Source organism: Lycium barbarum, chromosome 12 (assembly GCF_019175385.1).
Source record: "Lycium barbarum isolate Lr01 chromosome 12, ASM1917538v2, whole genome shotgun sequence".
Taxonomy (NCBI): Eukaryota; Viridiplantae; Streptophyta; class Magnoliopsida; order Solanales; family Solanaceae; genus Lycium; species Lycium barbarum.
The window spans coordinates 93815768-93876715 of record NC_083348.1 but is presented as its reverse complement, the minus strand read 5'-3'; the positions used below and the strand labels follow the sequence as shown (position 1 = coordinate 93876715).

Genomic DNA, 60948 nt, shown 5'->3' with positions numbered 1-60948 from the left:
CCAATGCTTAGAGAGAGCTAGACTTAAAACAGTGCGAATCGTAGCTAGCTTTACGACCGGACTGAAAGTCTCACCACAATCAATGCCAACCTGCTGCGTTTTTCCATCACCTACAAGACGGGCTTTATGCCTCTCAAAATCACCATTAGACTTTTCTTTATGAGTAAAAATCCACATAGACCGAATAACATTCATATTAGGTGGACGGGGTACCAACTCCCACGTCTTATTTTTAATAAGAGCATCATATTCATCATTCATGGCCAATTTCCAATTTGGGTCACGTAGCGCATCCAACGGATTACGAGGTATGGGGGATCTGGTAACTGCCGTATGTAGATTAAATGGGTGCTTGGGCTTAAAGATCTTGCGCTGACTACGAGTGACCATGCGCGTTTGGGTAGGGGGCTGCTGTATAGGAGGAGTAGTGGTGGAGTTTGGTGGGCTGTTGGCAAGCTGGCTGGGCAGATGTGCGGGCTGGTCTAGCGTGGAGGACGGGAGACGCTACTGCCCAGCCGAAGGTGGCGTGGGCAGCTGGCCTAGAGCAGGCGGAAAACCACTGGGCAGTGGGGGGGGGGGACACGGCTGCGGTGGAGAGGGACTGGTGGCGAGATGACGGATCAAGTAAGGTGAAAAACCATCATCAAGGAAGTCATACGAGGTGGGAGTGGGAGTGGAAGTGTGGATTTTAGAGAACGGAAATTGAGTCTCATCAAACAACACGTGACGACAAATAATGATTTTATTTGAGGATAAATCAAAGCATTTGTAGCCACGATGGCTTGGTGGATATCCCAAAAAGACACATGGAGTTGAGCGAGGTTGCAACTTGTGAATATTAGTAGACGGAAAGAGGGGATAACATAAACACCCAAAGACCCGGAGATGAGAATAAGATGGTTTCCGTTGATAAAGGACTTCTAAAGGGGATTTGTGACCCAACAACTTGCTTGGTAGAATATTAAGGAGATAAGTTGCCATTTGCAATGCATGATGCCAAAACGATGGAGAAATGGAGGCATGAGCAAGAAGAGTGCGGATGACATTATTGATTGAACGAATTTTTCTTTTGGCTTTCCCATTTTGAGAGGACGTATGAGGACATGAAAGACGGAAAGACATCCCATTGGACGCACAAAATTTTCTGAATTGACCATTATCATATTCTTTCCCATTATCGCATTGGACATTTTTGATAGGACGTTCAAATTGAGTAAGGATATGGGACTTAAACTCTATGAATTTGGAGTAAACCTCAGATTTTCTAGCCAAAGGGAAAGTCCACAAAAAATTAGTAAAATCATCCAAGAACAAAACATAATAACGATGCCCCATAGAGCTCAAAATGGGAGACGTCCACAAATCACTATGAATAATGTCAAACGGAAATAAAGTCTCGGAAATAGAACTAGCAAAAGGCAACTTAACATGTTTACCAAGAACGCAAGAATGACAAATACTAGATGAACTAGAACTATTACATTCAATGCTTTTATTGTGCCTAAGAAAATCCAAAATAGAAGCTCCCGGGTGGCCCAAACGATCATGCCAACGCGTAGAAGACAAGGCAGCAAAAGTTGATGGTGAATGGAAGTGGTGTTTGAGGGTGGACAATGGATAAAGAGCACCCCTACTATTACATCTCATTATAGCCATCCCCGTCCGGAAATCCTTCACAGAAAACCCATAAGGATCAAATTCAACACTTACAGAGTTATCAGTAGTAAATTTACGAACCGATATTAAATTCTTTATGAGTTTTGGAGCAAGAGGACATTATTTAATAACAATGGAGGGTTCGGGGGAGGCAATTTAGCACGACCACAACCTCGAATTGGAATTGACTTACCATCACCAACAACAATGCCAGTATTATGATCGCTCAAATTAAAATAAGACGAGAGAGTACCTTTTGTGGATGTCATATGGGATGTGGCGCCGATATCCATATACCAATTTGGATCGGGTTGGCTCAACGTCATCGTGTGCATAGCAGATTCAATATCAGTCGGAGTCCACAACGTCGTTGGGCCTGCTGCTGCAAACGCCTGCTGCTGTGGTCGCGAGCCCAATATTCCAGGTTGGGCCATCGACCTGCCACCGGAAGAAGGTGGCTGCGGCTGCCACTGCTGCTGTGGCCGAGCCCACTGCTGGGTGGGATACGGGCAAGGGGGAGCCCCTTGCGGCATCCACCCCCATGGCCACGGTGAAGAGGACTGCTGCCACTGCTGTAGTGGTGAAGAGGACTGCTGCCACTGCTGCTGCATGGGGGCCTGCTGCCGGTCACGACCACCATGGCGACGGTGTGCATTGCCGTCGCCAGAACCACGGCCACCGCCGTTATTTTTCCCGCCGCTAGAGCCACGATTTTTGTGGTTATTTTTGCCCCTATGATGGTGTGCACGACCAGAATGTTCCATAGGAGTGGAGTCATCAAACTCACGTTGGGAATTAGCCACCATAGCCGAGGGCGAGTCATCATGCATTTAAGCCAACGCCTTTTCCTCAAGGCACAGACTTGACCGAGCTTCGGAGAATGATGGAAGAGGCTTACTTTGCCGGATGTAGGTGCCCACATTCTTGTACGCTTCGGTGAGGCCAGCCACCATTTGAAGAACGAAGGATTGTCGGTCACCGGAGCCCCCACGCTCTTGAGTTGATCGGCCAAGGTCTTGAGCCGTTGACAAGGTCTATAAGATAGATTCATTTCCTGTAATTTAGATATGAATCTATATATCGTTTTCTCCACTTTATATGATACAATCATTATTCGTTAAATCAATATGTCATTTTTTTAATATAATATTCTTACAGTTTTATTATGAATAATATGGTTTATGCTAAAAATATCTGAATTTGGAACTTTTTTTGTCTATTCCATACACACTGTACTTTTACATTTTTATTTTGCCATTAACATGACTTGTTGTATACAATCGGATAAAAAGGAAAAAATTGAAACAAAAGCAACTCAAATGCTTTCTAATCCAATCTGAAGTTAAAGAAAAGATAAAAACCACTGAAAAAAAGCCAAAGGGCCGAGAACCTTCCATTAAACACACAGAGCAAATAAAGGGGAGCCCATCTATTTCGTGCTCTCTTTTTTTTAATTCCCCACTTGCATTTGGACTGGATCAATCTTTACCATAAGTTGAGGTTAAACGTACGTAAATGCAAATCGGTATACATGACACAACTTATAGAAAGAAAAAAAAAAAAAAAAAAAACTTAAGTTCTACGCACATAATGCATGCACTTTTTCACGATTAGCTTAAGTTGACTTACGTACAATAATAAGTAATTTTTCATAGCAAATCTGAAATGGTAAGTAGAAATAAATAACAATGACTATTGTATCTAACTAAATTGTACTAATGTTTAGTAGAAAACCTAATTTAAACTGTAAAAGCATATATATTACTATATAACTTGCATACAAAAAGCGTGTGATCACGGCAAAGACGACAAAGGATGAAAAGCTAAGGATAACCAATAAAAAGAGATTTCTTTATCCTTAGAGATATAAAAATGCAACTATGCAATAGGGACAAGTGAGTCGGTCAAAAAGGAAATGGCGAATATTTGAAGATCATAAAGATGGCATACCCAGTTGCAGGTACGTACTTGAGGTCTGAGAGAAAATGTAGTGGAATCCTAATTCTGTGAGGCTGTGACCTTTATGCATGCAAAGAGTCCCTGACTAGAAAACATTTTAATTTTTTTTTTTTTAGTATGACCATTTAGTATCTTGAATTCACTGAACGGATTAATTCAAATTTGAGTCACTTAAGGTCATTTAAGAGAGAAACGCCACAAATTTCTAGGACTCAAAATCCTTTATCTTATTGGAAAAAATAAGAAATACTACTCTATCAGCTAGGCGCTAGCTATGAGAAGTGAAAACATCTGTTTGGATAGTTGAATACTTTTGTGGAATACTTTTGTTTATGCATGGCATAACCACACACGGCACATCCTATAAGTCTTTGTGATTCCAGCAGCCTTACATCTTTAGAATAAAATCTTCTGCTTGGGACCTACTAAATTTCGGAGCTATATTTGGTACAATGCAAGTTCAAATTTGGTGAGTCTGGTCCAAATTTGGTGATGCCTATTTTGTAACACGCTAGGAAAAGTAGATTCCACTAAATATTTTCGGACAGATGTCAAAAAAAAACGTTAAGTTAATATTTTATTTTCTGTCTAAGTTTTGATGAACATAGTTACTACTTAATACTTATGTTGTAGAAGATAGCCGAATAAATTAATCTAGATACGTGCAAACTGGTCGATTCATACACCACTATATTTTTAAAATCACACACCCAATATTTAAAAAAATTATAGTAATAATAAAAGCAAAACATTACATGCTAAGCAACTAAAATGCTCACATGATTGTAAGTTACTGACACGCAATATACACCCATACCCCTCTAAACTAACTGACAATTTTAGTTAAGCAAATACCATCATTTTAAACCAATCAGTATAAGAATCGGGTTTGGCGAAAATTTATCCAAAGGTTGCTTTTGCCAAAGTCCAGAATATGAACGTGCATGATCCAAATTGTGTCAAACTTCACATTTGATTCGAACTTCCGTATTTCCGTCACAATTCACAAATATGCCAAACATGAAAAGTCAAGTACCTTGGATCTCGTACATTTTACCGACGGCTAGGCTAGAACCTTCACTCACTTTCCTTCATATATGATAAGTATTTATGGTAGTAAATAACATATGTAAAATTTGTTTGTGGTTGAAAGTTGTGAGATTTTTTTGTTGGATTAGACATTTTTGTTTTATTGTAGATATAAGAGTCACTATTGATTTAAGCTTTATCGAATGTCAATTGGGGCGGTTCACAAAACTATTCTTTGACAGTGTTTCGACGTGCGAATATATATAATAATGGAACTTATCCCATTCAAATGTATCTGTAAGGCACCTCATTTACACCTCATTTACACAAAGGTCGAGTGGGCTAATCCCACAAATCACTATGTCAACTTTGAATATCAATCGTTTTCAAATCTCCTATACCTATCAATAAGATAGCTTTTGCAAAAGACAAAACAGTTGACTATGTTTTGCTTCTCTATTTTGTCGAAGTCCTACAACATTTTGGAGTTGGAGGGGGTAGGGGAACAAAAGCCAAAGTTTCTCATTGTTTTAAGAGTCTAATTAGGGCCTTTTTGGTTTACAGTACAAGGAGTACAATACCTGTATCAAATCCAGATCTTTTTCTGTTGTAATACAAAACTTTTATGAAATATTATCCGTTGTTTGGTTGTTTATTTGGGTGTCTTCATGCATAAGTTATGCAAGAACCTATGTACCGTCTTATAGGAATACAATGTAAAATAAGAATACAGACATTAGCAATATATGAATTAAAATATTTTAAAAAAACTATCACTGCTAAAAGATAAATAAATATTACTATATGTAATAAGGGATAATCTAACAATTTTTGTCGTCCTCAAGTTACATTGTAACTAGGCTCCCCAATGGAAAAAGCTCCCTCTTCTAAATTTACCCCTATCTCTGTCCTTTATTGCTTTAAACTACTAAGGTGTGTTGGTATAAATAAAGGTACTTTAAAGCCCTTTTCGGTAATACCAAATCCCTCAAACTAATGGCTTGCAGGTGAAGTCATATGCGGCTATGCGCTATAGTGCATCTTTATATGCCTCAATATTACCCCTACTTTGGTTATTTATTACTTAATTGCCATTATTCAATTTGATAAAAGTTTAAAAACTTTCAGGCCTTAAGAAATACTTATAGTTTGTGCATTGTGAAGATCCCACACGTCACTATGCAAAACTTTAACATTAATCTGTAGATGATATATTTCACCCGGTGCATTATGAAGTTATTTTTAAATTCTCCGGATCTTGTTTTTGTGTAGTATTTTTTTTTTTAATTTTGAAAATATCAAATTAGGTATGATGTTCTAAATTCATGTTTCCAAAAAATAAGAAGCAGAAACAAACAATATAATTAGCTACTTTTTTTTAACATGTTGGTAACTAGTTAAAAATGGGATAATACTCCATCCATATTTGATGTTACCCTAAGTAAAGCATGCATAGTATTGCACCGAAGAACAATGAAAGTTCTCTGCTTAACAGCTTATTGAATCTTCAATTGTTTAACGTGAGGCTTTTAGAATTTAACAAGAAATTTGATCTTTATATTAAATACAACAAAGGGTCATATATACCCTTGTACTATTAAATAGTTGTGTGTATCCTCCGTTTGCTTTTTCGCTGATATGTACCCCGCCATTAGCATTTTGGTCATATATACCCCCCGTCTAACAATTCCGTTTAACAGAGACACGTGGCACGATCTCACGGCTCCGACCATTTTTTTTATTTAATCTAATTTATCATTAAAAAAAACAAAAAACAAAATAAAAAATTGAAAATTAGAAAGTCTAATCTCCGGTGAAGCTCCACCACCGGCATCCGGCGACTGCAACGGTATATTCATGGATCCAAAATTAAACTCACTTTGAAATCTGCCCATAAGGTTCATGAACTCTACAATTAGATTCTTGCATACGAAAATGGTGGCCGAAAAAAAAAATGGTGAAAAATTTGTTGGAATAAATTGTGTATTGATAATTGAATCTAAAAATTGTAATTAAAGTTTGTCTTGAGAAGCTGGAACGTGAAGAAAAAACAGAAACTCCATGGACAACCATTAATGAAACTTGAAGCTTCAATTTCAAGTTTTGGGTTTCTTCAAATTAGCTTTGTTTATAGTGAATGTTATTGAAAAAGATCGGTTAAATCTTGAAGAATTGATATCTGAAATTTGGGATAATTTGGTGAAGAATTCGGTGGGTTTTTGGGTGAATTTCAGTTGCAAATTAGTTGGAGAAAAAGAAGAAATCCCACATTTTGAATTTCAGAAATTGCCACATTTTTAAGAAATAGCCCTTTTCTGGTTTAAAATATTTTTTAATGATAAATTAGATTAAATAAAAAAGAAAATGGTTGGAGCCGTTGAGATCGTGCCACGTGTCCCTGTTAAACGGAGCCGTTAGACGCGAGGATATATATGACCAAAACGCTAACGGCAGGGGTACATATCATCAAAAAAGCAAACGGAGGATACGCATAACTATTTTGGGATAGACAGGGATATATGACCCTTTGCCGATCGTTGGCTAACTTATTTATTATTCAATTTTTTATAAGAACATTGGGATTCAAATCTTTTTATTGGGAAATTGTGTTGGTTTAAATTGATGAGTTATTTATCTCATGTTTAAAATTAACTTACTTTTTTCTGACATTGTTTGAGGTATCATAATTTTTTATTTTTAAAATTTAATACATGTGTACTTAAATATTACATAGTTTATAATATCATAACGAGCATCGTAGATTGTTGCTTATACTCCATGTGTGATGCATATACCATATAGTACGTGGTCAGCCAGTTACATTTTTGTATGAATTCATATATTAGTTTCTTAACATTTTAAATTTTCACTTTAAAATTACACGAAAAGGACTACAATCTCAACTTTATAGTTCAAAATGTTAATCCAGACATTAGTACTGATATTAGTGCAATTAATTTTTAGTAGATTAACCAAGAGTGTATCAGAATATTTTATTAAGAATTAACAAACTGACATCATTTGAAAAAAATTATAAGACAAGAATATTAAAAGAAAAAAAGGCAAAAGGGTAAAACTATCCTGAATTTTGGTGATTGTATGAGGTTATATGCTTCATCTAAAATTAAGCTTAGATCACCACATTTAACAACCATAAATCCTTGCCACATAAAATTCATAGTGAAAAAGTAATATATACCAAAAGAAATCTATTTTTTCCATAGCTAAAGAAATTATATGCTCACAAATTTATAGAATTGCCAAATGTTCCAATTTATGATCTTCGATCAGTTATAACTATTTACTTGTAAATCTTTTTACTTTGTAGTATATCGATTCACATGTGTCCCTTTATTATTTACTAATTCTCTTCCAAACTTGCTTCTTCATAAAAATATCATTTTTAAAGATTATACAATTATGTGACTAAGAAACTTTGATTCTTATGAGAACTTATCGACAAGACATGATTAGCGCGCTACTAACATAAATTTATTATCCGATAGAAAAGTATGATTCAAATTATACAATAACTGAATCTAGAACTTTTAAATTTTAAGTTTGTGCCCGGGCTTAGCACGGGCCTGCTTGAAGTAGTTTTAATTTATAATTTCTATATTAGAAGGAGAGCTTTAGAGTAACAATAAAGTTGTCTCTGTGTGACCTATAAGACACAAGTTTGAGTCGTGAAAGCAGTAGCCATTAATGCTTGCATTACGATAGACTATCTACATCATACCCCTTAGAGTGCAACCTTTCCCGAACCCTGCTAAAGCAGGATGTTTGTGCAACAAACTGCCCTATATTTCATATACTAATTTGTAATATTTCAACCAAACATCAAACAAGAAATAAATTCATACATCACAATCTTTGCCATGTGTAACAATTCCTGTGTTATTGATCCGTGCATAGCAATCCAAACCAAACGATTAAGTGTCTAACCTAAATTAACTAAATTTATAGCAATAATACCTGAAACAATCAACTTGACTTAAATATGGGTCGTGATTCGGTCTGAGAAACTAATACATATTCTTGCTCAGATCTAAGGAAAACGAAGCACCACCACAAAATAAAATGTCAATGTCACTAGAAGACGACAAGGATCAAAGTAAATCATTCCCCACTGACAATTTACCGTCACGTGTGAATTGTTAGAAGCACATATTCACTTGCGTCCAAAACCAAAAAATAACCTTCTCGAGATAGAATGTCCACTCGATAAATTTACGATCAAGGTCGCGCAGGCGTGCCCGAAAAGATCCACTAGCATCTTCCCAATGTTAAAAGACTCGTTCACACTCAGTGACTGACTAATGACACGTTAAAAGCTATCACTTATCCTTGGTAAATTGTATAAAATCTAACCTAATATTATCACCTAACCATGGTTACTATCATAATAATTTGGTGTAAACAAAAAAATATAAGTGTTTTTTTTTCCATGATAGCCTAAAATTGCAACTTCCAATCCGTAAGCCCTTCGAAATTCCACAGGCAACACCAGACGCCCACCCATCAAACTCCTGACCCAGAAAATTAGTCTTAACATCCTTTGACAAGGAATGAATCTCTCATGGACACAATGAACACAGATGTACATCCACAAATTTGAGATTAAGAGAGTTGACCGATTGATTTTCTAATAACGATTTAGTGCAGAAATTCAAGTACAGAAGATGTGGTTAGATATAATAATGGTTCCAATTGTCGAATAGAAGACATGCTAAAATAAGCAACTGATGAACAAAATTCTTCACGACCATGAAAAAGAAATTCACAACCCTTGACTCATTTCCCGTGCATGGGAAGAAATATTATCCTATATGCAAATCCAAGCACAAAATAACGCTCATTTCACAGACAACCTCGTCTTGTACGACTAACTCCATCCATTCGGCTTGCCTATCATCTTTCCTTTCCAGTCTTTCCCCAAGAAATACCAAATGAACACCAGAAAAAAGCAAATCACTGTCCTACAGATATAAATGTACATGAACAGAAAACCTAAGTTGGTTTCCGCATGTTACGTCCTGCACGAATTACTTCATCAACAAGTAGCAGCTGAGATGCTATGACAGGGCTGCAAAGGAAAAATAGAATATTGATCAGATGCAATCCAGCGAAAACTCGCCTTTTGTAGGGTTGGCGAATTTAATCGGCAAAGGAAAAAAAATATAGCAACAAATATCAAGCTCCAACGCTCACTGAAAAGAAGATTTCACAAAGCATATTGACATTGGAACATGAATTACCACATACTCATACAACAGAACACACAAGTAATGAGTAACTTCCACATACCCAGAATTCACAATCTGACGCTTAACAGCATAATTGTCAAATATCCCCTCCATTTGGGGATCTATAGGTTCTCCAGTGTGCTGATTCAGTCCAACAATGTTTCCCTTGTCGTGCTCTCCCTGCAAAAAGATGAGATGTCAGGATGATAATTGAATTACTTTTTCTAATAAGTAGGATGATAATTGAATTAATTATTGTTGCATTCATGAACATGGAGCTAGAGTAGTATTCAGATACCGTCAGTGCTATAATCACATCTTGAGTATCAAGGCCAGAGTTCTCAGCAAGTGTTTTTGGTATCACAAGGAGGGCATTAGCAAAAGCTTCCACACCAAGTTGGGCACGCTTAACAGATAATTCGTCATAGACCAAAGAAAGTCAGAAGATATATACAAATATACAACACTTCATATATCTTGCAGAGGGAAGTATTTAGACAGCAATAAACTGTGCACATACCCCTTTAACAGTTTTCTTCACTTCGTTGACCAGGTATTGTCGAGCTGCAACTTCAAAGGCTCCAGCACCCTTAAAGTAATCACACAAGAATATACCCTCAGGAACAGAAGATGCATATCACTTCATTCTCATGATATGAAGAGAAATCACTACTTAAAACAAGTGAATGCTCAAATTTTATTATCAAATACAGGCACATGGATGAGAATTCATACAGAGTAACATCTACCTTCTTTTTTTTTTTTTTTGAAATAAAGGGAGTAACATCTACTAATTAGAGATGGATCTCCAGTTGTGAAGTCTAATAATGCCTTCCTATTCATATTGCCGTAAAAAATAAAACTCCAAGATAACAGATGACAGTTCCATTTATTCCAGTAAAGACCAAGAAGAATCACATCAATACCTAGGAGCCAAAATGTTTATATAAATGCATGTAAGCGTCATACTTCCATGCACACAAATTTTGGTCCAAAGATAGATAGACAGTGCAAAATAATACACAACTAAAGAAAAAACCATCAAGTGAAGGCACTTCTACATGGAAATCACACATTCATTTTCTAGAGTTCCAGGTAACATACCAGTATAACTGCTTCGTCTTCAATGGTATTTTTGACTGCCCTTAGTCCATCACGAACAGCATCTTTAATTTGTGCTATTGTGTGGTCATTTGGCCCTGGATAGGAAACAACAATGTTTAACAAGACCAATTCCTCAAACAGTTACATTAAATGGACCACCACAGCAAAACAATAGAGTTCATATGAAAAAACATTAAACGAAAACCAAACAAGTCACAATACCTTTTATAAGAATAGTGCAGGAATGAGGATTTTTGACATTTTCTACAAATGTGTACTTCTCTTCACCAAGAACATGCTCATAGACCAGACCAGCCCAGCCAAGGCACTCAGGAGTAAGCTCGTCAACAGAGTTAACTGCATCACCGCCACATGCCAAAACCAAGCGTTCCATATTTCTCCTCTTCGCTCTACGAAGAGCAATTATCTAGAACATGAAACAGGAATGATACTCTGTAAGTTGGAAGGTGAAAATAAGAATCTTAAAGGTCACACATCATTCAACATTTTTTTTGATAAGGTAAAATCACACATATTTCAAATGAAACATTTGTCGCAAAATCTCCAGTTTGGCATCTCAAATCACTATTATGGAGCTTTAGGAAACAGCCTCCAATAGAGAATGCATGTTTCGTGTGGAGAAATGTGACAATGCATTAACATTTATTAAAAATAAAAAGAGAAAATTGTATAAAAAAGAAAATGGAGAAGAAATGCTAAAACGGACACAATTGTATTCAAACATTCAAGGGCCGGCCTTGGTCTACTTAGGACAAAGAAACTTCTGATGACCTGTCAACTAAGAAAATGCAATACCCTAATATTTCTTTTCTGAGAATGTTCTTTTTTTTTTTGATTAATACCCTAATATTTCTATCTGTACCAACCCTTGGATATAAATGGGATGGCGAAGGGATCGGTGCCTGTGTTCTCCTGGATCTTTCAGTTTAGTCCAATAATAAAAAGGGACAATGAGACCATCTCATTTTTGTATGCAGAGAATGTGCAGTTCCACAAATTTTTCTTGTTCTCTTGTTTAAAAGAGAAGGATTAAAAGATGAAGGATACAAACCCCCATCATAGCTGCTCTCTTTCTTTTTTTTCCTTGTAGGACTAAACAAAAGAATTAAGCGGGAACACATGGGATCTGGGACTAGTATATTATCTTTTCAGAAACACCTCAAGTGGGGTAGGAGTTAGCTGATAGAGACAGGTTACCCAGAAGTTCTAACATGGCAACAGAAGTAACCAGCATGTGTCTAGGTAGAGCAAGCATGCAAAACCAAGTTGAAGAAGCCACACGCTTTCGACAACTAAATGATTCAGCTTGATAAATTATTAAAAACTGAATAAAGTAGAGTGAAGACAACTTACTCCTTCCCGAGCAAGAAGGTCAAGGGATATAGGATCAATCCCTTTCTGGTTGATAATAACAAAGTTGTTCTCATTCCCTGAACAAACCTGCACAAAACCAGGAATGAAGGCCGAAATAAATATTTCATTACATTAAAACACACAGGCCAAATACCCCTAACTGAAGTGCAGACCTTGTTTTTAAGATCAATGATCTTTTGCACTCTCTCATCAACCGAGCGCCTTTCGGCAGCAACCATTGCCTCTCTCTGCTCCGCATTCGAGTAGAAAAACCCTGCATTTACTTCACTGAAAGAGAAGTGCATCAACTATGTGATAGTTGAACTTAATAAGCCCAAGTAAATACATGTAATGTGAAGCTGTATAATCACCTCTTCTCATATTCCAATGATACATTACAAGTCAGAATGTAACAGTTCTCAGCTCGTCTTTTCATGTCTGGATGTCTTGAACCATGGTCGAGCACAAGACCCTCAACCTGATAGCAGCAAGAAAGCATGAGTACTGCAACATGTTGAATCTGTACTCACAAAGTTCTACAATTTTCAGTTTTCATTGTCACAGAATGGAAGGGTCTGTGGTTGACGCTGTTCTAAAGAAACATGTCCTAGGTTGATGAATTTAATAAGCTGACCAATTGGAATAACACCAATTTGATTTTTTCCAGCTTTCCTCATAATTTGCTTGTTTCTATGTTATTTTCCTTCCATTCCCCTTTCTTTTTGTATTGCAGATATCTAGAATTAAAGATAATTGTTTCAAGCATTCAAATTTAAATTAAAAAAATGGTAAATAAGCAAAGAATGAATTGAACTCCACATCTTTTGGCTTTTCATGAATCATCAAAATCTCCACTAATTTATGTTTTTCTGAAGGCAGCTCCACCAAACTGGTAGGATTTGTTTTCGAGAAAAGAAGGAAATATCCACGGTCATCTAGACAAGTTTTCTTGAAGTTAGGGAAATATAGAAAGGTGCAGGAAATTTTGACCCATAGTCAATTGGCTGTTATGCAAACCCAAGAATTATGGGAAAATGAAAGGAAAGAGCCAAAGCAGCTAATGGATGAAGACACGATGTTCAATTACAGAGGGAGAGGGAAAATTTACAGTGTAGGCATTTCTTGAAGTTACATAGCTATTTAAGGAAATCATATGATATTATCATTATCCTATTCTTTAATGTAATGCTAAACAATGTAACACGAGTCACTCTGTGGATATGATAACCAATATTCAGAAGTTATAAGTAGCATTTCACATACCAATCTAGTGTCTACGTCAAACTTATGGCGCATGTGCATTATTTCAACCATGAAAAGATCAATAGGTTCTTCAGGCTTGCGGATGCAGAGCACCTGTCACACAAGTTGCAGGAATTGTAATAAATCATCAGGAGAGGGGAGGCAAACTCCCGGAAAAATATAACAAAAAAGAAAGCTAACATTTGAAACGATGGAAAGACAGATAACAAGTAATGTCAGTGTACCACGTATCAGTAAGCAAAAGCATATTCACAAACATGATATCTATTACTAGTTGTTCTTTTTTTTTTTTTTTTACAACAAACTGGTCTTAAATAGAGAGATAAGAGTAAACCCCCTCTGTCAGAACAATATTTCACTTCGTAAAATGATATAATCAGTCTTATTTGGTCCTTCCCTCTTTCTAAATGCCTAGAAGCAAGGAGTAGCACTTACAGCATTCGCAACAATGTCCGTCAGTTGATCAGCCAACGATTCATACAACTGCACAAAACCGTAAATTGGTATAAGCACCAACAATAAAGGAAGGGCATTTAAGCAGGGGGGTTATAATCGACATCACATTCAAAGTGCAGAAGCAACCTTTGTTCTCAATGTTGTTCTTGCTACCATATTCAATATCTCTTTATCTGGCTCGTCACCCATCACTACAGGAGTCTTAAATTTTTCAAGAAATTGTAGTGTTGCTCTTTTTGCAATTTCAAAACCATCAACTAGCACACGAGGATGCATCCCTGCAAAAAAGTTCCAAACACATACAACCTAAGTTAGAATATATTTGACGAGGAGACTGCAACAGTCATCTTTGGCAGGGGCGCAACCGAAGAAATGACCTGAATATGAAAACTCAACAGATCACCCAAACATTAAATTATCCCAGAACATGTGTATGAACAGACAAGTAAAATACAATCATGAAATAGTTAGCTGCAACACGAACTTTTCACTACACATCTCCACAATTAATTTTCTGAATCTTCCTGGATTATCCATTAAAGTTGGATTTCATATTACATCAGGTAGCTCAACTGGCATTTTATAATCAGATGAGTGCTTAGCTTTTTGTAATAACGTCTCTTTTATATCACGGATGCCAAGGATTCCAAAAGACAACACAACGAAGTTGCTGGGAAAGAAAATATATGGCAAACCTTCATCTATGCAACGCTCAGATTGTTTCATCAGCTCCCCAATGAAAAGCACTGTAGATGTAGTACCATCACCACTTGTATCATCTTGAGCAACAGCAGTCCTAGCAATCATTACTGCAGTTGGGTTTTGTATTTGCTGCAATTTTTTTACGCAGAAAATTATCAATACCAACAACACAATGCTTATCTTTTTAGTCGTTTACAATTAACATCTTCAAATTAATATTCTTCATTTAGCTACATAAAATGAACAACAATGGAAGATGCTCCACATAACCAAGACTGCATTAGCATCTCTAATCTTCGGTTAGTCCCCGAAAACGCCCGTTACTTTAGCGCTGGGGGGCAAGTAAGATTATTATCCGGTTTAACCGTCATCATTATCACAAACTGAATATCCGACTAATGTGCCAGCCCTTCCAAGAGTCATCTTTGGACTTATACATGCAGCACGAATTGGGCGGGAGTAGTTAAAAAGAAGTATCAATCACAATCTTTATGTCCTAATCTCTACAGTTATAGATATTTGAAAATGTTTAGGCAAACTATTGTAGTCCTCTGGAAGGAATAATAGTACCATGATTTTAGCGACAGAGGGACTAGTATTCATCTTGTTACTATATCGACTTCATCAACAAACTTCTCAAATACCATCCACACCAATATCAAGTAATTTTCAAGACATTAAAAAACTGCAACATTGACTGCACATGACCTAGAAACAAGGAGAACTCACCATTTCCTTCAATAGTGTATTACCATCCTTGGTAAGTTTAATATCACCGGCACCACCAACAAGCCTAGCAAATACAAGTAAACAAATCTCCATAAAAATGACCTAGAAAAAACATATAGCTTAAAGCAAAACCGAAGACCTAACTCACATTTTAATGGTGCCCTTAGGGCCAAGATTGGTCTTGAGAACATCCTGTAAACCCTTGGCGGCATTGATGTTCATGTGAAGGGCGGCAGACTTGTTGAGTACCTCAGCATTTGGATTCAAAAGCTTAACAGACATCTCTTCACTTACTAAGAATGGAGGCTAAGCAGATCGCACAAAAATTTATTGAGAGAGTATCGAAGAGTTAAGGCCTTTCTGGAAGGGTTTTGTTGTGGACCGATCCGGTTTAAACTTTTATAAACCGCCTCGCCCTAGGTCACCCTTTTCCGAGCCCGGAACCAAAATGCCCCAAAAAAATCATTTTGAATCAAAATACCCCAATAAAAAAAAATATTACAAAAGTACCTTTAGGGCAGTAATTTACTGCGCTAAAGCACTTCACGGAGACGGAGCCGTTAAGTGCTATAGCGCAGTATTTTACTGCGCTATAAAAATCTTTCTAAAATACTGCCCTATAGGACTCCGCCATTTTCCAAAACATTACATTTTCACTCCTTTTTACGTAATTTAGCCGTATATTAATCATGCTGAGATTCCGGAACTTCAATATTTTATATAGAACTCTAGTTATATTTGTACAATTAATAAAATAGGCTCAACACATCAAGACTACGCAATACTTTGGATTGTCGTTTTAGTCCTTTTTTGTTTGAAGACTTGTAGTCATTAGCTTTAAGTTATTTATCTTTTAGGGTTTCGTCTTATTTTTAAATTAATGCTTAATTTTATTTCGAATGTGTCACGTTTTTTTTTATTATCAATTTAGGATGTGAAACTATAAACAATAATAAAGACTAAGATAATATTTATAAATATGCAAAAAATATATAATATTTACGATAAATTGTACAACACTAATGTATATACACTATCGAGGATGGGTCCCACATGTAGTATGCCGGAGACTATCCCTAGGCCTAAGGCTCATACCATCCCCACCGCCCTCGCCATCGTCTCCATCGCCCTTTTTCCTCTTAATAACCGGGCGCTCTAAGTCATGATCATCTCTTCTTCCCCTAGCCCTTGCGCCCTTAACTAGAACGTGTTTCTTCTTGGGATCTAGTCCCGCTGGCACGCTCAGAACCTCAAGCTGAGCTAGGTCTGCAAACTCGACCTCTTCCTCTTCAGGAGTTACCACCGCGGGCGCCGACGAATGAACCTAGAAAATATATAATAATTAGTACCATTTCTTATTTATATTGAATACATTAACGTTATTTATTTAATCAAACCTGTGTGTCAACGGGCACCTGAGTAGGCTCCTGAGATGGGTCTGTAGGCTCCTCAGATGGGTGTGGTGGTGAATATGAGGTAGTCTCTTGGACGAGATGCTGTTCGAAGTCCAAGTAAAGGTTATAAAAATTAAATAAATATTCACCTTATATTGAATAAAATTAGTTTTAAGTAAAAAACTTACATGTGCCTCAGTAGTCTCATGAGAAGACACCTCTGCCTCGGTAGGCTGATGAAAATGCTCCTGAATGGGTAGCTCTTGTGGACCCACTGGCGCCGAGTCCTAAAATATGAATAAAATGAAATAATAAGTAACATACATATTTAAAATAAGTACTTTAAATAAACAAATATGTATATTAAATATTGACCTTATATTGAATAAAACAAATTTTAATTAAAAGCTTACCTGTGGCTCGGTAGTCATATGGGAAGACACCGCTGGCTCGGCAGACCCATGAGAAAACGCCTGAGTGGGTGGCTCTGGTGGACCCGCTGGCGCCGAATCCTAAAATATAAAATATTACTAAATAATGGGACATATATATATTTAAAATAAATAATTTTAAAGGAACAAATAAGTATTTTAAATACTAACCGGGATCAAAAACTCATCGAAGTCAAGAATCCTGGCTCCCTCTAAATTTCTCACAGGCCGCTCATCAGCTAATGAAGCGCATAACGCCGCCCAATCAATGTTATCATGCTCCTCCATGTATGCATTCTGGCTCGGCTGTGATGAAGACCCAGGTATCTCAGCAAGTAAGAGCGCCGGCGTAAACATAGGTGAGTCCCCATGTGAGCTGCCACCGGCTTGGAACGGCTGCGGATGGACTAGACCGTGAACGCCCTCTAGAATAGGATCGGCCTCATCCGCCTCATCTACCAGATGGTGTACTCCACCACCAGGTCCTCTAGCAGCAGCGTCGCGTCCTCCGGAAGCACGGCGTCCTCTGCCAGCATGGCCTCCTCCTCTGGGAGCACCCGGTCCTCCTCCTGGCGCTGCATGATACTCAGCCTCCGGAACAGGCTCCTCCCTGCGCCTAATCTCGCTTGCCTGCCGGATACCATCCTCGGATATCCGTACCATCTCCGCGGCAAGCCCCGCAAGCCCAGGGTAAGGCATATGCTCTAACCCCAAGATGCGTAAACGTTGTACGGCCACCAGCTGCATTTGTGTTCAACAGAAAGAAAAAAAGTTTATTTTTAAAACGTAACAATTAATGCAATTAAATAAATCTAAATACGATAAACTTACCAATGCCTCATACTGTCCCGCGAGTGCTGAGTATCCTATATCCCTAGGGGGACGCAAAGCTGGGTTGCCGATCAATTGGCGTGTGATCTGATGATACCAACGCATGTAATGCCCAAAGGGAGTCAAATGGCCGACCACCGCTAAAGTGTCCAATCTGTTCTCCCAACGGTGGAGCTGGACATCCATGAAAGCCAGAAAATCATCATCAACGGCAGCCCAATCGTCCCGCTGGTAGTGTCGGAGCTCATGACGGACGTCAGGAGGTATACTTTGTGTATGCCCAAACTGTCGTAAGACACGCTCGGGCATGTGATCCTCTACGATGTTCAGGTGTATCAATGGACACCGCGACCTCCAAACCCCCTGACCTGCCCTACAGAAGGGCGGCAAACCATCTAATATAGCAGCGTACGGCGTCCATATAAATAGCTGTATAACATATAAATACAAATCAGTGATCACCAAGTAGAAAAGACGTTTAATAAAATTATTAATGTAAATTTAAATAGTTTTACCGCATCGTCCGTCATGTGATCAAGCTGGCCCCGAAATGGAAGAATACTGTGGTGCGTATCCACATCCCGGTCAAAACCCGTTGTCCACCTCCTCGCATAAGGCATGTCAATCCCGAGGTGATGCCTAGGTACGGGCTGAAAAGGCAGCATTCTCTCCTATGCCCATAACTGTAAGCGATATTATAAAATACGATTTTTAAGTCGTCATTTCAAGAGGTTTGTCTACATTAAAGGAAGGCACACTTAAAATATTACTTGGAGAAGAGCAAAAAATCCATACACATCTCTGACAACACCAACAGACGCTCGGCACAGGCATCTGTAAAGATACGCCAAACAGCACCACCCCAGCTGTAGTCTCTCGCGGTCCAGATGCTCCAAGAAAACTAAATAACGTAAGCTGACAAAAGCACCCGATGAGTTCGGGAACAAGATGCCCCCGAATATAATAAGCAGGTACAAACGGGCATGACGATCAACATCATCCTGCGGGGTGCCGTCGTCAACTGGATCGAGACCCTCCAAATAAGTGCAGAGTGCACTAATCTTAACCCGACTCTGTCCCGAAATCAGGCCCTCGACATCAGGCACGAAGTGGGTGAGCCTAGTCAACTCTGTCGCCCACGTCTGACAAGGAGGAGGCTCGTACCGAGTCTGTAGTGGCTCTCCATCTACCCGCAATCCAAAGAGGACCTCCACATCCTGAAGTGTAATCGTGACCTCACCAATGCGAAGATGGAAGGTATGTGTCTCTGGCCTCCACCGCTCAACCATGGCCGTGATGAGCGCCCAATCATGCTGTACCTGACCAACGGACACGCAACGGTAGATGCCGCCCCGAAACAATATCTCCAACACACGAGGGTGTGGGTGGTGCTCGCGTAAAAGAGTTCACGCTCTCTGCAGCCTACGGGGACGGAACCTAGTAGATATCCCTATAGTACCGGCCCATAATAACTCTGACTTATGATTGTCTTGCAAAGACAATACTGATCTATCAGCGGGCCCCGGGTGAACAGCGGGCCCGGGTGAGCATCGGGCGCCGGGGGAACATCGGGCCTAGGGGGAACATTCGGATCCATGAAAGAGTCCGGTTTGTACAAACTAAATTAGTCATTATTCTTGAAATGAAAGATAAATTATATTAACTAATTAATAATTTGTAGGGAATATGTGAATTGTGTAGTATTATATCTTGTGAATAATTAACATGGAATATGCAGTAAATTTAATATGTGATAGTAAGGACACATATGTGATGACAAAGATTTTTAAGTTAATTACTTTTGAATTATGTGACGGCAAAGACTTGTTAAGTTAATTAGTTTGGGAATCGAAATTCAACAGTAATATTTGTTTGGAACTCTATTTTGAATATGTGATATATTTTTAGTTGACCAAATAGCCAACATAACTACGATAAAATTAAACTAAAAGAGTATATTCGTCGACCACATATTTTCCTACAAACTTTACATTTTTTTTGTTAGCTTATGTATTTATGAAAAGAAGAACTTTAACTATTCTTTTTAAGATAATCTTTTTTTATTTAACATATATATTCACGCTTTTAAAATTATATAGATTAGCATTTCATAATCATTTACAACTTGTTTGGATGGTTGTTACCTATTGTATTATATTATGTTGTTAGTTTAAATACAATGTTTGCTTTGATTGTTACTTTAATTTTATTGTTATGTAACGACGAAAGGTCCTATTTTATGTAACCACTGATTTGGTCCTATACACTACAACACAATACGATAAATGTCAAAACAATACATAACAATCATCCAAACAAAGTGTTAACAACGTAATAATTCATTATCAATCAACTTCTTTCAATTCATAAACAATATTTAACAACTAATAAATTCATAATCAATATTTAACAAATAATCAATTAACAAAATAATAATTCATTAACAATTCATAAATAATTAACAAATTAACAACTCATAAACATATAACAAATTAACAACAATTCATAAACATTTAACAAATTAACAATTCATAAACATTTAACAAATAATGAATTAAACAAAAAAAAAAAAAACGGAACAGCGGCAAAAGCCACTGCCCAGTCAAAACAAGAAAAAATTTGGAAAATAGCAAGGATTAAATGTTAAGCATGCTTAGAATATAATGTATATAACAAAATAATAACAAAAGTTCATAGTAGAAAACCTTAATCGAAGATTTTTTGTAGAGTTATTTTAATCGAATTATACGCCGCTTTTTCCCAAAATTCAAACTTAGAATCGTGCTCCTTGACATGAATATATCGAGAATCTAAACTTTCCGGACGAAATTTAATAGAAAATGACGTTTTTGGATGCGGGGACCACCTCGGTTTCCCCTCCAATGGCGTTTTCAACTTTTTTTTTTTTTTTACCACTGGAGGGACTAGTGGTGGAACCCGATGGGTTTTATGGCGGAGTCCTATAGCGCAGTATTTTACTGCGCTATAGGTGAGAGAAAGATTTCTATAGCGCAATAATTTACTGCGCTAAGGTACTTTTGTAACATTTTTTTTTGTTGGGATATTCTGGTTCAAAATGGTTTTTTTGGGGGCATTTTGGTTCCGGACTCCCCTTTTTCCTCTCTTTCTTTTTCTTTTTGTTTAGCGGAAGAGTCGAAGGATTTTATTTTTTTCTTACCACATATTTTTTCATTGCTAATTATTATTATATTGTTATAAATATTACTGTAGATGTCTATCTTTAGGAGCTTCATTGAATCAATCGAAATAAGAACTCTTCTCTTTTTCTATGCAATATTCTTTTTGTAGCTTTATTATTTTATAACATGTTATCAGCGCGAGTCTCTAATTTTTTATTGAAGTTTAATCTATATTAATACTACTGTTTTTGAGAACTTGACAGTACCCGTGGCTTATTGGTTATCTAAGGTATCATCCCTCCTATTCGTAGTGGTATTTATTGATTCTGTTATTTATGATGGTTGTTGCAGTGAAAAAAAAGGGATAAATTCTCTATGTGGAGGAGAACGGTTTAGCGTATGTGATAATATTTTTCAATCCTTCATGAGGTATTGAGGTCGGTGGCTCCTACTAAATTACTATATATACGATTTAGTATGCTATCATTATTTTGATCCTATTAACATATTACTCTAGAGGAGTGGAGGTACATGATTCTTTGGATTAATACCCCTCCTAAACAATTTGATTGGATAAATTTCTATCTTTATAGTCCATTATCTTGTATCGTTTAAATATATGTACATCATACGTTGTATTTTATATTCAAAGATGTACTAAACTTCGGTAGAATTTACAATATTTGACCACCCGCAGTGGTAAATATTTTCACATGCCTTTATTATGATTATTATGAAAAATATGTCAGAAAAAAAAGAAATTCTCTACATTATATGTACGCCTCTATTTGCTCCTGAAGTAGCAATATTTTAAAAGAGATTCTAAGCTATTACGATTTAATATGCTTAAGGCACGTTCAGATAATTATATTCTATTCCTAAAGAATGAGTACTTTTGATTAATGATATAAATACAAATCTATTCCCTAAAGTGAATGTGACGGTATTTAGTAAAAACTTATAAATACAGACGTGCGTTATCACGACTCATCTCCAGAAGAGATAGAATAATTGAGACGAAATATTCTGAATATTCTACGCTTTACTCCCGATATATGTCAGGGTAATGTTTCATAGTACAAAATTAATTAAGGGCTCTAGAAGAGTTAACTATTTATCTAGAAGATTATGGCACTAGTAGTGTCCAAACAATATGTGATTATGAGAATAAATTAAAGTCTTCTGAACAGCATACATATTATTATGTAATTCGTTCTAGATTGTAATATACGAAGTTGTTATGATCGAAACACAAGTTGTAGTAAACCCAAAGTTTACTCAAATAAATGGCTATCATATTGAAGTTATAAATGATAAGAGGATTAATATCATCAAAATCATGGTTGGTAAGAAATATCTATGTGAAAGGTCACACGCCTTATTCTCCAAATTGTACTACACAAATATAAGCATGATGAAATCACATGTCACAGTAACCAGAAGTTTATCAATGCGAAAAAGAATTCATGTCATAGTAAATCAGAAGTTTACTAAAACAAATAGTACATGGTATGGTAAACCTGAAGTTTACTAGTATAGATAATTTTATCAGTTGGCATGAGCAATTTGGCCATCCGGAATCAAATATGATGTGCAGATTAAATATTTGACTTATATTGAAGAACTAGAAGATTCTTCAAGAATTTATTTGTGTCGCTTATTCTCATTACAAGTTGATTATACTAGCTAATATTGGGATTGAATCCCCTAAATTCTAAAAAAATATAAAAGGTGAATATGGGCCCATTCACATGTTATGTGATATCAAATAGATGTATCAATGAGATGATCACATGTGCGTTTATTGTCAACTTGTAGTTTGACATTTACGAAATTACTTGCTCAAAATAATTGAGTTAAGAGCACAATTTTCAGATTATGTAATCAAGACAATCCATCTTGAAAATGCTGGTTTATATCCAAGCTTGTTTGGCGTCAAATGCCTCCAATAAATAGCTAAACTGTTGCTTATGAAAAAAAAGTTTCAAGTGCTGGTTTGAGATATGATATATTGTATACAACGTCACTTGTATGCTCCAGACCAATAAATTATGATAAATTCTCCCCTCACAATTGGTTCAGGGTTAAGAACCAGATATTTCTATCTAACAGTTTTTTATGTGCGTTATATGATGATTAATTAATCTATTATGATGCACAAAGATGGATTCCCCCAAAGAAGATGAGATATGTGTTAGTTTTTCTAACGTAAGGGGAAGAGAATAAGCAACTGAGAAATGTGTTATGAATTATCATTAGTATGATCCTCATTTAAGAAATAATTCAAGTCAAATGCTAGAAGCATTTGCTGAACCAAAACTAAATTCATATTTCAGCTGCAAAATGCTTCTATTAATATAAATGTCCCTAAAGGACAGAGTCTATAACATGCATGAAGCATGCTAGATCAATCGGTTCCAAACGCAATAATCATTCAAAAGAAAGAGAAGCAAACGATCATTGATCATTATAAGGAGGCAATGTGCTCTTGAAGAGCTTACAACATAACACTTTATGATACCTCATGAAAGGTTTAGGTACCTAAAAATAATGGAAGTGATGAGATCTCAATAAGTGATATCACGTTGCGAACCGATACAAATGATATATCATCGACGATATCTTTGATACAATATAGCGCAATATTGTAAAAGATTGTGAGTATCTAAATTCTACGTCTATTAACGCATGCTAATGTAGAAATTATTATCAAGTGAAATGACGCATCTTGGTAAGCCTAAGCTTATTGGACCTGCTGTCCAGACACCAGAAGATGTCACATATTTAAATCGAAATAGATGTTGTCACAACCTATATGAATTACTTGACAAAATTATATGAAAATTCCTGAAGAATTTTAAATGACTAAAGCATATACAAGTTGTAGAAATTTGTTCATAATTCTTATATGAATTAAGTTAAGCAAGGTGAACGTGATTTTATCACCTTAATGAATATTTACTGATTAAGGGCACAAATGACTCTATTTATCCTTACGTCTTTGTGAAGATCAAAATCTGTCATATTGTTGGTGCAAGTTGATTACTTGAATATTATTGAAACTCTTGAAGAGTTCTCAAAAGCAATATATTATCTGTTGAAAGAAGTTGAAATGAGAAACTTGCAGAATTATTTGGTCTTGAACTGCCATATCTTTATGCAATTAATGCATTTATATATATATATTGCTATGACTATGAGGGATTATAGTCATACGATGTTGTTCTACATGACAGTCCAATCATATAAAGATAACATCTGTTTATAAAGCAAGTCAGGAATGCAATTGGAGTGATTTCAATAATATTATATACCAATGCAACTCTATCCAAAGACTGAAGATGCAACAACATACATAGCCCAACTAAAGAGAGGATTCATAAAAGCACAAGGCATGTTTCACCAAAGTTGTTCTCCACACATGAGCTCCAGAAGAATGATGATATCAACGCGCAAGAGATTTGTTCGAGCGATAATATGACTGATTTATTCACCAAGTCTCTACCAACTGCAACTTTCGAGAAAAGGGTGCACAAGATTGAGATGTGAAGATTCAAATTTTTGGATTGAAGTTCTCATCAGGGGGAGTTAATACGCATTGTACTCTTTTTCCCTTTCAAGGTTTTTGTTCCACTGGGTTTTTCCTTGTAAGGTTTTTAATGAGGCAACCAAATGACGTATTATTAGAAATGTGTACTCTTTTTCCTTCACTAGAATTTTTTCCAATGGGTTTTTTCTAGTAAGGTTTTAACGAGACACGTTATTTATCAAATAGACATCCAAGGGGGAGTGTTACAAATATTATTTATTATTGTGGATGTCTATCTTTAGGAGAAATATTAGGGTTAGTGACTTTGGGATCAAGTCACTTCTTCTCAATAAATATAGAGGTTTTCCTTCATTGTAAATCAATCCCTCAAGAGAAATAAGAACTCTGCTATCTTTCTCTGCAATATTATTTTTGTAGCTTTTTTATTTTATAACATTTATAGTTTTTAAATATATAAATTTATGTCCAAATTTACATAAAAATTTAGTTACTTTACTTTCTTATAGTCCAAATTTGGTCACATAGAATAAAACGGAAGGAGTAATAGTTAAGAAGTAATTTATATGAATGTATTTGATAGTAATTGTTTTTTTTTTTTTGCATCTATCATGTAGTTTTTGGCGAGTACGTGTGTGGAGCTCTTATCAATAAGCACAAAAAAAAAAAAAAAAAAAAAACTGAATTTGAGCAATTAAATTAAAATTAATTAAAAAGTGCAAATCCAAGAAAATGATGAATGTTGATTGTGTTTAGGTAATCAATAGAGGGAGAACACGTTATATAATCGTATGCCAATACACTAGATATAAAAGTACATACAACATTATATATTTTTTATTAATAGTGATTTATTAACTTGTTTGAAAGGGGATATATTTCGTATTAGTACATGCGGCAAGGCTTTTATCCATCAAAACCTGATATGAGGTTTATTTAACTATAATTAAGGGTGATGACAACAAAAGATACCTATCAATAGAATTAGAGTTGTCAAAATTGGCTTGGTCCGCGGGGCAACCTAACCCAACCCACTACTTGGGTAGGGTTGGGTTACGAATTTTCAAACCCATTTAAAATTGAGGCTTATAAGCCCAACCCAAGTTAGCTCGTTGGCCCTCGAGGCTTGACCAATGTCGGACCTAGGCTGGCCGTGGCTAAAATAATTTAATTCCAATTTAATACTTTTTAAAAAAAAAAAAAAAGTAAAAAGTAAAAAAGAGTTAATACTTAAGTGTTTGACTAATAGTCCCAATCCAAGATATCCTTTTGCTGTTCAATTTCAAGTTCCCAGCAACACATCATTGGAACCGGACAATTAGGGCTGTTCACGGTTTTGGTTAAAACCAAAATCAAACCGAATAAAAAAATCGACATTTGTTTTGGTTTTAAATTTAAAAAACCGATAATATTTTGGTTTGGTTATGGTTCTATTAATAAATAACTGAACCAAAACGATAAACTATATACATAAATTTTATAATTATTTATATGTATAATATTAGTTTTTCATAAATAATTATAGATATTTCATACCTTTTAATCATTCATTTGATTTTTGGTCTACTTATTTCACATGATTGTTTAAGGCCCATGTTTTTAAGAATATGTCCAATCCCATGTCTTTAAGTCTTTTAACTATTTTAAGTGTAAATCTACTAACAGAAGCTCATGTTAGAGTTTATGTCTTTAACTTAAATTTTTAGCCTTTTTTTGTCAGCCATTTGATTTTAGGTTTTTTTTTTTTTTTTTTTGAATTTATACTTTTTTTTTCTTGTCTGAATGGGTCCTAAACTTCAGTAACATCAGCATTTGTTGCAACTCAAGCACATGGTAATGCCCTAATACTTCTTCCATGGGTAATCCTCCTAAAAAGCAGAAAAGAACAACTCCTTGTAGTCGAGACCCTAGCCTTGGGGATAATGATAGAAAAACATCTGAAGTTTGGGATCATTACACAAAGTTTTTTTAATAAAATGGGAGAATTGAGGGCAAAATGCAAGTACTGTCCCAAAGGTTGGGATCATTACACAAAGTTTTTTTATTTCATATATTATCATTTTAATTTTAGGTAGTCTTTATGTTTAATTAATATGCATGTTTGTAACAATAACTAAAAGCTCCTATGCTCCACTTTATTTCCAGGTATGTGTATTAAGATGACAAAAATTGCGCAGCCACTACTAAGTTAGTTTTTAGCTCTATATGTAATAGTTTAGCAACTTTGGGTAACTTGAGTACTACACTATCACTAATAGTGAAAATGTTTCTATGATGTGTGTTCCACCTTAAACTATAAATAAAAGTTATCATTTGAACAACAAAAAAAAAAAGATATGTCTTTTTCAACTTTTTAATGCTTTACTAATAAGTCTCATGGCTGCTAGTCATAAACTGAAAAATCGAACCAAACCAAACCAAACTGACCATAACCAAACCGGTGATTATTAGTTTATTTGGTTTGGTTATGGTTTTAGACATTTAAAAACTGACTAAATTGGTTTGGTTATGATTTTAATCAATAACCGACCCAAACCGAACCATAAACACCCCTACGGATAACCACCAGGCCGTCATTACCGAGCACGCCTCTATATGCTTGATGATGTGGTAAAGCGGGATTCACTATGAACGTCCGTGAAAGTTTTCTGAGGAGTTTGTTTGATTAAGTTTTTTTTTTTTTTTTTTGTGATGTCACCAGTTTAATGAATTAAACATTGTCCTCTTTTGTTATGTAATGATGTGTTATTTTGTGATGTCATTAGTTTGTTTGACTAAGTTTTTTTGAAGTTAATTGAAAGCTCTACATTAATTTCAAAGTCTTTATACACTATTTAGGAAGTTAGGGTTAGAAACTAGTGCAAAGTTCAATGGAGTTTCAAACCGGTACTTCCTTATACATGCATTATTAATTAGTGATATGATTAGGGTATTATGTTCCAAAGAAAACTCTTGAATATCAAAAAAAAAAAAAGAAAAAAAAAATGAATGGCTAGCCCGTGACCCTTTTAGGGTTGGGTTGAACTGGTCATTCATAGGCCCTTTCAAATGAAGGATCGCCTCGTCCTAACCCACCCAATTCCCTTACTCGCGAGGCTTGGGCTAAGTTAGGTTGGGCTAACCCATTGACAACTCTAGTAAAAATCCTTTTTTTTTTTTGCGCGGATTACCCTTCATTTGGGGTGGTCTTGAATTTTTGCCCTTCAAATTGGTGGTAAGTTTTGTCTTTCGCCTAATACCCCGAGGTTGTGGGTTCGAACTTGTAGACATCGAAATTTTGTGGGACTCTACAAGATGAGCCCAATATGTGTTACTGTTTCTTGGAGACTACTCTACCCTAAACCTCTATAAATGACACATATTCACTTGAAGATGTATCTCAAATATCCCATAAAATCATGGGTATTCAAAAAGAGGTCAATATGTGACTGAATATTTCTTGACAACCAAATACTTCAAGAAGATCCACAATATCCTTTCATGGAGATCAAATACATCCCAAGAAAGTCCACATATCCAAATCCAAATCATCCTACGTTCGAGAAATAAGCTACTAACGACCCTCGAATTACGGAGAAATATTAGGAGAGAAGAATCAAGGGAGTAACAGATCTTGTACCCACAATATTCATCAATAAAAATTTTGTTTCTTCATATTTTGTTTGTGGTTGTAATTTATTTCCGCATATTAGAATTTGTTGCAAACAAATTGGCACGCCCAGTGGGACCAAGTCTACCCTTCATCTCTTCTCTCCCAAATCAAATATCTAAAACCGCAAGGATGGACGCACGTAATCGGGGGCAACTCTGACCGATGAAATCTAACAATTCTGATTTTCAGTGCAATTGAAGTTTATTCAAATTAGATCTCTATGAGCTTTGGGTTTGCATTTAATCTTGTCCTATGTGGATTGGGTGCTACTCTTTAATGAAAAGGGAAATAACCTCAATTCATGTCCGAAGTGGGTACATCTATTCTAACCAATCAAAGGCCAAAAGACACTGGAAAAAATTAAAGCAGCCTAGAGTATCTCTTAAATCACCCGGCAGTACTCCAAAACGGACATGTAAAATGCATCGGAAAAAGTGGATTGGAGAATTGGTCTTCACATTTGAGACGGTTGTCATCTTTCACTATTATTTCAAGTCTTGTCTTTGAATTTTGTCAAGCCTACACCTAGACAAGCTTTGAAGTAGGGGGCATTTGTAGATATCGAAATTTTTTGGGACTCTACAAGGTGAGCTCAATATGTGTTAAGATTTTTTTGGAGACTACTCTACCCTAAACCCTATGTTAAGCCTATATAAAGGACATATATTCACTTGAAGAGGTATCTCAAATATCTCATAAACTCACGGGTATTCAAAAAGAGGTCAATATGTGGCCGGATATTTCTTGACAACCAAATACTTCAAGAAGATTCACAATATCCTTTCATGGAGATCAAATACATTCCAAGAAAGTCCACATATCCCAATCCAAATCACCCTACGTTTGAGAAATAAGCTACTGACGACCCTCGAATTACGGAGAAATATTAGAAGAGAAGAATCAAGGGAGTAACAGATCTTGTACCCGCATTCTTTATCAATAAAATCTCTGTTTCTTCATGTTTTGTTTGTGGTTGTAATTTATTTCCGCATATTAAAATTTATTGCAAACAAAACTCCAGCTCAGTAAAAAAAAAAATCGCAAGGCAAAATTTGTAATCTGGGTCTTAAGGGAAAAAGTTAAAGACCATCAATTAGAGGGGAGAAATTAAAGACCACCCCAAGCGAAGAATAATCCTGCAAATTTCCCTATATAGAAGTTTCCGAAGGTCGCTGATTATGAAAAAGTTATGCAACACAAATCTGAAACAATTTATAAACTTCAAAGAAGTAGAAAAGTAACTCATCTTTCCCAACACAACTATAAAAACAACTATGTACTAATCAAATAACATTTTACATAGCCTCGATCCACTTGTACAATTATATCGGTCCACTCAAACTTAAACTAAGTTTGATTTATAAGAAATTAATAGATCGTAAATAATTTAATAAATTGAAGCAAAAATCATGGCCTTTAAATTTTGTTTAACTAGTTACATAGCAAAGTGCTTCCTCACGTTGGAGCTGAAATAATAATTCCGTACTGATTTGAATTAATCATGCGCTTTCTGTTTTAATAAGATTTCGACTAGAAGCACTGTAATGTGTTTCTCCATGGGTATCTGATAGCTATGAGTGTAGGGGATTAAAAATCCAATATAAGAAATAATTTTCAAATTCAAACTGATATTTCATAATTTAGGCGAGAAGTGGCGGGATATGTTCTCCTATGAGTGTCTAGTTGTTGTCAGTGTATATATGTATCCGTGCGATGCACGGGCCCAACATTTTTATTCACGTTAATTAGCCAGTCTTTAAGGTTTGTATTTTGTAAATAACTTTTAATAACATTCTAATTATTATTATATATAGCAACATATATAAAATGTATTTTATGTACCATCACTTTAGTTATAATTAAAAAATGAAGTTTAAAAATTAAAAACATATGATGGAATTAAGTCTTTGAGATGGAAAGAGTCGGACTTTTTTCTCATCGTCATGACAATGAAAGTTGCTCATCGATGTGAAAAAGAAAATTAGTAAGAATATGAGGGAAAATTAATATTTTGATTCTAGATTTTTTCTTTTAAATTCTTTAATATCTTATATATATACCGACAGGTTAATATCCATCACAATTAACTAATTGTTCAGATCTAAACATAAGAATCATTGTTGTATATATTGGATTTTTTAAAAGAAAAACTAATAATTTTTTTAATTAAATTAATTAAAAAATATGTTAATAAGGGGTAAATTAGTTACATTATAATTATTTATATTAACAATTATAGATAAAATAAATCGTTACAAAGAAATCAAAATTAGAAAGATATATGTTATATCGTAAATCATCAAATTTTAATTTCAAAATTAAAAAAAAAAGTAATACATTTTATAAATGTAAAGAAACAATAACCAGAGAATGCAAAGGAGAGTAAAATAAGTAAAGTATTGACAAAGAAGGAAAACAGGGATAAAGTTCACTCTCTCCCTTCACTTTTACTTGTCCAAGTTAATATATCAAGAGAAAGAAAAAAAATTCTTCTTATTTTACCCTTCACATTAATTATTCATTTTCAAATCATTTTCTAAGGATATTGAGTCTATACACCAATAAATATGGATATTATGATAAAATATATACTTCACTTATTGATTCTTAAGGAACATAAAAAGTCAAAAGTGGACAAGTAAAAGTGCACGGAGGGAATAAATATGTGTAGGAGAATTACAATTGAAGTGCATAAGTGTATACATGAGAAGAGTATAAATACTCAGTACTATGACATATGTCCAAGTGAGATAAAAAGTAGTTGGTTAAAGTGTACAATTTATATAACTTTTGGTACAAATTGCATTGCTATTGTTCGTCCTCTCTTCAAGGATAAAAATCACTCCCTCCGTTCACTTTTACTTATCCACGTTAACGTATCAAGAGAAAGAAGAAAAACAATTTTTTCTTCGTCTTATTAATTCTACCCTTCACATTAATTACTCATTTTCAAATCATTTTCTAAGACTATTGAGATTATACACCAATAAATATGAATATTATGGTAAAATGTATAGTCCTCCGTCCCATATTACTTGCCCACTTTCTCTTTTGCACGCCCATTAAGAAATCATAAATAAAATTTTGGTAAAATATATACTCCCTCCGTCCCATATTACTTGCTCACTTTCCCTTTTGCACGCCCCTTAAGAAATCATAAATAAAAGATGTATTTTACTATCTTAACTTTATCTCTCTCCAATAAATACATTCTAATCAAATTGACTATTTTCAAGAACATTTAATACTAAGGGTAAGATGGGAAAGAATTAATTAATTTTATCTTGGTTTTGTAAATGAACAAGTAATTTGGACATATCTTTTAATAATGTGGCCAAGTAATATGAGACGGAGGGAGTACTTCATTTATTAATTCTTTAAGAACGTGAAAAGTCAAAAGTGAACAAGTAAAAGTGCATAGAGGAAATAAATATGTGTCGAAGAATTAAAATTGAAGTGCATATGTGTATACATAAGAATAGAATAAATATTCAGTAATATGACATATGTCCACGTGAGATGAAAAATTAGTTGGTTAAAGTGTACAACTTATATAACTTGTGGTACAAATTTGCATTGCTATGTTCGTCCTCTCTTCACAGTTATATATATATAATGGATCTTTCCGTTCTAATACTATATCCGAGAGTTATCAGTATTTATTAAATCTGTTCCTATCTAACGGAACGCTATTGGATCAAATGACAAAGACATTGTTGAGAAAAAGATGACTTTTCTCGGATGAAATGAAAATTGGATTCATGTAATAGGAGAAAGTTTCCCATTCCTTAGCCGGAAAGATATGTGGCCATGAAAGGGGGATTAAGTGGAACAGAATTGACTGGGTGGTAGAGTCGTGGAAACGCTTGTTTCTTCCATATTTTGAACCTTAGCTCCATGGAAGAATATGTTACTGCTAAAATACGGAAGAATTGAAATCTTAGATCAAAACACTATGTATAGATGGTATGAACTGCCTAAACAAGAATTCTTGAACAGCAAACAACCAGTTCAGATATTCACGACAAAGAAGTACTGGATTCTCTTTCGGATAGGCCCTGAAAGGAGAAGGAAGGCTGAAATGCCAACAGACGTCTATTGTATTGAATTTACCCGATAGTCCCCATTTTGGGAACGTCCAGTGCCAAAGTCACTGAATGGGTAAGTCGCCAATCCTGGACTATGTAATGTACTTTATCTGCTGGGTTACGGGCAGACATTTTACCAGAGGCTTCTAATCTACCCTCGCGTTATTCCTGTTGAAGCATATACTGGGGGGATGGGTGCAGGGCAGACAATTTTAAAGCGGACTCCCCATTCATTAGATAGAGAAGATCACCAAGATTTCGCGATCCGCTGCCGAATTTATTCCAATTCCAAGAGCTCGGATCGAATTGGTATTGATATACCGATTCGATCCGAGCTCTCTTATTAAGAATGCTCATTGAATGCGCATTCTCAAAATTATGCCTTGAAGAGGACTCGAACCTCCACGCTCTTTAGCACGAGATTTTGAGTCTCGCGTGTCTACCATTTCACCACCAAGGCATCTTGAAAGTGAATCGTATTCCATGAATATGATATCTATCTAGTGTGATGTATGAAATATATGACAAAGGTGGATCTATTGATCGGTCATGTCATATAGGCCCGAGTTGGACATCCAATTGCTTCGATTTGAATTATCCGGAGAATCCAATGCCTGATATATATCAAAAATATGGACAATCAAACCTATTTCTCGATTCACTCAAATAGGTGAATAGGGTCCCAATAGAGATATGTAAAAAGCAGGTCCGATTACGCGTATTCCTAATCCTAAATGGAATGTAACGACGTAGGGATCCATATGTAAACACAATATCTATTTATATAGGCCCGAATGACCCCTTCTCATAATGAGAATGTATATAACCCTATTCCGACCTATATATATATATATATATATATATATATATATATATATATATGATAAAAATATGCCATTTACCTCTTTGAAATGAATTTCAGATTTCTTATCTTTGTGTTTTTTTATTGTAACAGACTCTTGTGTGGCATTTACCTTGAGCGCGTCACTTGGAGCATTGGTTGTATCAGATCAGCCTCATACACATGATGTTCCTGAGTTCTCAAGGCAGGAAATGGTTGACTGCCTCCCAATCGAGCGCGAAGGGGCCACCTATGAAGAGGGCTATAACTACGTTCTTACATATGGTTTCCATACGGAGAAAGACTATTCGTATGTGAATGACTATCGTGTTTGCCGGTGTTCTGAGATACGGGTAAGTTGTATGCATATTTGTTTCTTTCAAAATAACAATTTAAAATTATACTAACATTTATTATAACTCATGTGCATTAGGGGTTGCCCAAACATTCTATTTCGCGTTTTACTTTCATCCGTTGTGAAAAGGAGCCATCCCCTCACAGGGGCAATTCATATTTATGAAAGTCTCAAGATGCATCGTACCCCTTACAAATCTCAAGCAGATCTATTGGTAACCTTTTCAGTACTTTTCTCATTTTTTTATGAATTGATTTCATTAAAAAGCGTCAAGAAGCAGAGGCGGAGCCAGGATTTGAGGTCTAGGGGTTCAGAATTTTGAGACAAAAAAAAAAATGATCTCAAGCTAATGTATAACAACTAAGGGCGTCTCAATAATATTAATGGCCTAAAGCTAAATTTTAATCAGAGACCTAAAATATATACACATACATATAAAAAAATAAATCTAGTCTTGCCTTTTTTTTTTTTTTTTTTATAATTGTTGCATTTACTTCACATAGTAACATTATTATTAATATTTATAATAGTGAGGATTAATTCAAGTTAATAAGATGTTAGTCATGTATTTTAAATACATTACCTTAGATGTTGTTGTAAAAAAATTATTTAATAATATGAAGATTTTGAGTAATTTAGTTCAAAGTTCTAAAATATTTCTCTTAAAAAGTAGATAATTTTTTCCCTTCTTTTATTATATAATGTTGTACTTCTTTTTACAATCTTCAATATTGTCTAAGAAAAAATAAAATCATAAAATTTATCCGTAAAATTTTTGGGGCCTTAAAAGTTTGGGGGGCTAAAGCAAATGTTTACTAGCTTCACCCTTGAGCCACCCCCTGATAACAACCATCAAACTAACGAACAAGTATCAATATTTAATATATTTTGAAAATCTAATTTTGGGTTTGGCTTTGTGAAAGAAAATGATGAAAAAGAATGATAGCATCACATATCGGGAGAATTCCTTTTGCTTTTTGCTTAGTGATTTGTCAATTTTATATTTTGTTTTTAAAATATAAAGTGTTAAAAGAAATTCCATATAATATTCTGTGTGATAGCATAAAGGGAAAAAGTTATCCCCAAAGGAAAAGAACTGCACGAGTTCAATTTATACGTTCTTCTACTTTTAAAAAGTGAATTGAAAGAGAATCTTGCTTATTATAACAAAAAAGCGAAAAAACATAGGTACTGGTGGGATTTTGAACCCACATCTCTGGAAAGAGAGAGCTTCTCTAACCTCTGCATTACCGCTAAACTGTCCGCTTATTTGTGTATATGGGTTCGCAAGTAAATAATATCTACCTTTACTGTTTTCTATAATAAAAATATAGGGTCTACACAAAAGCTACTGGGTTCGCCCGAACCCCCCTTTAACACTGTAGCTCCGCCCCTATCAAGAAGATGTGGTAGTTACAGGATTTGTCATTGGGCTTTTATGCAAAAAAATAGACTATGCCAAGGATAAAGAACTAATGAAATCCAGAATTTAATCTGAATTACTAGCTAAGTACAAACTGAACCAGGAAGTAAACTAGCAATATATCTGGCCTTTAAAGACCCTATAGGAGTTGAGACCCCATTAAAACACTCTCCTATTTCTTTCTATCCAAGTACACCAAAATATGCATGTAGGTATCATTCTCCAGATACTTTTCATGGCTTTATCAACTCTCTAAAATCACTAACTCATATAAGCTTCCCTTAATGAGTAGGGAGTGGACTATTTGAGTCCAGTGATGCACAAAAACGTGCTCTAGATGTCTGAGCAACTTCAGAGTGAAGAAATAGATGTCCAGGACTTTTAACATCCATTTTTCACATGTAGCATTTGTTGGGAAGTTGAAACTGAAAAATGATTCTGAGTGAGATAGGCCTCATTGAGGACTATCTAGGGAAGCAGATGAGCTTAGGAGGTAACTCATTTTGAAATAGGGAATTGCTAGAGCACAATTGATCATAGCTCATCTTGATAGTGTAGATGTCCACTACTTGATTGCCCCATTTTAGTCTAGCTGCACTATTGTATGTTTGTGTACAGGCTCAACAGTTCTGCGAACTCCTAATTATGCAAGTCTGTTCTAAGTATGAAATTCCAATCAGCCCCTTCCCTATATGTGGCTATGACAACATTAATGTCTTGGGCTAAATTGAAAAAAATGGGAAGACATCTTGGATAGTGGTATCGCCTGTCCATTTGTCTTTCCAAAACCTAATTAGGGTACCATTCCCCACTTCAAACTGAGTGTTCTGAGCAATGATGCTTCAGAGTTTCCTAATGCCCTTCCAAAGCCCAACTCTATAAGGTGCCCTTGACCGATGTCAGGACCAATTATCCAGTTCTCAATTTTTAGCCTTAATCACCTCATTTCATAACCCAATATATTCCTGACTTTATCTCCATAATCACTTCATCATATTGCTCATATTGTGGTCATTGAGGCCCTTCATTCCCAGACCTCCCAGGAATTCTGGTGTAGTGACTTTTTTCCATTTGATCAAATGAAACTTGTGCCCCTGGTTGTTTCCCTTCGTTAAAAAAATCCTTCTTAATGTAACAAGTTCTAGTACCTTGAATGGAATTTGGAATAGGGACATATAGTGTGTAGGGATGCTATCCAAGACATTGTTTATTTGTGTTGGTTTGCCCCCTTATTGCATTTGCCAAGTAACCATCTTCTTTTCAAAATTTTCTATGATCCCATTAGAACTGGATTTAGCACCCAAGGGTGGGCCTAGGTTATTGGAAGGAAATGAGCCAATGTTGCAGCCCATAAGACCTGTCAGTTCCTCCAAGTTGGGGGCATCATTTACCGGGTAGATGGTGCTTTTAAGCATGTTCATATTAACCCTGAAATTGCTTAAAAAAACAAGGTTAGATTTAAATGGATCACTTAGGATCTCTCAGCTCCACAAAAGATTAGGGTATCATCTGCATAAAGCAAGCGGGAGACTAGGCTTGGATCCCACATTCCTTCCAATTTTGAAGAAGCGTTTTGTTGAGCCCTTCCATAGCCAGAATAAAGAGAAAAGGTGAGATTAGATCACCTGGTTGATGCCTCTCTGGGGAGATAAAAATCTCACTAGCCTCTATTCACCAAAACAGAGTATTTGTTCTAGAGAGAGAAGTTCTTACTTCTCTCTAGAATCTAGGAAGAGGGAGAACATGACTTTCAAGAGAGCTTTAGCTTGGCCTTCTTTAGATCTTGGAGGAAGATGCAAGAGGAAGGATTATTTGAGAGAGCCATCATTTTCTCTGTATGTGGAACACACCATGAAAAGAAAAGGTTTCTTGAAATCTTGTTTGGTTGGTTCTTTTGTGAAGTGGGTGGGTTCTCCGGAGGCTATTAGAAACTGGGTTGTCGAGGAATGGGGAGTAGCATGAGGGCTAAAGATTACGCAACTTAACGACTCTCAATTCTTGTTAGGATTTATGAACGAAGAACAAGCATTGAAGATTCTTAATGGAAGTAGAAGATGGTTTGATGGCAATTTTTTGAAACCGGAGAGATGGATGGAGAATGAAGGTTGCTTGGATCCTCTTTTTTCTGGCGACACTACCACGATCAACATGGTGGGTCTTCCAGTCCACCTTTGGTGTGTTGATCTCTTTAGAAAGGTCGGGGACCTATGTGGGGGCTTCGTGAATGTAATTTGTAGTCTGCACGACATGTCTAAGGTGAGAATCATAGTGAGAAAGAGAGGTAAGGTGCCTGCCTCGGTAATGGTGAATGATGGTGCAAGGAAGTATAGAATTTGGTTATCCCTAAAATTTCGACCTGTACAGCTGCCCCTGAAGGTGGAGGAAGGTGTTGCTATTGTAAGGAGGGGAGAAGTAGGTGGAGGTAGGAAGGGGAGTGGTTTAGCTGAAAAAAACTCCACTGTTGTCTGATAAAAAGCTGGACTTTGTAAAAAGGAAGAAGATGGACGGCGATAAGTTTAAATTTGAACAAGGGCGCAAAAACCCTAGTTTGGGGAAAAGCCTTTCGTACTCCTGGGTTAGTGAACTGGGTTGGAGGAAAAGATTGGGTCGGTTTAACAGTAGAAAACATAAGCCGACCGGACCAAACTCTCAGAGGGGACTCGACCGCCGGAACCCTACTGTCCCGCTGCTGAAAATCATCCAAAACAGCATGAGATCTCAAGAACGAGGCTTGATTTAGCGTCGCGAGTCCAGTATAGAGGAGGAGTCTTCGAAACATGCAGCGGGAGAGGGGGGGGGGGGGGGACAGATCTAGAGATCTCACAAGGCCAGCCGATCGAAATCCCTTTTTCGGCTAACTCGATTCTGTAGATCTAGGGCGGAAGGGGTTACAATTTGGATTTTCGAAGAGGGATATCTATCCTAGGATGCGGGGAGAACGGATTGCTAGTGGATCTAGTTCTGTTTCTTCTCAAGTGAACTCGCCGGCGCCGGAAACTGACACGTGTCACGCTAGAAAGAAGAACCAGACCACACTGGTGCCGAAAATTAGCACGTGTCATGCCGGAAAGAAGAACAAGACCTCGCTGGCGCAGGATTCTGATACGTGTAAGGCTGGAAAGAAGGAACTGTTCATGCCGACACCGAAAAATGTCACTGTTCAGTCTAGAAACTGTCAGATCGTGATTTTCGAACCTGATTTTACTGGTTCCATTTCCAGTTGTGCTATTTCTAAAGGTTAGGGGCTGCTGGTCATGTCTTTGTTAACCGTCAATTGATTCCGGGCTCTAGTAGTGGTTGTTATAATGTGCACAAAGTTGATGTGTCGCCTTTAGCATGTGTTGAGGAAGGTGGTAGTGTGATTAGTTGTAAGAGATCAAAATTCTTGAAGTTCAGAGAGTTGTTGAGAGTGGACTTTGAAGAAAAGGAGGGTAGGGTGTTAGAACTTATCTTAGACATTAAAAAAGAGGCAAAAGGGGTTAGAGAGAAGGGGATGGATGAATCGAGGGAGGGAAAGTAAAGGAGTTTGGGGAAAGGTAAGGAGGGAGAATGTAGTGTGATGGTGTACAAGAGGAGAGAGAGGAGCAGAAGTAAGAGTGGTAGACTAGGAGATCAGAGGAGTGGGGGTGAGGGTAAAGATGTTGATCGTGGAAGTTAAAATTATTTCTTGGAATGTGAGGGGGATGAATAACCCTAATAAAAGGGACATTATCAAAACGGGAGTTAGGGAATTGGGGGCGAATCTCTTGTGCCTTCAAGAGACTAAAATGGAGGTGGTGAAAGATGCAGTGACGAGAAGTCTTTGGGGGTAGATGGGTGAAATATGATTGGGTACCGGCGTTAGGAAATGCAGGAGGTATCATAGTATTATGGGATGAAAGAAAAATGGAGGTGGTGGAGGTAAGTAAGGGAGAGCTCATGATTGCAGTAAAGGTAAAAATATTGGTAGTGGCGAATAGTGGGGTTTTGGTGGGGTGTACGACTCGATAGGGGAGGCAAGTAAGGAGAGGTTTTGGGAAGAGATGACCACTATGATGGCAGGGTGGGAGATCCCTTGGGCGTTAGGAAGGGATTTGAATACAATAAGATTCCCGGATGAGAGGGTGGACTATAGGGTGATCTTCCGGGCAATAGAGGAGTTCTTGGAGTTTATTAATAACCAGGGTCTTATTGATCTTCCTTTGACAGGGGCAAATTTTACTTGGGCCAGAGCAGAAGATTCTACATCAAAATCTAGACTTGATAGATTCTTGGTTTCCACTGATTGAGAGGAGTTAGTTCCAGATGTGTTGTAAGTTCCACTTCCCAGATTGACCTCAGATCATACGCCAATCTTGCTAGATGCGAGTACAAAGAGGAGTTTGCGCATTCCGTTTAGATTCGAGAACATGTGGCTCAGAGCACCAGATTTTGTGGATAGAGTAAATATATGGTGGAATGGATATGAAGTTTTTGGGACACCTTCTTTTCGACTTGCTTATAAGTTGAAAATGCTGAAAGGAGATATAAGAAGGTGGAACAATGAGGTGTTCCGGAGGTTGGAAGTTAAGATAAGGGAGTTAATAAATGAGATGGGGGAGGTAGAGATTGCGGAAGGGTTGAAGGAGTTAGAAGAGAGGGAAAGGGTTAGGAAGGAGGAGGCGAAGAGGGAGCTTGCTGCATTAGCAGTTGCCCAAGAAAAGTATACACATATTTTCTTAAAATGATGAAGTTGGTCCATACTTAAAAATTTAAGACTACAATAAATGTTAACACATAAAAGCGCTTTTCAGTGTTATTGAGTAAAAAGAGATGATGGCATGAAACTCGGTAGGAGAAGGTGTATTTCAAATCTTTCAATTAGAGAACCAAACTAGGAAAGCCACATATGAGAGAAGCGGACTAAGTAAAATAATTTATTGATATTTTCAGTTAATTGAATTATAATACTTTGAATAATAAAAATTATAAAAATTTCATAATTATATTACTAAAAGGTACTCTCTCTGTCCTAATTTATGTGACATAGTTTGACTAGGCATGAAGTTTAAAAAAGAAAGGAAAGATCTTTGAAACTTGTGATCTAAAACAAGTCATAGATATTTGTGTGGATTTAAATCATTTCATTAAAGGTAAAAGGGAAAGTTTCAAGTTAAATCATTTCTAAACATAAAGATATATGATTCTTTTTTAGACAGACTAAAAAGAAAAGTGTAGTACTATTTTTTGTGTTGGACCCATGCTAGCACGGGCTTTCATCATCTAGTTTTATGTATATGCATACAAAAATTCATTCTAAAGCTTTATGGAATACAAAATATAAATATTATTATTAAAATCAGAGCTAATATTATTATACAAAAATTCATTCTAAAGCTTTCTTTTTTCTTTTTCTAAATTTTAGGATTTTTTTTTCCATTTCTATAATCTAGGATTGTTCTTTATTCTCTTCCCTTCAAATCCTTGATCTGGTCTTTTCTTTGTCCCCTTCTCCCTTCCCTTTAACTCCTATGTCTTCATCGTTCCCAGAAATTTGATCGGGTCTCTGATGTGCCGTGAATTTCGACACATTTTATGCCTTGGTAACTAGAAGTGTTGCTTGTTTTTAAGTGTTTTTACATTGTTTCTTATGTTATTTTTGTGTTTTATAGGGTTGGTTTGTTGACACCCAATTTTGTCCACCTTTTCTCCAAAATACCTATTTTTCACATCTAATATTTTGACAACTTTAAAAAATAATTATTTGCATCTTACTATAATTAGCTTTTATTAATACCGGCATTTCATTATCCTGTCATTATCTTTTACTACCGTCATTACTACCATTATTATTATTACTATTATTATTATTATTATTATTATTATTATTATTATTATTACTACTACTATTATTATTATTATTATTATTATTACTACTATTATCATAATTATCATTTCAGCATTTTTTACCATCTTACGCACACGCGTCGCATTTATCTTCGCATAATTAGATAACAGCATTTACTTACTGTTGAATTTCAAATATTATTGCACTGCTATTATGACGGCATATAATTTATTATCCGAGTATTAGTAATTCCACATTTTATATTAAGTAATTTAAATTGGTCTTTTATTTAAATGTAGTAGCCCAATCAACTCATAAACATTTTTTGACCAGCCCATATTTTGATCCCAATTTTTTAGACCAGTCCATGTTTTATTGCACTAGCCCATTCATTTAATACCCAGTCCAAAATAAACTGATCCAGCCCATCCTAAATTATACCCGACCCGCCCTTTTCATTTAACAAGGAACCATTAGGGTTCCTTGTTCATTTTTCCTGATCTTCATCGCCGCCCCTCCCACGCTCCCTTCTCTCTCTTCTGCTTCTTCCTCCTTTCTCTCTCTATCCCATTCCACCATACCCTGTCCCCCACGCCACTGCCAACCCCACGTTTCCACTTCGTCTTGTCCCCCCACTCCTCTCTCTCTTCCTCACACAAGAAACCCTAGCTCACAACTATAAATACCAATCCTTGCATCCATTTTGGGAGGATTTTTTTTGGAGATTCAGGAAAAATTACCCCAAGAACAGCAAGTTTTCCAGCCGCAAAAACCCTCCCTGAAAAGCAGTTCTTCAGCTTTGAATACTCCTGAAAATATCAGTCCCTAATCGCACGAATTTCCCTTTTGAATACTAGTTTTAATTTTCTAGATATCGACTCAAGCATTAAATTATTTTCGGTTTGCCCCTTATTATTCGTTTTGAATCCGAGCATCGCCAGCCCGGACTTGATAGTCTTCGAGGTAGATCGGAGACTCGAAGCCTCACTTCGCTGCGCCCGAAGAAGGTAATCCCCCTTCCTTTTTATCGTTTGCATTTTGTTCGGTTTCTGTAGTTATATGCAGTTAATGATGTATTGTATCGGCATATTTTTATGATTAAGTGCGTTTTGTGTTGTTGTTTGGTTCAGCCACTATGTGGTAAAGGTTATATTAATTTCAGTTTTCGTTTACACATATCATTCAAGTTCCAATCCTGTGTTACCTTATCAAAAAAAAAAAATTAATTAGCTTGATTGAGTTTTATGGGTTCAAATGCTAGTTTCTTTCCCACCCTGCTTGAAATGAAAAAGATTAGTTTTCCTTTTAATTTATTAGTATGAACATTCAAAGACAATTGTTTGGTTCTGTTTTAGTCCCATTTGAATCAAGTTCGAAGCTTTCGAATGCTTGTCCTCAAGTTCGAAGCTGTACTAGCATATAAGTTATTCAAGCCATCGTGTTATGGTGGTTCCTCATTCCTGTGAAATTGCCATTATTTGCCAGTATTTTAGTTCCTCTAAGTTAAAGTCTACCTGGGCTGCTGATTATTTTTAACTTGTTGTTCATCTTGATTATTGAAACAGTTAGTCTGAAACTGTTTTAGAAAGCTCAGAGATACATAGATTGTTTGATTGTGTTTTGCTTGGTAAATTAATTTTATCTACTCCTTAAAGTCAGTAGGGTATCAACTGGGTCTAGAAACTGGTTCAAATATTCCAAGAGGATTAGTTTATAAACGTTAGGGTGATCTTGAATAAACTCTTAAATTTAGAAGTTATTACTTGTAGAACTCATTGGCAGATTTGTAGAAATCCTTAAAGCTGTGTTCTTCTTAGTTTAGTTTGATTGGTTCTTATCCTCAACCTTTGTGTCTAACCTCAAATGTGCTAGAATTAGGATCTTAAATGATAAATAAGATCCAAAAGAAAAAATTGTTTATGCCTACATCATGGCCATATCTGTTAATTCTCGTAATCAAAGAATAGTGTGTGTACTCTTAGTTGCTATGTGGAAGAGGTTTTGAATTCCAACAAATATTCCAAAATGAAGAACGTATGTTTTAATTATTATATATTCTTTGCAAAACACAACTTTATGTGAAGATCATTTGCTAATTGTTATTTCTCTCATTTTTTTTCTACATGTACACATCGGAGCAAACGGAGTCTTAATTCGAGACTTTATCAAAACAAAGTCTCCAGATGAGACTCGGCACATCCCTCCATATAGTCATCTCGTGTCGCAATTCTTAAATCACCTCGGGCAGGCGAAACTCGTCAGAGATCTCCTGCAACATTTTATTCTTTTTTTTCTTATCATTCATTTCCTCTCATCCATCTTTATGATTGCTAATTTGTCTGTGTTTTGGATTGTGTGCGGTTTAAAATTAGGTGCAGAATCTATGATTCACGTAGGATTAGAAAGGGGTAGATTTTACCGTTTAGGATCACCGCTCTGAACATTAAGTACTTATTTTCACCATATAGAGTGCATTATTCATATAATAACACTTTAAACTTTGTTAGTTATAAGTTATCTTTTTTTTTTCTTCTTCAAAGCTACTTTCTTAAATTTTTAAACCTTAATTAATTAACCTAAGTTTGACCGGATAACCGTAGTTAACGGATTCTAAAGGATGCCTAACCCCTTCTCTTTAGGATAATATAGAACTCTTACCTAGAATCACATTGGTTAAGCAGACTATTGACGGAGGTTTAGTTTTTAACTTTGCCTTAGTTAACCTGTAGGTGTCCTAATTCACCGTTAAATCAATTAGGTGGCGAATCCTTAAAATAAAGCATATTGGAATCTCTAATATGTTGTACTCCGCTTCAACTCGGTTAAAATGGGGTATAACATGGTTAACTAAGAATCGAAAATGAGGTGAAATGCTGAAAAACGAACAAATTGGAGCTAAATGACGGTCCGTAACTCATGTTACGGATCGTATCTGAATCCGTAACTCATGTTCCGGTCCGTAACATTGAACCGTAACAGGAGCCAAATTTCCAGAAAGTTTTCATCGGAAACATCAGTGTTACGATGCGGTGTTACGGTCCGTAACATCTCACCGTAGCATCATCCAAAATTCCAGAGAGTTGCCAAGTAAATGTCACAAGTTACGCTTCAGAAGTACGGACCGTAACACAGGTTACGGTCCGTCGCATGGTAGCCGTAACAACAAGCGGACAAATGACGAAATGAAGTACGGAGTAACCTGAGTTACGGTCCGTAACAAGGCCGCGTAAGGGCATTTTTGTCCAGAAACTTGGCGCGATTTTTGGCTCTATAAATACTTAATGTAGGGTTTTAATTCAACAACCACATTCATTTTTGAGAGCATAAACTCTAGGTTTTTCATATTAGAAGTTTTTGGAGCATTTAAGGCAACTACTTCACTTCCATTCCAAATTTTAATTGCATTGTAAGTACATTATGTCAACTTTTAAGCTTTCTTTGTTATTCAAGATTATGAGTAGCTAATTTTAAAGCTAAGGTTGTGAGTCCCATGATGGATATTATGTAAATGGGTTTCTATTATTGATATATGCATAATGGTTGTTGGTATTCATTCAGTTTTAGTGATTTAACGTTGGGTGATGATTGCAAGCATTATCCTAGCCATTATATTAACTGTTCTTGGGAAAGCAAGTTAATATTGGTAAGATTGAATGACAATGACTCGAGGCGTTAACCCTCGTTTAATAGACTAACTTAGGGATAAGAACAAGTCTAAATTGGCATTATTGGTCATTCTTCGATTGCAACTCTTTTACATTCGGAAGAATCATAAAGAGGAAATACGGCTTAACTGTTGGAAAACATTAAGAAGTCCTTAAGAGACCAAGTGTATATTCATAGAACAACCATTAGAAGTATATTACATTAAAACCTGAAGCATAATATCTAATCAAATTGGGGAACACAACCTTAGTCTCTATTTCGCATTACATACAATTTCAGTCAAAATACTTAAATACATTATTCAACAACTATTTCAAACTATCAGGAATAGGATTAAAGCCTTTAAGGACTAGTATCACATACGATTAGTATATTTTTCTCTCCATATTCCCTGTGGGATTCGACCCCAACTTTGTTGGGTTACTATATTTGACAACGTCCGCTTTACGCCATTAATAGGCGTAATTTGAGCGTATCAAATTTTGGCGCCGTTGCCGGGGAATACGGTTTAGAAATTACTGATTGTTGTGTACTCTTCTTTAAAACTTTTTCTATTCCATCACACCTTGTTTGCTGTTGTAGTGAACCAGGTGAACATGGCAGGAAGACACAATCGCAATCAAGGAAACCAAGGGGGGATCCTAGTGAACCATCCTGCCCCGGAAGAAGAAGAGGAGGATGAGAATGTATTTGCGGAATTCATCAACGAAGCTGATTATGCTTCTGCTGTAGTTCCTTCTAGAACGGGAAATGCTAATTTCAAAATTGATAGTTCTATCTATCAGCTATTGAAACTTGAAGGCCATTTCTGAAATTCTGCTGAGGATTGTCCACTCCGACACCTGAAGAATTTCCTGCATGTATGTTCTCAACAATCTCAAGGTGCTGTTCCTATTGATGCACTGCGGTTACGGGTATTCAAATATTCCTTGGCTGGCCAAGCGAGGGAATGGTATGAAAAGCTCCCCAACAATACTATTCATACCTGGAACGATTTAGCCAATATATTCTTGAAAAAGTGATTTCCACCAAGCAAAAAGGCTGAGCTTCGGGACAAGATCTTTGAGTTCAAACAACTTCCGGGGGAACAATTGTATGCAGCATGGGAGCGTTTGAAATATTATCTAGCTCAATCTCCGACTCATGGATTTTCGGATGCAATCCTCACCGAGAAGTTCTACAAGGGGTTAGATACCATGAATCAAATCGCTGTCAACACTGCAGCTGGGGGATGCTTCATGGACAAATCATTTGTCAACATCACCAGGTTGCTCGACAAGCTTACTACCCATAATCAAGCTTGGTACTCGAGTGATAGTGAAGTCCTGTCATATGGTAGTCCCTCTGCTGCCGCGGTGGCCAAAGAAAATCATGGGCAAGATCATGCTTTCGCCCAATTGCAAACAACCGTGGATTTGTTGTCAAAGAGGCTTATGAATAAAGAGGCTAAAAGTGTGAATGTTGTCGAAGAAATGCCACCTCATACTCCAGGAATGTACCAAGTCTTGGAAGAAACTTATCTAGAGGGGCAGCCACAACGTGAGGATGCAAATTATATCGATCACCCTCAAGGGGGTTATCAAAAGCCATGGAGACCCCAACAACAAAGCAATCAATATGGTCGAAATGAATATGGAGGTTCGGACAGTAGGGATTACAACAATAACAATTATGGTAATCGGAATTCAAATGCCTATGTTCCACCAAAAGGCCGTACGTCAAACTCTCAGAATTGGCGATAAAGTCCTTCCAATGATCAAGGAACCTCTCGAATGGAATCTATGCTTGAAAAGATATTGGACAACCAGCACAAGAGTGACAAGAAGATGGAAAATTTGACCGAAGTGGTAGGCTCTCACACCGCTTCGATTCATAAAGTTGAGTCACAAATGAGAGATCTTTCTCGTGAGCAACACCCACCGCAAAGAGAGGGCCTTCCTAGCGACACAGTTCCGAACCCAAGGGGTAGTGGAGGCGATCACATTGCCTCATGCAAAGCTATTTCCACTAGAAGCGGAAAGGTCCTTGACGCGGTAAATCAGAAAGTGGTTGAACCTATCCTTGTCGAGCCGATCATTGATGAGGTTATTGAAGAAGAGGTTGAAGAAGAAAAAGAGGCACCAATTGAAGTGCCTATTATTGTTAAAAGAGAGAAGGAAGTGCACCCTAGTATTAAAAAGGGTGACAAAGAGCCAGGTGTTGAAAAAGCCACCGGAGAGAGCTCTCTAAAGAGCAAGGTCACAGGGGCAATTAAACCCTTGACTCAAACATATAAGTCTCCTCCCGCCCCCCATTTCCACAAAGATTGATTAAAAGAACGGAGGATGTCAAGTGCCAACGATTGTACGACCAACTGAAAGGGTTGTCAATGAATATCCCATTCCTAGACGCATTCCAAGAAATGCCGGGATTTGCTAAATATTTGAAGGATTTGTTGATAAAGAAAAGGCCGATCAAGAATGATACGGTGGGAGTCACCCACCGTGTGAGTTCTATTATCTCGTCGTCAAATGTGGAGAAGAAGGGAGATCCAGGGGCTTTCACCATCCCTTGCACCATCGGTCATCATGATTTCGCTCGAGCTTTATGTGATAATGGCGCTAGTATTAATTTGATGCCACTAGTCATATATAAGCAAGCTGGTCTGGGAACACCTAGACCAACGAGCATGAGTCTCCAAATGGCCGACAGAACCATAAAAAGACCGGTAGGTGTTGTTGATGATATCCTTGTTAGAGTGGAGGAATTCTTATTACCGACAAATTTTGTCATCTCGGATTGTGCAGTTGACAAAGAAGTCCCAATTATCTTCGGAAGGCCATTTCTCGCCACTGGGAGAGCCCTGATGGACTTGGAAAAGAATGAAATAAAATTCCGTGTCAATAATGAAGAAGTAACCTTCCAAGCTAGCAAGGGGTTAAAGTTGCCTAGTGCTTATGAGAGCATTTCGGTCATTGATTCATTCGATGAGATAGACAGAGCGGTGGAGCATCAGCTAGAAGAATAGCATTTTGATGAGACGCTTTCGGCTATCCTGGTGAACTTCGAGGCGGATAATATGCAGGGGTATATTGAGGCAGTTAATTCTCTCATTGGTCGGGGTTCATACTCTTATGAGCCGAAGAAACTATCTCTTGATCTTGATAAAAGAACCACTCCTCCGGCTAAGCCTTCGATTATTGAGCCTCCAAAACTTGAGCTCAAGCTACTACCCTCTCATCTGAAGTATGCTTTTCTTGGCACAGATAATACTTTACCGATTATTTTCTCATCTTTGTTAAGTGAGGACCAAACTCACAAAGTGCTTGAAGTGTTGCGGGAGTATCGAAGATCTATCGGGTGGACTATTGCAGATATTAGGGGAATTCCCTCCGGTATTTGTGAACATCGAATTGAGCTTGAGGAGAATAGTTCATCAAGTGTCGAGCATCAAAGGAGGCTCAACCCTCCTATGCAAGAAGTGGTGAAGAAAGAGATAATCAAGTGGTTGGATGCGGGTGTTGTGTACCCAATTGCAAACAGTCCATGGGTTAGTCCGATGCAATGTGTGCCAAAGAAAGGGGCATCACTGTTGTCCCTAACTCTCAGAATGAGCTGATTCCTACAAGGACAGTCACCGGATGGCGAGTGTGTATGGACTACCGGAAGCTGAACACCGCAACTTGTAAAGACCATTTCCCTATGCCTTTTATTGATCAAATACTTGATCGGCTAGCTGGAAGAGCTTACTACTGCTTTTTGGATGGGTACAACCAAATCAACATTGCACTAGAGGACCAAGAGAAGACCACCTTCACCTGTCCTTATGGCACTTTCGCTTTCAGCCGCATGCCTTTCGGCTTATGCAATGCCCCGGCTACTTTCTAACGGTGTATGATGTCTATTTTCTCAGATATGGTAGAAGATTTCTTGGAAGTCTTCATGGACGATTTTTCTGTTGTTGGTGACTCCTTTGATGAATGTCTTGCCAATCTCGGTAGGGTATTGAAGCGGTGTGAAGAAACCGACCTTGTACTTAATTGGGAGAAATGTCATTTCATGGTGACGGAAGGGATTGTCCTAGGCCATAAGATTTCCGAGAAGGGCATTGAGGTAGATCGAGCAAAAGTTGACGTAATAGCCAAGCTCCCTCCACCAATCTCTGTAAAAGGGGTTCGCAGTTTCTTGGGACATGCTAGTTTCTATCGGCGATTTATCAAAGATTTCTCCAAGATCGCCAACCTGATGTGTAAGCTTCTAGAAAAAGAAGCTAAGTTTGCATTTGATGAAAAATGCCTTAAGGCATTTAATGGTTTGAAGGACATGCTCACCTCCACTCTAATTATTGTATCCCCGGATTGGTCAATGCCATTTGAGCTCACGTGTGATGCAAGCGGCTTTGCTATTGGTGCGGTACTTGGGCAAAGACACAATAAAATCATGCACCCAATTTATTATGCTAGAAAGACCCTCAATGGAGCTCAAATGAATTACACTGTCACCGAACAAGAGCTTCTAGCCATTGTCTATGCGTTTAAGAAGTTCCAGGCCTATCTACTTGGGTCCAAGGTGGTTGTTCATACAGATCATGCGGCTTTGCGGTACTCTATGACAAAGAAAGATGCAAAACCAAGGTTGATTCGTTGGGTCTTGTTATTGCAAGAGTTTGACTTTGAGGTCAAAGATCGAAGGGGATGTGAAAACCAAGTTGCAGATCATCTATCTCGACTTGAGGAAGCTGGGAGACCAAGTGGAAATCTTGAGTTGAATGATGTTTTCCCGGATGAGAGGCTCTTGGCTGTAACTTGTGATGTTACTCCCTGGTACGCAGATATCGCCAACTTCTTGGTGACAGGTCTTATCCCTGATGATATTAAAGCTTATCAAAAGAAGAAATTCCTGAGAGATAGCCGTCAATACTATTGGGATGAGCCCTATTTATTCCGCACTTGTGGCAACAACATCATTCGGCGATGTGTGGCCGAATATGAGACCATGGAAATTTTGAAAGCTTGCCATGACTCCCCAGTAGGGGGGCATCACAGTGGAAACCACACAACAGCTAAGGTGCTTGAGTGTGGCTATTATTGGCCCACCATTTATCATGATGCAAATTTGATGGTGAAATCTTGTGACCAATGTCAACGCCAAGGATCAATTGGGAGGAAGCACGAAATGCCAATGAATTTTGTCATGGAGGTTGAACTGTTTGATGTATGGGGCATCGACTTTATGGGCCTCTTTATAAGTTCTCGTGGTATGCGATACATCCTTGTCGCGGTTGATTATGTGTCCAAGTGGGTTGAAGCTGTAGCATTGCCCAACAATGATGGCAAGAGTGTCACCAAATTCTTTAAAAGGAACATATTCACCAGGTTTGGCACTCCACAGGCAATCATCAGTGATGGTGGCACTCACTTTTGCAACAAATAATTCGTTAATCTCTTGGAAAAGTATGGAGTGTAGCATAGGGTGGCAACTCCTTACCACCCCCAAACCAGTGGGCAAGTTGAAGTCTCCAATCGTGAGATAAAAAGCATTTTAGCAAAGACGGTTAATGCAAACCGAACTGATTGGTCATCCAAGCTTGATGACGCACTTTGGGCTTACAGAACAGCGTTCAAGACACCCATTGGTACTTCTCCTTATCGGCTGTTGTTCGGAAAAGCTTGTCATTTACCTGTGGAACTCGAACACAAGGCTTTGTGGGCATTAAAAAAGTTGAACATGAATTGAGATGAGGCAACCAAGCTGCGGTTGTTTCAAATGAATGAAATGGATGAGTTTCGGCATCATGCCTATGAGAGTGTTAGTTTGTACAAAGAAAGGATGAAACACTATCATGATGTCAAACTTCTGAAGCGAGATTTTCAACCGGGTGATTCGGTGCTGCTGTTCAATTCAAGGTTAAAACTCTTTCCGGGCAAGTTGAAATCTAAGTGGTCCGGACCTTTTACTTTGGTAAGTGTGTCACCCAATGGGTCAATAGAGTTAAAGTCTGATGACGGGACACGTACTTTCAGAGTCAATGGCCATCGAGTCAAGCACTACCATTGGATGATTGATGGTGATAGAATTGTCGATGCTCACCGATTAAAACATGGCACCGGACCTTAGCATCCAAAGTGGTATCACGTCGAGCTGTGACGTTAAACCAAGCGCTGTGTGGGAGGCAACCCACATTTACCTCTTTTTTTGTAGTCTAAATTTTGTATTACCTTTGTTTTCTTTTGTGTTGTTGATGTGCTATTGTGGTAGGATTTTGAGAACTGAAGAGGCCAAATAAAAGCTGATTTCCCCAGACGATACGCTCCACGTTACGGCCCGTAACTCATGTTACGGCTCGTATCATGGAGCGTAACAAGCGAAAAGAAAAATAAAAAATCACTGAAGGATGGAGAAAGAATGATACGGTCTGAGTTACAGACCGTCACACATGTTACGGTCCGTAACACAGGACCGTAACTTGGTAAAAAAAAATTTGGGCATTCACTGGAAATTTCGCACCCGTTACGCCAGGTAATACAGACCGTAACACGAGTTACGGTCCGTAGGCTGTAATGCCAGATCATTAATGAAAATGGGAAACGGTGTCGTTTGGTGGACCGTAACATGTGATACGGTTCGTATCTCGAGTTACGGTCCGTAACAGGGAACGTAACCGTCGGGCATGTTTAAATACATAACTCGAAGGTTACCAAAAAATTTAAAACAAAAACGATCTCTCTCTCTCCCATAACTCCCTTATTTTTCTCTTCATCTCCCCTCTCTACATCTCCTAATCTTCTTCATAATTCTCTAAATCTTATTGCTATTTTCTTGTCAAAATCACTTTATTACATTTCGAGTTTCATCCCATCAATCGCCAACGATCAGGTATTACATGTCTTAACTCTCTTCTTTTAACTATTAACGCTATTGCTATGAACTTCATGAGTAGATTTGTAAACTTTGTGTTGAAATTAGTGTTTTGACTGTGTTGATTTAGTTTGAATTCCTATTGATTAATTGTGCGGTGTTTGACAATGGATGGGGGTTGGGATTAGTATGTGTGCTATTTGCAAGATTCGTGGGCACAAGCACATTATTTCCCACTGAATTGGAGGGCAATCCGATTGAAAGTTTCATTCGTGAAATTAATAAATCGGATTGCCCACCAACTGTTCGATAAAAGTCCCCAATGAAAACTTTGGTAAAACCGGGTGAAGTCTGAGTAACCCGAGGCATGTGAGGGGATAAAATATTATTTTACGACATACCCATGGAGCATTAAGTCGAAAATCTTGGCCTCGTGCTTAAAACGAGAAAATTTGGCCAAGCCATTTGGTTGTTAATCTGTTGCCCGTCATTCTGTGTTACGGAACGTAACGTATGTTACGGACCGTAACATCGCACCGTAACACCGATAATTTTCATGAAAACTTTCTGGAAATTTGACTGATGTTACGGTGGGATGTTACGGACCATACCCTATGTTACGGAACGTAACACCAAACTGTAACATCGATGGTTTCCATGAAAACTTTCTGAAATTTTGAGAGACGTTACGGTGAGGTGTTCCGGACTGTAACACGAGTGACGGACCGTAACATCATACCGTAACACCTCTCAAATTTCCAGTAACTTTTCTGGAAATTTTGGTCATGTTACGATGAGATGTTACGGACCGTAACCTATGTTACGGACCGTCGACTGTGTTACGGTCCCTGTGTTAGAAATGAACAAACTGAGTTACGGTTTGATGATACGGACCCTAACGCGTACGACGGTCCGTCGACTGTGTTACGGTGCCTGAGCTAATTGAAGCCCTAATTTGAACCAATACACTGTGTAATTGAATAGCTTCTCGTGTATTATATCTAACTTTACCTTACACATGTATGGGTAAACCACGGCAAGCAAAGAAGGCTTCACCTAAGATTGCGGAAAAAGGAAAAGGTCGTGCTGCAAGCAAAGTAACCTCAAGGCTGCGCGACGACGATCTAATCAAGGACGTCAGGACTACAAAGCGGCCAGTCGCGCCTAGTAGGCCAGTCGCGCCTAGCAGGCCAGCCCCACCAGTCGCACCCAGCCAGCCAGACCCACCATCAGAAAGTTCCTCCTCGGCTGAGGAGTCCAGTTCGTCGAGTTCGTCGAGCCAGAGTGAACCCAGGCAGGCTTTCACCCCACCACACCGACCTCAACCATCCATCAGACAGCCTACGGCGGAGGAGCACGATAAAAAGCGTGAGCAGGAAAGGAGAGAAACAGACATTCGAATGCAGGCTGTGTATGAGCAGGCCCTCCGGTTTTCTGTGAAGGGATCTGAAGAGTTGTACAACAAGGGGTGTGAGCTGGTAAAGAGTGAGGGGCAGGACCCAAGGCGGAGTATTTTCGAGGAGAGAACCATCAGTTTCGACGTTCTCGATGGTTATCTAGGCATTCGTGACACTATCCGCTTCCATAAGTTAGAGTTTCTGAAAAACTCTGTGGGGTCTTACATCCCGGTTCTTGTTCGGGAATTCTACGCTTCGTACGGGGCTGCTATATTCAAAGCACTAAAAAAGGGGCAGCGCGCAAGTCAAGTGCCGACAATGACCGAGGTAATAATGCGGAAAAAAAAGTTAGACATCGCTCCAACGGCTATCAATAGAATACTATTCGGGGAGGATTATATAGAGCCTACAGCAGCGGAAGAAGGGGAATTTGTATACAAAATTGAACAGAAAGATACCATCTCCGTCCGAAAATGGGTGGCTTCAGTTATTGCACGAACAACAGATCCCGAATGGGCCATGGTGCCAAAGTTGACAGCCACCACGCGAATTTGGAAAAACACCCTCACGCTAGAGGCAAAGTTTTGGTGGCAGATTGTTCTATTTCGCATCCGTCCTACCCAGACAGATAATGTTTTGACTCCGGACAGGGCTGTTCTTGTAGCTGCCATTATGTCGAGGTATAAGATCAACTTCGGACGACTGATAGCAGCAGATCTCCGAGAGAGAGCCACTCAGCCGGCCACTTCCCTCATTCATCCATGTCTGCTTACGCTATTATGCTTGCATGCAGAACCAGAACCCCTCCCCCATATCGATCACAGTGTGATCTCCAGAAGTATTTATGACATCACAAAGGGGAAGGATGATGTGTTGAGCCAGGGTTCAATGCCATCTGCATCGTCTTCTGAGGTCCCGGAGGAGCCAACGGGATCAGATGTTATACCCTTGGCTATCATGGGTGCTGAGGTAGCTGCTGCGGGTCAGCCCACAGATTCTGAGGCTCCACCGGCTGCTCATGCTACACAGCCCATGCCAGCTCCAGCCGCACCTACTTCGGGTGGTCCTATATCATCGACTGGAACGAGCCCAGCACCGGCTCAGCCAATACTGGGAGTCCCACCCGAGCTTGCGAGAAAAATGATGTTCAATTGGGAGAATTTTGGGGTCGTGGTCCTGCAAGCAGATCGCACAGATAGGCAACTCAAGCAGCTCATGACTGAGCTGAAATTGTACACTAAAAGAGCCATTGATGCTGCGTTGCGGCCAATCAAAGAACAGCTGGCTGATGACCACCTACGGATCCACTCTCGGATAGATGGTATTGAGAACAGAATGACTGAGCTGACCAGGACACACCCTGCTATGGAGTTGGGCGCTATTCGAAGTGAGTTGCGCTCTGTCAAGGATGATGTGCAGAAATTGAAGGCCCAGGAAGTGGCTGTGGCGACGGACCAGCTTCCTAAAGTACACACGGAGTTGGTACAGAGCCTATACCAGCCGGTTCAGAGCCTACTAGGGGATGATGGCATCGAGGACACGGTTGAGGAAGAACACGACGAGGAGTTGGAAGAGGATATCCCCTCTTTGGCCAAAGGGAAGTGCAGGAGAGCCTCCCCAGATGATGAAAACCTCGACCCCATTCTCTAGATCCTTGATCCATTTGCTGATTTGCGCCCACAGAATAAGGAGGAGGAGCGGCGTACTTTGAAGAAGATCCGCCAAGAGTCCCGGCTGAGTTTTGACACCACAAGAGCTACTTCTAGCTCAACCCATCCCATTGAGCCGGCTCACCATGATTCTCCCCCACCCACTGTGGCTGGGACTTCCAGTGTTGGCCAGCCTTACACCACCATTGCTCCACCTCGTAATGTTGCTGCAAATCCGAGCGCCTAGTGCACTCCAGGGAGGCCCTCCGTTCTTTCGATGCATTATATTGATGCCTTGAGGGCAATGCATGATTTTAAGTTGGGGGTGTGGGTAATTGCTATTGTTTGATTGGGATTGCTGTTTTGGTACACTGGATATTATTTTTATTGTTTTTGTTTTTGGTGGATATTTGTGATAGTAAGCATGTGTTTCGGACAACTGTTATTGTTTGTGTTTTTGTTGGTAGTGTTTTTATTATTAAGTATGTGTTAGGACCTTCTTCGGCTATTCTTTGCTATGTGTTCTATTCCCGAAGAATGTTATGTGTATGTTGAACCTGGCATGTTTAGGATGTTTAATATAGAAGTAAAGTAATGATGACTTAAGTGGTGGTGGTCCGTGTTTCTAGCATAGATAAAAGTGGTTTTTACAGTTCAATGATATCCCTCCGAAAAAAATAATTTGTGATGTGCATCAAGAATGAGTTGTTGATATTGACATGTATGGTTCTTTTAATGACATTGCAAAGAAAGGGTGTTCATGCATGTGAAATCTTCGAACGGAAATGAAGTCAGAGTATTTAAACAATCCTTATGCCATTGTGTTGTGAGTTCTTAGTTTCTATTTGCATATGATGCTTGTAATTTAGAACTTGCCCGGTTGGTCGTGCGTGAATTCTAAGGAGAGTTTGATTGTGAAGTGATCTTAGGCTTTCTTTGTATTAACCCCAAAGCCTGTTTATCTTAAATGAGCCTAGCCTGTACATAAAATGATCCCTAGTCTCCCATTTTGAGCCTATAGACTTTTTCTTCGATTAACCGTGAACTAACCTCTTTCCCTTCTGTGAATAAACCCATTTGGCACCAAGTCCCTCATTGACACTGAAGAATGGCAAATGAGGCTAAAAGCCTAAGTTGGGGGTGACAAGTAAAAGATGCGGAAAATGAGGCCAAAGGCCGGTTGGGGGTGATCGCGAATATTAAGGGGCGTAATTCAGCGTGGATATATATATATATATATATAGGTATATAAGCTCTAAATAAATCCACGCTGAAGATGGAGGGTCGGAAATGATAGGAAGAATGGTGAATGAAGTAAAAAAGAAGTGTCGAGGAGGGTGAGTCACCGATATCCAAATATTCATCCTACCCGTCCCTAAGCCAATGTTACAAGCCCAAAAAGTCCTAATGTGATCACAATCAAATTGTTCAAAGTTGAAGGCATGGAAAATAAAGGCAAGCCTATGGTATGTGCACGCTTGGTATGCAAATTTCTTTGTGAGTGTGAGTGTTCTTTTGTCTCTTTAGTCTTCTGTCCCATGTATGTTGTAAATGTGTGTTGGGACATTCGTTGGTCTATGTGAGGGCGTAAGGATTGTAGGTTTCAAAGTAACTGGCTTTCCGAAAGTTGAAATTCATGTGCATAGAGACCCCCGTACTATGATTGTGTCATTAATTGAGGTTGCATAGTGAATTGAAATTTTTCTGAAATGTGCGTCTTGTGTCACAAATAGGAAATGGATAAGAGCCTTAACATTTTTCTTGGGTTGAAGGGTCCTTGCTAGAAACACATGCCAAAACCACCGTAGTCATTCTTATTTTGCTAAGATGTTGTGTGTTAGTAGTGAATTTTATTGTAGTTGCATGAGGACAAGCAAAAGCTTAAGTTGAGGGTGTTGATGTGCCGTGAATTTCGACACATTTTATGCCTTGGTAACTAGAAGTGTTGCTTGTTTTTAAGTGTTTTTACATTGTTTCTTATGTTATTTTTGTGTTTTATAGGGTTGGTTAACTAAGAATCGGAAATGAGATGAAATGCTGAAAAACGGACAAATTGGAGCTAAATGACGGTCCGTAACTCATGTTATGGACCATATCTGGATCCGTAACTCATGTTACGGTCCGTAACATTGAACCGTAACAGGAGCCAAATTTCCAGAAAGTTTTCATCGGAAACATCAGTGTTACGATGCGATGTTACGGTCTGTAACTCATGTTACGGTCCGTAACATCTCACCGTAGCATCATCCAAAATTCCAGAGAGTTGCCAAGTAAATGTCACAAGTTACGCTTCAGAAGTACGGACTGTAACACAGGTTACGGTCCGTCGCATGGTGGTCGTAACAACAAGCGGACAAATGACGAAATGAAGTACGGACCGTAACCTGAGTTACGATCCGTAACAAGGCCGCATAAGGGCATTTTTATCCAGAAACTTGGCGCGATTTTTGGCTCTATAAATACTTAATGTAGGGTTTTAATTCAGCAGCCACATTCATTTTTTAGAGCATAAACTCTAGGTTTTTCATATTAGAAGTTTTTGGAGCATTTAAGGCAACTACTTCACTTCCATTCCAAATTTTAATTGCATTGTAAGTACATTATGTCAACTTTTAAGCTTTCTTTGTTAGTCAAGATTATGAGTAGCTAATTTTAAAGCTAAGGTTGTGAGTCCCATGATGGATATTATGTAAATGGGTTTCTATTATTGATATATGCATAATGGTTGTTGGTATTCATTCAGTTTTAGTGATTTAACGTTGGGTGATGATTGCAAGCATTATCCTAAGTCATTATATTAACTGTTCTTGGGAAAGCGAGTTAATATTGGTAAGATTGAATGACAATGACTCGAGGCGTTAACCCTCGTTTAATAGACTAACTTAGGGATAAGAACAAGTCTAAATTGGCATTATTGGTCATTCTTCGATTGCAACTCTTTTACATTCGGAAGAATCATAAAGAGGAAATACGGCTTAACTGTTGGAAAACATTAAGAAGTCCTTAAGAGACCAAGTGCATATTCATAGAACAACCATTAGAAGTATATCACATTGAAACCTGAAGCATAATATCTAATCAAATTGGGGAACACAACCTTAGTCTCTATTTCGCATACATACAATTTCAGTCAAAATACTTAAATACATTATTCAACAACTATTTCAAACTATCAGGAATAGGATGAAAGCCTTTAAGGACTAGTATCACATACGATTAGTATCTTTTCCTCTCCATATTCCCTGTGGGATTCGACCCCAACCTTGTTGGGTTACTATATTTGACAACGTCCGCTTTACGCCATTAATAGGTGTAATTTGAGCGTATCAGTCTCTGTCTTTGCTTCTTCTACCACCATGAGCTTTTATTTCTTCTTCAAACCCTCCTCTGATTTGTTTTAAAGTAACAAACTTTACAAACACATATTGAAAAGTGATATAGTTAATCAAAGCTTTCTATTGTTAAAATTAGAGACAAATTTAGAATTTAAATTTAATTGGTTCATGTAACGATTTTCAACACTGAAATCCTTGAAATATCAAAATTATGGGTTCAGATATAATATTTATTGAGATTTTAATATAATGAATTGAACCCGTGTAGCCGAAAGACTTACGTCCACCTCTACTTAAAAAAATTATTAGTAAACATTAATAAAGCTTCAATTCTTACGGTCCCTTCCAGCAAACTAAAGAGACGATAACCTTCAAATGCTTGCAGACGGAACAAAAACTTCAAAATTTGTTAATAAACACTTACTGTTAAACAAGAAGAAATTCCTCGAAGTTCACAATATATGAGATGCTTAAAGAATTACTTATTACAAAGTTCACTATATTTGAAGAGTTAAAGAATTACTTCAGCAAATATTTTGAGAGAGAAAAAATGTCAGATTGTAAACGAACTTTGAGAAGGAAATAATTGATCAGTAGTAAAACTAGGAACTAATTTTGGGTAGAGTACAAGTAGGATTCAACTTTCCTCAATTTTAATTACTCTACCATAAATTACAATTTCATATTTTTAAAACAAGTAAACATATTTACTTAAGAAAATTATTGTATTTACCTTCAAAATTACCGGATAGTGTAACAAATATTGTAAACAGAAAGTGCACCTAATTCCTATTTACCATTATGTATGGAGCTAAAGCTCAGGTGGGCCCACATAAGCCCCAAAGTGTAAAGTGTAAACTATAGTAAGAAATTCAATAAAAGCAGCCAATTTTTTGTCCATAAAGAGCAAAGGTACACACGCTACAACATTTGGTACAATATAATTAAAGCAAAGAACATTGAAATATCATAAATGACCACAAAAATCAAATCCAGATGCTTATACGCCAATGGCCAAGGATTGTCATGCCAGACAGGCATGGTATAGTATAATTAATATTTTGAGTTATGTGAAAAAATGATATGTACAAAAATGTCCTGGAACCGTCAAAAAATCAGATGAAATGATCTGATAGGCGGTTGCATCAGTAGTGATATGTTAAATCGTTAATCTCTAGTGTAGACTATAGTCATAACCGCTCTAGAGAAGGCAGAGCTAAAAGACAAGTAATTGTCAAAATTTAAATTTCATTATTTGAAATGACATATATAGTAGTAGATTTTTTTTTTATATTCAAACATAGTAGGATAAACTTTGGACACGACAAAGTAATACAAACAACTGGCAATTCATTCCTTGAAATGATATAGCAAAACTAATACTTGGGAGTACACAAACAGAAGATTAACCACAATTTTCTGAAGAAAGAACGAAGCCAGAAGTAGAAATCTACTGTAAAAATTACAAATCACAACATATTACCCAGCAAAGTGAACGATGATGAAAGCAATACCTGCAGTTCGCGCGTCAACGTAGATGAAGGAAGTAACAAAGGTCAAACCGAAGCAGAAGAAGCAGCTAAGAACAGAGCTGTAAGATGACACTGGAAATTACTTTTGTAAATCATTGAGGTTTTACTTTTTATTTCTTCACTATTACTGGAATCATATATTTACAATGGAACAATTTGCCACTCATGTCTATATTTTCACAGAGTAAAATTATAATCAATTACTGTAGGAGCATGCGCAACTTGTGCTAATAATGATCTGAGAAAAGAGAAAAAATGCGACCTAATTTCTCTCAAAAAACTTTGTTTCTTTTTCACTGATTTAATTACTGTCGTTTGCTAGCATAATTATTAATTCTTGACTTAATTATGTCAAATGTTAGTTTCTGGAATAGAAGTACTAATATTCTGTCTCAAAGTCACAAGTCACACCTATATCATTATCAGTTTTACGTTATGCATTAAGGGAATATAGGACTTCCTTAATGTAAAGATCTTAAGAAATATCCTTTAACTAGAAAATCTAAAGATTTTATTCGAGAAACTAACACTTGACATAATTACGTTAAAATTTCTAAAGAATCTATTGGAACGAGATCAAGGTGAATTGACATAATTTATTGTCACTGTTTTCTTAAAAACAAAAATAAGAAGTATAGATTACATATAAATAGCTCACTGGACACTTTTTTTATTCTTAATTAAAAAAAATATTATGGAAGAATTACACCTACCTTTCCCAAAGTTCTGACTTACTATAATATATACGCACATCCTCTTTTGGTTTGTAGTTTTGGTTTCTAGTATATACTACAAACCCCTTTTCTTTTCTTTCATATATTATTTAAATTAAAAATATTACATTATTATTTATAAAATTATCAACCCTTAATTATTGTGCTATTTTTTGCTCGGTAACAAAAACTTTTTTTTATCTTTTTAATTTTTATTTTAATTATCATTGGATTAAATAATAGTGCCACATATAAAAAAATGAAGAATAAAGTCTTAAAAATATCGAAAGGAACAGCATATTAAAAAAATATGATTTCGTTACTTTTTCTAGATCTTGTCTAAATATAAACACTTCGGAATCTAGGATTCCAATTATATTAATGGAATTGTGATTTGCCGTTAGCTAGTACCACCCCACTAAACATAGTAACTGCCATAGGTTCCCCAATTAGCACTAGTTACCAGAAATAGAAAAGGAACAAGAAAATAAATTAGAGAAACTAAAATGGAAGGGAACAAAATAAAGAAAGTAAATCAACGTAAAAGGAAAATGAACCATGCAGATGTTATATCTACACCAAAATACATTGTCGAATTTTCCTTCTACATGTTTGTGTATCAAATATTTTTGTGAACTTACCATATGGGAAGCTTGTTGAACAACTTTAAATACGAACTCCAACAAGAAAGTAAGTTTGAGAAAGACGTGAAAAACTCAAGAAATTAATCATGAACGGTTTCATGGATAATTGCGAACATCTTCGTGTTTTGATGTTCTCATGGTTGGGATAT

At 37.2% G+C, this 60948-nt stretch overlaps 2 protein-coding genes and 2 non-coding genes across 4 annotated transcripts in view; 1 reads left to right on the top strand and 3 right to left on the bottom strand.

Moving 5' to 3' along the window:
- Window positions 1-9318: 9318 nt before the first annotated feature.
- LOC132622068 (T-complex protein 1 subunit zeta 1-like) lies at window positions 9319-15891 on the bottom strand. The gene is made up of 15 exons (XM_060336588.1): window positions 15667-15891; window positions 15519-15582; window positions 14783-14918; window positions 14214-14365; window positions 14067-14114; window positions 13632-13724; window positions 12740-12846; window positions 12542-12656; window positions 12369-12455; window positions 11217-11421; window positions 10995-11089; window positions 10411-10479; window positions 10189-10296; window positions 9952-10070; window positions 9319-9730 (listed from the first exon to the last, which is right to left on the bottom strand). The coding sequence occupies exons 1-15, from the start codon at window positions 15798-15800 to the stop codon at window positions 9655-9657; spliced, it is 1608 nt and encodes a 535-aa protein (XP_060192571.1). The 5' UTR covers window positions 15801-15891; the 3' UTR covers window positions 9319-9654.
- A 17089-nt stretch (window positions 15892-32980) lies between these two features.
- On the bottom strand, window positions 32981-33061 carry TRNAL-CAA (transfer RNA leucine (anticodon CAA)). Its single transcript has one exon. It is a non-coding gene; the product is annotated as a tRNA-Leu (tRNA).
- Window positions 33062-45735: 12674 nt separating this feature from the next.
- On the bottom strand, window positions 45736-45842 carry LOC132625318 (small nucleolar RNA R71). Its single transcript, XR_009576754.1, has one exon. It is a non-coding gene; the product is annotated as a small nucleolar RNA R71 (small nucleolar RNA).
- A 15043-nt stretch (window positions 45843-60885) lies between these two features.
- LOC132624665 (beta-D-glucosyl crocetin beta-1,6-glucosyltransferase-like) overlaps window positions 60886-60948 on the top strand; it is a 1368-nt gene continuing 1305 nt past the window's right edge. The window contains exon 1 of the mRNA XM_060339408.1: window positions 60886-60948. This exon is cut by the window's right edge and continues 1305 nt beyond it. Within this exon, the coding sequence (XP_060195391.1) occupies window positions 60886-60948 (63 nt within the window).

Excerpts from the sequence above, each read along its gene's own strand:
- LOC132622068 (XM_060336588.1), bottom strand. The coding sequence starts at position 15,800 with ATGTCTGTTAAGCTTTTGAATCCAAATGCTGAGGTACTCAACAAGTCT. Across the intron at positions 12,657-12,739 it reads TCATTGGAATATGAGAAGAG|TGAAGTAAATGCAGGGTTTT; the intron begins GTGATTATACAG and ends CTTCTCTTTCAG. Across the intron at positions 10,480-10,994 it reads AAGACGAAGCAGTTATACTG|GGTGCTGGAGCCTTTGAAGT; the intron begins GTATGTTACCTG and ends GATTACTTTAAG.